The following is a 72089-nucleotide window of genomic DNA, read 5'->3' as shown; positions in this document are numbered from 1 at the left end:
GCGCTAGCCAATTGCGTCACGGAGACAGTCGTGCTCCACTCTCATCACGGTCAGAACACTTCTCCAAAGATATCAGCGCAAAGAAAAAAAGAGACACACCGCTCTCTGGAGGGCTTGAACCTCCAACCTTTTGGTTAAAAGCCGATCGCGCTAGCCATTGCACCACGGACGCAACCGCGCTCCACTCTCACCACCGTCAGAACGTTTCTCCAAAACTATCAGTGCACAGAAAAAAAAGAGACACATTGCTCTCGGGAGGGCTCGAACCTCCAACCTTTTGGTTAACAGTTGATCGCGCTAGCCGATTCTGCCACAGAAACAGTCGTGCTCTACTCTCACCACCATCAGAACATTTTTCCAAAGGTATCAGCGCAAAGAAAAAAAAGAGACACTCCGCTCTCCGGAGGGCTTGAACCTCCAACCTTTTGCTTAAAAGTTGATCGCGCTAGCCGATTCTGCCACGGAAACAGTCGTGCTCCACTCTCACCACCGTCAGAACATTTTTCCAAAGTTATCAGCGCAAAGAAAAAAAAGAGACACACCGCTCTCGGGGGGCTGAAAACTCCAACCTTTCGGTTAACAGCCGAACGCGCTAGCCAATTGCGTCACGGAGGTAGTCGTGCTCCACTCTCACCACGGTCAGAACACTTCTCCAAAGATATCAGCGCAAAGAAAAAAGAGACACACCGCTCTCAGGAGGGCTCGAACCTCGAACCTTTTGGTTAACAGTTGATCGCGCTAGCCGATTCTGCCAAGGAAACAGTCGTGCTCCACTCTCACCACGGTCAGAACACTTCTCCAAAGATATCAGCGCAAAGAAAAAAAGAGACACACCGCTCTCGGGAGGGCTCGAACCTCCAACCTTTAGGTTAACAGTTGATCGCGCTAGCCATTGCACCACGGACTCAACCGCACTCCACTCTCACCACTATCAGAACATTTTTGCAAAGGTATCAGTGCAATGAAAAAAAAGAGACACACCGCTTTCCGGAGGGCTCGAACCTCCAACCTTTTGCTTAACAGTTGATCGCGCTAGCCGATTCTGCCACGGAAACAGTCGTGCTCCACTCTCACCACCGTCAGAACATTTTTCCAAAGGTATCAGCGCAAAGAAAAAAAAGAGACACACCGCTCTCCGGAGGGCTCGAACCTCCAACCTTTTGCTTAACAGTTGATCACGCTAGCCGATTCTGCCACGGAAACAGTCGTGCTCCACTCTCACCACCGTCAGAACATTTCTACAAAGCTATCAGCGCAAAGAAAAAAAAAGAGTAACACCGCTCTCGGGAGGGCTCGAACCTCCAACCTTTTGGTTAACAGCCGAACGCGCTAGCCATTTGCGCCACGGAGACAGTCGTGCTCCACTCTCACCACGGTCAGAAGACTTCTCCAAAGATATCAGTGCAAAGAAAAAAAGCGACACACTGCTCATGGGAGGGCTTGAACCTCCAACCTTTTGGTTAAGAGCCGATCGTGCTAACCATTGCACCACGGACCCAACCGCGCTCCACTCTCACCACCGTCAGAACGTTTCTCCAAAACTATCAGTGCACAGAAAAAAACAGACACACTGCTCTCGGGAGGGCTCGAACCTCCAACCTTTCGGTTAACAGTTGATCGCGCTAGCCGATTCTGCCACGGAAACAGTCGTGCTCCACTCTCACCCTGTCAGAACATTTCTCCAAACCTATCAGCGCAAAGAAAAAAAAGAGACACACCGCTCTCGGGAGGGCTCGTACCTCCAACCTTTTGCTTAACAGCCTACGCACTAGCAGATTGCACCACGGAGACAGTCGTGCTCCACTCTCATCACAATCAGAACATTTCTCCAAAGCTATCAGCGCAAAGAAGAAAAAAGAGACACACCGCTCTCGGGAGGGCTCGAACCTCCAATTTTTTGGTAAACAGCCGAACGCGCTAGCCAATTGCGTCACGGAGGTAGTCGTGCTCCACTCTCACCACGGTCAGAACACTTCTCCAAAGATATCAGTGCAAAGAAAAAAAGCAACACACCGATCATGGGAGGGCTCGAACCTCCAACCTTTTGGTTAACAGCCCATCGCGCTAGCCCATTGCGCCAAGGAGATAGTCGTGCTCTATTCTCACCAGCATCAGAACATTTCTCCAAAGCTATCAGCGCAAAGAAAAAAAAAGAGACACACCGCTCTCGGGAGGGCTCGAACCTCCAACCTTTTGGTTAACAGCCGAACGCGCTAGCCAATTGCGCCACGGAGACAGTCGTGCTCCACTCTCACCACGGTCAGAACACTTCTCAAAAGATATCAGTGCAAAGAAAAAAAGCGACACACTGCTCATGGGAGGGCTCGAACCTCCAACCTTTTGGTTAAGAGCCGATCGCGCTAGCCATTGCACCACGGACCCAACCGCGCTCCACTCTCACCACCGTCGGAACGTTTCTCCAAAACTATCAGTGGAAAGAAAAAAAAGAGACACACTGCTCTCGGGAGGGCTCGAACCTCCATCCTTTTGGTTAACAGTTGATCGCGCTAGCCGATTCTGCCACAGAAACAGTCGTGCTCCACTCTCACCACCATCAGAACATTTTTCCAAAGGTATAAGCGCAAAGAAAAAAAAGAGACACCCCGCTCTCCGGAGGGCTCGAACCTCCAACCTTTTGCTTAACAGTTGATCGCGCTAGCCGATTCTGCCACGGAAACAGTCGTGCTCCACTCTCACCACCGTCAGAACATTTTTCCAAAGGTATCAGCGCAAAGAAAAAAAAGAGACACACCGCTCTCCGGAGGGCTCGAACCTCCAACCTTTTGCTTAAGAGTTGATCACGCTAGCCGATTCTGCCACGGAAACAGTCGTGCTCCACTCTCACCACCGTCAGAACATTTCTACAAAGCTATCAGCGCAAAGAAAAAAAAGAGACACACCACTCTCGGGAGGGCTCGAAACTCCAACCTTTTGGTTAACAGCCGAACGCGCTAGCCAATTGCGTCACGGAGGTAGTCGTGCTCCACTCTCACCACGGTCAGAACACTTCTCCAAAGATATCAGTGCAAAGAAAAAAAGCGACACACCGATCATGGGAGGGCTCGAACCTCCAACCCTTTGGTTAACAGCCGATCGCGCTAGCCAATTGCGCCAAGGAGATAGTCGTGCTCTATTCTCACCACCATCAGAACCTTTCTCCAAAGCTATCAGCGCAAAGAAAAAAAAGAGACACACCGCTCTCGGGAGGGCTCGAACCTCCAAACTTTTGGTTAACAGCCGAACGCGCTAGCCAATTGCGCCACGGAGACAGTCGTGCTCCACTCTCACCACGGTCAGAACACTTCTCGAAAGATATCAGTGCAAAGAAAAAAGCGACACACTGCTCATGGGAGGGCTCGAACCTCCAACCTTTTGGTTAAAGCCGATTGCGCTAGCCATTGCACCACGGACCCAACCACGCTCCACTCTCCCCACCGTCAGAACGTTTCTCCAAAACTATCAGTGCAAAGAAAAAAAAGAGACACACTGCTCTCGGGAGGGCTCGAACCTCCAACCTTTTGGTTAACAGTTGATCGCGCCAGCCGATTCTGCCACAGAAACAGTCGTGCTCCACTCTCACCACCATCAGAACATTTTTCCAAAGGTATCAGCGCAAAGAAAAAAAAGAGACACACTGCTCTCCGGAGGGCTGGAACCTACAACCTTTTGCTTAACAGTTGATCGCGCTAGCCGATTCTGCCACGGAAACAGTCGTGCTCCACTCTCACCACCGTCAGAACATTTTTCCAAAGGTATCAGCGCAAAGAAAAAAAAAGAGACACACCGCTCTCCGAGGGCTCGAACCTCCAACCTTTTGCTTAACAGTTCATCGCGCTAGCCGATTCTGCAACGGAAACAGTCGTGCTCCACTCTCACCACCGTCAGAACATTTCTACAAAGCTATCAGCGCAAAGAAAAAAAAGAGACACACCGCTTTCGGGAGGGCTCGAACCTCCAACCTTTTGGTTATCAGTTGATCGCGCTAGCCGATTCTGCCAAGAAAACAGTCGTGCTCCACTCTCACCACCGTCAGAACATTTCTCCAAAGCTATCAGCGCAAAGAAGAAAAAGAGACACACCGCTCTCCGGAGGGCTTGAACCTCCAACCTTTTCGTTAACAGCCGATCACGCTAGCCATTGCACCACGGACCCAACCGCGCTCCACTCGCACCACCGCCAGAACGTTTCTCCAAAGCTATCAGTGCAAAGAAAAAAAAGAGACACACCGCTCTCGGGAGGGCTCGAAACTCCAACCTTTTGGTTAACAGCCGAACGCGCTAGCCAATTGCGTAACGGAGGTAGTCGTGCTCCACTCTCACTACGGTCAGAACAATTCTTCAAAGATATCAGCGCAAAGAAAAAAAGAGACGCACCGCTCTCGGGAGGGCTCGAACCTCCAACCTTTCGCTTCACAGCCGACGCAATAGCAGATTGCGCCACGAAGACAGTCGTGCTCCACTCTCACCACGGTCAGAACACTTCTCCAAAGATATCAGTGCAAAGAAAAAAAGCGACACACCGCGCATGGGAGGGCTAGAACCTCCAACCTTTTCGTTAACAGCCGATCACGCTAGCCATAGCACCACGGACCCAACCGCGCTCCACTCGCACCACCGCCAGAACGTTTCTCCTAAGCTATCAGTGCAAAGAAAAAAAAGACACCCCGCTCTCGGGAAGGCTCGAAACTCCAACCTTTTGGTTAACAGCCGAACGCGCTAGCCAATTGCGTCACGGAGGTAGTCGTGCTCCACTCTCACCACGGTCAGAACACTTCTCCAAAGATATCAGTGCAAAGAAAAAAAGCGACACACCGATCATGGGAGGGCTCGAACCTCCAACCTTTTGGTTAACAGCCGAACGCGCTAGCCAATTGCGCCACGGAGACATTCGTGCTCCACTCTCACCACGGTCAGAACACTTCTCCAAAGATATCAGTGCAAAGAAAAAAAGCGACACACTGCTCATGGGAGGGCTCGAACCTCCAACCTTTTGGTTAAGAGCCGATCGCGCTAGCCATTGCACCACGGACCCAACCGCGCTCCACTCTCACCACCGTCGGAACGTTTCTCCAAAACTATCAGTGCAAAGAAATAAAAGAGACACACTGCTCTCGGGAGGGCTCGAACCTCCATCCTTTTGGTTAACAGTTGATCGCGCTAGCCGATTCTGCCACAGAAACAGTCGTGCTCCACTCTCACCACCATCAGAACATTTTTCCAAAGGTATAAGCGCAAAGAAAAAAAAGACACACACAGCTCTCCGGAGGGCTCGAACCTCCAACCTTTTACTTAACAGTTGATCGCGCTAGCCGATTCTGCCACGGAAACAGTCGTGCTCCACTCTCACCACCGTCAGAACATTTCTCCAAAGCTATCAGCGCAAAGAAAAAAAGAGACACACCGCTCTCGGGAGGGCTCGAACCTCCAACCTTTTGCTTTACAGTTGATCGCGCTAGCCGATTCTGCCACGGAAACAGTCGTGCTCCACTCTCAACACCGTCAGAACATTTCTACAAAGCTATAAGCGCAAAGAAAAAAAAGAGACACACCGCTCTCGGTAGGGCTCGAAACTCCAACCTTTTGGTTAACAGCCGAACGCACTAGCCAATTGCGTCACGGAGGTGGTCGTGCTCCACTCTCACTACGGTCAGAACACTTCTTCAAAGATATCAGCGCAAAGAAAAAAAAGAGACACCCCGCTCTCGGAAGGGCTCAAACCTCCAACCTTTTGGTTACCAGCCGAACGCGCTAGCCGATTCTGCCACGGAAACAGTCGTGCTCCACTCTCACCACCGTCAGAACATTTTTCCAAAGCTATCAGCGCAAAGAAAAAAAAGAGACACACCGCTCTCGGGGGGCTCGAAACTCCAACCTTTTGGTTAACAGCCGAACGCGCTAGCCAATTGCGTCACGGAGACAGTCGTGCTCCACTCTCATCACGGTCAGAACACTTCTCCAAAGATATCAGCGCAAAGAAAAAAAGAGACACACCGCTCTCTGGAGGGCTTGAACCTCCAACCTTTTGGTTAAAAGCCGATCGCGCTAGCCATTGCACCACGGACGCAACCGCGCTCCACTCTCACCACCGTCAGAACGTTTCTCCAAAACTATCAGTGCACAGAAAAAAAAAGAGACACATTGCTCTCGGGAGGGCTCGAACCTCCAACCTTTTGGTTAACAGTTGATCGCGCTAGCCGATTCTGCCACAGAAACAGTCGTGCTCTACTCTCACCACCATCAGAACATTTTTCCAAAGGTATCAGCGCAAAGAAAAAAAAGAGACACTCCGCTCTCCGGAGGGCTTGAACCTCCAACCTTTTGCTTAAAAGTTGATCGCGCTAGCCGATTCTGCCACGGAAACAGTCGTGCTCCACTCTCACCACCGTCAGAACATTTTTCCAAAGTTATCAGCGCAAAGAAAAAAAAGAGACACACCGCTCTCGGGGGGCTGAAAACTCCAACCTTTCGGTTAACAGCCGAACGCGCTAGCCAATTGCGTCACGGAGGTAGTCGTGCTCCACTCTCACCACGGTCAGAACACTTCTCCAAAGATATCAGCGCAAAGAAAAAAGAGACACACCGCTCTCAGGAGGGCTCGAACCTCGAACCTTTTGGTTAACAGTTGATCGCGCTAGCCGATTCTGCCAAGGAAACAGTCGTGCTCCACTCTCACCACGGTCAGAACACTTCTCCAAAGATATAAGTGCAAAGAAAAAAAGCGACACACTGCTCATGGGAGGGCTCGAACCTCCAACCTTTTGGTTAACAGCCGATCGCGCTAGCCAATTGCGCCAATGAGATAGTCGTACTCTACTCTCACCACCATCAGAACATTTCTCCAAAGCTATCAGCGCAAAGAAAAAAAAAGAGCCACACCGCTCTCGGGAGGGCTCGAACCTCCAAACTTTTGGTTAACCGTTGATCGCACTAGCCGATTCTGCCACGGAAACAGTCGTGCTCCACTCTCACCACCGTCAGAACATTTCTCCAAACCTATCAGCGCAAAGAAAAAAAAGAGACACACCGCTCATGGAAGGGTTGGAACCTGCAACCTTTTAGTTAACAGCTCAAAGCGCTAGCCAATTGCGCCACGGAGACAGTCGTGCTCCACTCTCACCACGGTCAGAACACTTCTCCAAAAATATCAGTGCAAAGAAAAAAAGCGACACACTGCTCATGGGAGGGCTCGAACCTCCAACCTTTTGGTTAAGAGCCGATCGCGCTAGCCATTGCACCACGGACCCAACCGCGCTCCACTCTCACCACCGTCGGAACGTTTCTCCAAAACTATCAGTGCAAAGAAAAAAAAGAGACACACTGCTCTCGGGAGGGCTCGAACCTCCATTCTTTTGGTTACCAGTTGATCGCGCTAGCCGATTCTGCCACAGAAACAGTCGTGCTCCACTCTCACCACCATCAGAACATTTTTCCAAAGGTATAAGCACAAAGAAAAAAAAGAGACACACCGCTCTCCGGAGGGCTCGAACCTCCAACCTTTTGCTTAACAGTTGATCGCGCTAGCCGATTCTGCCACGGAAACAGTCGTGCTCCACTCTCACCACCGTCAGAACATTTTTCCAAAGGTATCAGTGCAAAGAAAAAAGCGACACACTGCTCATGGGAGGGCTCGAACCTCCAACCTTTTGGTTAAGAGCCGATCGCGCTAGCAATTGCACCACGAACCCAACCACGCTCCACTCTCCCCACCGTCAGAACGTTTCTCCAAAACTATCAGTGCAAAGAAAAATAAAGAGACACACTGCTCTCGGGAGGGCTCGAACCTCCGACCTTTTGGTAAACAGTTGATCGCGCCAGCCATTTCTGCCACAAAAACAGTCGTGCTCCACTCTCACCACCATCAGAACATTTTTCCAAAGGTATCAGCGCAAAGAAAAAAAAGAGACACACTGCTCTCCGGAGGGCTGGAACCTCCAACCTTTTGCTTAACAGTTGATCGCGCTAGCCGATTCTGCCACGGAAACAGTCGTGCTCCACTCTCACCACCGTCAGAATATTTTTCCAAACCTATCAGCGCAAAGAAAAAAAAGAGACACACCGCTCTCCGGAGGGCTCGAACCTCCAACCTTTTGCTTAACAGTTGATCGCGCTAGCCGATTCTGCCACGGAAACAGTCGTGCTCCACTCTCACCAGCGTCAGAACATTTCTACAAAGCTATCAGTGCAAAGAAAAAAAAGAGACACACCGCTCTCGGGATGGCTCGAAACTCCAACCTTTTGGTTAACAGCCGAACGCGCTAGCCAATTGCGTCACGGAGGTAGTCGTGCTCCACTCTCACCACGGTCAGAACACTTCTCCAAAGATATGAGCGCAAAGAAAAAAAGAGACACACCGCTTTCGGGAGGGCTCGAACCTCCAACCTTTTGGTTAACAGTTGATCGCGCTAGCCGATTCTGCCAAGAAAACAGTCATGCTCCACTCTCACCACCGTCAGAACATTTCTCCAAAGCTATCAGCGCAAAGAAAAAAAAGAGACACACCGCTCTCCGGAGGGCTTGAACCTCCAACCTTTTGCTTAACCGCCGACGCAATAGCAGATTGCGCCACGGAGACAGTCGTGCTCCACTCTCACAACGGTCAGAACACTTCTCCAAAGATATAAGTGCAAAGAAAAAAAGCGACACACCGCTCATGGGAGGGCTCGAACCTCCAACCTTTTGGTTAACAGCCGATCGCGCTAGCCAATTGCGCCAATGAGATAGTCGTGCTCTACTCTCACCACCATCAGAACATTCCTCCAAAGCTATCAGCGCAAAGAAAAAAAAGAGACACACCGCTCTCGGAGGGCTTGAACCTCCAACCTTTTGCTTAACCGCCAACGCAATAGCAGATTGCGCCACGGAGACAGTCGTGCTCCACTCTCACCACGGTCAGAACACTTCTCCAAAGATATAAGTGCAAAGAAAAAAAGCGACACACCGCTCATGGGAGGGCTCGAACCTCCAACCTTTTGGTTAAAAGCCGATCGCGCTAGCCAATTGCGCCAATGAGATAGTCGTGCTCTACTATCACCACCATCAGAACATTTCTCCAAAGCTATCAGCGCAAAGAAAAAAAAGAGACACACCGCTCTCGGGAGGGCTCGAACCTCCAACCTTTTGCTTTACAGTTGATCGCGCTAGCCGATTCTGCCACGGAAACAGTCGTGCTCCACTCTCAACACCGTCAGAACATTTCTACAAAGCTATAAGCGCAAAGAAAAAAAAGAGACACACCGCTCTCGGTAGGGCTCGAAACCCCAACCTTTTGGTTAACAGCCGAACGCACTAGCCAATTGCGTCACGGAGGTGGTCGTGCTCCACTCTCACTACGGTCAGAACACTTCTTCAAAGATATCAGCGCAAAGAAAAAAAGAGACACACCGCTCTCGGGAGGGCTCGAACCTCAAACCTTTAGGTTAACAGTTGATCGCGCTAGCCGATTCTGCCAGGGAAACAGTCGTGCTCCACTCTCACCACAGTCAGAACATTTTTCCAAAGCTATCAGTGCAAAGAAAAAAACAGGCACACTGCTCTCGGGAGGGCTCGAACCTCCAATTTTTTGTTAAACAGCCGAACGCACTAGCCAATAGCGTCACGGAGGTAGTAGTGCTCCACTCTCAGCACGGTCAGAACACTTCTCCAAAGATATCAGTGCAAAGAAAAAAGCGACACACCGATCATGGGAGGGCTCGAACCTCTAACCTTTTGGTTAACAGCCGATCGCGCTAGCCAATTGCGCCAAGGAGATAGTCGTGCTCTATTCTCACCACCATCAGAACATTTCTCCAAAACTATCAGCGCAAAGAAAAAAAAGAGACACCCCGCTCTCGGAAGGGCTCAAACCTCCAACCTTTTGGTTACCAGCCGAACGCGCTAGCCGATTCTGCCACGGAAACAGTCGTGCTCCACTCTCACCACCGTCAGAACATTTTTCCAAAGCTATCAGCGCAAAGAAAAAAAAAGAGACACACCGCTCTCGGGGGGCTCGAAACTCCAACCTTTTGGTTAACAGCCGAACGCGCTAGCCAATTGCGTCACGGAGACAGTCGTGCTCCACTCTCATCACGGTCAGAACACTTCTCCAAAGATATCAGCGCAAAGAAAAAAAGAGACACACCGCTCTCTGGAGGGCTTGAACCTCCAACCTTTTGGTTAAAAGCCGATCGCGCTAGCCATTGCACCACGGACGCAACCGCGCTCCACTCTCACCACCGTCAGAACGTTTCTCCAAAACTATCAGTGCACAGAAAAAAAAGAGACACATTGCTCTCGGGAGGGCTCGAACCTCCAACCTTTTGGTTAACAGTTGATCGCGCTAGCCGATTCTGCCACAGAAACAGTCGTGCTCTACTCTCACCACCATCAGAACATTTTTCCAAAGGTATCAGCGCAAAGAAAAAAAAGAGACACTCCGCTCTCCGGAGGGCTTGAACCTCCAACCTTTTGCTTAAAAGTTGATCGCGCTAGCCGATTCTGCCACGGAAACAGTCGTGCTCCACTCTCACCACCGTCAGAACATTTTTCCAAAGTTATCAGCGCAAAGAAAAAAAAGAGACACACCGCTCTCGGGGGGCTGAAAACTCCAACCTTTCGGTTAACAGCCGAACGCGCTAGCCAATTGCGTCACGGAGGTAGTCGTGCTCCACTCTCACCACGGTCAGAACACTTCTCCAAAGATATCAGCGCAAAGAAAAAAGAGACACACCGCTCTCAGGAGGGCTCGAACCTCGAACCTTTTGGTTAACAGTTGATCGCGCTAGCCGATTCTGCCAAGGAAACAGTCGTGCTCCACTCTCACCACGGTCAGAACACTTCTCCAAAGATATAAGTGCAAAGAAAAAAAGCGACACACTGCTCATGGGAGGGCTCGAACCTCCAACCTTTTGGTTAACAGCCGATCGCGCTAGCCAATTGCGCCAATGAGATAGTCGTACTCTACTCTCACCACCATCAGAACATTTCTCCAAAGCTATCAGCGCAAAGAAAAAAAAAGAGCCACACCGCTCTCGGGAGGGCTCGAACCTCCAAACTTTTGGTTAACCGTTGATCGCACTAGCCGATTCTGCCACGGAAACAGTCGTGCTCCACTCTCACCACCGTCAGAACATTTCTCCAAACCTATCAGCGCAAAGAAAAAAAAAGAGACACACCGCTCATGGGAGGGTTGGAACCTGCAACCTTTTAGTTAACAGCTCAAAGCGCTAGCCAATTGCGCCACGGAGACAGTCGTGCTCCACTCTCACCACGGTCAGAACACTTCTCCAAAAATATCAGTGCAAAGAAAAAAAGCGACACACTGCTCATGGGAGGGCTCGAACCTCCAACCTTTTGGTTAAGAGCCGATCGCGCTAGCCATTGCACCACGGACCCAACCGCGCTCCACTCTCACCACCGTCGGAACGTTTCTCCAAAACTATCAGTGCAAAGAAAAAAAAGAGACACACTGCTCTCGGGAGGGCTCGAACCTCCATTCTTTTGGTTACCAGTTGATCGCGCTAGCCGATTCTGCCACAGAAACAGTCGTGCTCCACTCTCACCACCATCAGAACATTTTTCCAAAGGTATAAGCACAAAGAAAAAAAAGAGACACACCGCTCTCCGGAGGGCTCGAACCTCCAACCTTTTGCTTAACAGTTGATCGCGCTAGCCGATTCTGCCACGGAAACAGTCGTGCTCCACTCTCACCACCGTCAGAACATTTTTCCAAAGGTATCAGTGCAAAGAAATAAAAGAGACACACCGCTCTCCGGAGGGCTCGAACCTCCAACCTTTTGCTTAACAGTTGATCGCGCTAGCCGATTCTGCCACGGAAACAGTCGGGCTCCACTCTCACCACTTTCAGAACATTTCTACAAAGCTATCAGCGCAAAGAAACAAAAGACACCCCGCTCTCGGGAGGGCTCGAAACTCCAACCTTTTGGTTAACAGCCGAACGCGCTAGCCAATTGCGTCACGGAGGTAGTCGTGCTCCACTCTCACCACGGTCAGAACACTTCTCCAAAGATATCAGTGCAAAGAAAAAAAGCGACACACCGATCATGGGAGGGCTCGAACCTCCAACCTTTTGGTTAACAGCCCATCGCGCTAGCCAATTGCGCCAAGGAGATAGTCGTGCTCTATTCTCACCACCATCAGAACCTTTCTCCAAAGCTATCAGCGCAAAGAAAAAAAAGAGACACACCGCTCTCGGGAGGGCTCGAACCTCCAACCTTTTGGTTAACAGCCGAACGCGCTAGCCAATTGCGCCACGGAGACAGTCGGGCTCCACTCTCACCACGGTCAGAACACTTCTCCAAAAATATCAGTGCAAAGAAAAAAAAGAGACACACCGCTCTCCGGAGGGCTCGAACCTCCAACCTTTTGCTTAACAGCCGAACGCGCTAGCCAATTGCGTCACGGAGGTAGTCGTGCTCCACTCTCACCACGGTCAGAACACTTCTCCAAAGATATCAGCGCAAAGAAAAAAGAGACACACCTCTTTCGGGAGGGCTCGAACCTCCAACCTTTTGGTTAACAGTTGATCGCGCTAGCCGATTCTGCCAAGAAAACAGTCGTGCTCCACTCTCACCACCGTCAGAACATTTCTCCAAAGCTATCAGCGCAAAGAAAAAAAAGAGACACACCGATCATGGGAGGGCTCGAAACTCCAACCTTTTGGTTAACAGCCGAACGCGCTAGCCAATTGCGTCACGGAGGTAGTCGTGCTCCACTCTCACCACGGTCAGAACACTTCTCCAAAGATATCAGCGCAAAGAAAAAAAGAGACACACCTCTTTCGGGAGGGCTCGAACCTCCAACCTTTTGGTTAACAGTTGATCGCGCTAGCCGATTCTGCCAAGAAAACAGTCGTGCTCCACTCTCACCACCGTCAGAACATTTCTCCAAAGCTATCAGCGCAAAGAAAAAAAAGAGACACACCGATCATGGGAGGGCTCGAACCTCCAACCTTTTGGTTAACAGCCGATCGCGCTAGCCAATTGCGCCAAGGAGATAGTCGTGCCCTACTCTCACCACCATCAGAACATTTCTCCAAAGCTATCAGCGCAAAGAAAAAAAAGAGACACACCACTCTCCGGAGGGCTTGAACCTCCAACCTTTCGCTTCACAGCCGACGCAATAGCAGATTGCGCCACGAAGACAGTCGTGCTCCACTCTCACCACGGTCAGAACACTTCTCCAAAGATATCAGTGCAAAGAAAAAAAGCGACACACCGCGCATGGGAGGGCTCGAACCTCCAACCTTTTCGTTAACAGCCGATCACGCTAGCCATTGCACCACGGACCCAACCGCGCTTCACTCGCACCACCGCCAGAACGTTTCTCCAAAGCTATCAGTGCAAAGAAAAAAAAGAGACACACTGCTCTCGGGAGGGCTCGAACCTACAACCTTTTGGTTAACAGCCGAAAGCGCTAGCCTATTACCTCACGAAGGTAGTCGTGCTTCACTCTCACCAACTTCAGAACATTTATGTATCAGCGCAAAGAAAAAAAGAGGCACACCGCTCATGGGAGGTTTTGAACCTCCAACCTTTTGGTTAACAGCCCAACGCGGTAGCCAATTGCGCCACGGAGACAGTCGTGCTCCACTTACACCACGGTCAGAACACTTCTCCAAAGATATCAGTGCCAAGAAAAAAAAGCGACACACTGCTTATGGGAGGGCTCGAACCTCCAACTTTTTGGTTACCAGCTGATCGCGCTAGCCAATTCCGCCAAGGAGATAGTCGTGCTCTACTCTCACCACAGTCAGAACATTTCTCCAAAGCTATCAGCGCAAAGAAAAAAAAAAGAGACACACTGCTCTCGGGAGGGCTCGAACCCTCCAATTTTTTGGTAAACAGCCGAACGCGCTAGCCAATAGCGTCGCGGAGGTAGTCGTGCTCCACTCTCACCACGGTCAGAACACTTCTCCAAAGATATCAGTGCAAAGAAAAAAAGCGACACACCGATCATGGGAGGGCTCGAACCTCCAACCTTTTGGTTAACAGCCGATCGCGCTAGCCAATTGCGCCAAGGAGATAGTCGTGCTCTATTCTCACCACCATCAGAACATTTCTCCAAAACTATCAGCGCAAAGAAAAAAAAGAGCCACCCCGCTCTCGGGAAGGCTCGAACCTCCAACCTTTTGGTTAACAGCCGAACGCGCTAGCCGATTCTGCCACGGAAACAGTCGTGCTCCACTCTCACCACCGTCAGAACATTTTTCCAAAGCTATCAGCGCAAAGAAAAAAAAGAGACACACCGCTCTCGGGGGGCTCGAAACTCCAACCTTTTGGTTAACAGCCGAACGCGCTAGCCAATTGCGTCACGGAGACAGTCGTGCTGCACTCTCACCACGGTCAGAACACTTCTCCAAAGATATCAGCGCAAAGAAAAAACGAGACACACCGCTCTCGGGAGGGCTTGAACCTCCAACCTTTTGGTTAAGAGCCGATCGCGCTAGTCATTGCACCACGGACCCAACCGCGCTCCACTCTCACCACCGTCAGAACGTTTCTCCAAAACTATCAGTGCACAGAAAAAAAAGAGACACATTGCTCTCGGGAGGGCTCGAACCTCCATCCTTTTGGTTAACAGTTGATCGCGCTAGCCGATTCTGCCACAGAAACAGTCGTGCTCTACTCTCACCACCATCAGAACATTTTTCCAAAGGTATCAGCGCAAAGAAAAAAAAGAGACACACCGCTCTCCGGAGGGCTCGAACCTCCAACCTTTTGCTTAACAGTTGATCGCGCTAGCCGATTCTGCCACGGAAACAGTCGTGCTCCACTCTCACCACCGGCAGAACATTTTTCCAAAGCTATCAGCGCAAAGAAACAAAGAGACACACCGCTCTCGGTGGGCTCGAAACTCCATCCTTTCGGTTAACAGCCGAACGCACTAGCCAATTGCGTCACGGAGGTAGTCGTGCTCCACTCTCACCACGGTCAGAACACTTCTCCAAAGATATCAGCGCAAAGAAAAAAGAGACACACCGCTCTCCGGAGGGCTCGAACCTCCAACCTTTTGGTTAACAGTTGATCGCGCTAGCCGATTCTGCCAAGGAAACAGTCGTGCTCCACTCTCACCACGGTCAGAACACTTCTCCAAATATATAAGTGCAAAGAAAAAAAGCGACACACCGCTCATGCGAGGGCTCGAACCTCCAACCTTTTGGTTAACAGCCGATCGCGCTAGCCAATTGCGCCAATGAGATAGTCGTGCTCTACTCTCACCACCATCAGAACATTTCTCCAAAGCTATCAGCGCAAAGAAAAAAAAAGAGACACACCGCTCTCGGGAGGGCTCGAACCTCCAAACTTTTGGTTAACAGCCCATCGCGCTAGCCAATTGCGCCAAGGAGATAGTCGTGCTCTATTCTCACCACCATCAGAACCTTTCTCCAAAGCTATCAGCGCAAAGAAAAAAAAGAGACACACCGCTCTCGGGAGGGCTCGAACCTCCAACCTTTTGGTTAACAGCCGAACGCGCTAGCCAATTGCGCCACGGAGACAGTCGGGCTCCACTCTCACCACGGTCAGAACACTTCTCCAAAGATATCAGTGCAAAGAAAAAAAAGAGACACACCTCTTTCGGGAGGGCTCGAACCTCCAACCTTTTGGTTAACAGTTAATCGCGCTAGCCAATTGCGCCAAGGAGATAGTCGTGCCCTACTCTCACCACCATCAGAACATTTCTCCAAAGCTATCAGCGCAAAGAAAAAAAAGAGACACACCACTCTCCGGAGGGCTTGAACCTCCAACCTTTCGCTTCACAGCCGACGCAATAGCAGATTGCGCCACGAAGACAGTCGTGCTCCACTCTCACCACGGTCAGAACACTTCTCCAAAGATATCAGTGCAAAGAAAAAAAGCGACACACCGCGCATGGGAGGGCTCGAACCTCCAACCTTTTCGTTAACAGCCGATCACGCTAGCCATTGCACCACGGACCCAACCGCGCTTCACTCGCACCACCGCCAGAACGTTTCTCCAAAGCTATCAGTGCAAAGAAAAAAAAGAGACACACTGCTCTCGGGAGGGCTCGAACCTACAACCTTTTGGTTAACAGCCGAAAGCGCTAGCCTATTACCTCACGAAGGTAGTCGTGCTTCACTCTCACCAACTTCAGAACATTTTTCCAAATGTATCAGCGCAAAGAAAAAAAGAGGCACACCGCTCATGGGAGGTTTTGAACCTCCAACCTTTTGGTTAACAGCCCAACGCGGTAGCCAATTGCGCCACGGAGACAGTCGTGCTCCACTTACACCACGGTCAGAACACTTCTCCAAAGATATCAGTGCCAAGAAAAAAAAGCGACACACTGCTTATGGGAGGGCTCGAACCTCCAACTTTTTGGTTACCAGCTGATCGCGCTAGCCAATTCCGCCAAGGAGATAGTCGTGCTCTACTCTCACCACAGTCAGAACATTTCTCCAAAGCTATCAGCGCAAAGAAAAAAAAAAGAGACACACTGCTCTCGGGAGGGCTCGAACCCTCCAATTTTTTGGTAAACAGCCGAACGCGCTAGCCAATAGCGTCGCGGAGGTAGTCGTGCTCCACTCTCACCACGGTCAGAACACTTCTCCAAAGATATCAGTGCAAAGAAAAAAAGCGACACACCGATCATGGGAGGGCTCGAACCTCCAACCTTTTGGTTAACAGCCGATCGCGCTAGCCAATTGCGCCAAGGAGATAGTCGTGCTCTATTCTCACCACCATCAGAACATTTCTCCAAAACTATCAGCGCAAAGAAAAAAAAGAGCCACCCCGCTCTCGGGAAGGCTCGAACCTCCAACCTTTTGGTTAACAGCCGAACGCGCTAGCCAATTCTGCCACGGAAACAGTCGTGCTCCACTCTCACCACCGTCAGAACATTTTTCCAAAGCTATCAGCGCAAAGAAAAAAAAGAGACACACCGCTCTCGGGGGGCTCGAAACTCCAACCTTTTGGTTAACAGCCGGACGCGCTAGCCAATTGGGTCACGGAGACAGTCGTGCTGCACTCTCACCACGGTCAGAACACTTCTCCAAAGATATCAGCGCAAAGAAAAAACGAGACACACCGCTCTCGGGAGGGCTTGAACCTCCAACCTTTTGGTTAAGAGCCGATCGCGCTAGCCATTGCACCACGGACCCAACCGCGCTCCACTCTCACCACCGTCAGAACGTTTCTCCAAAACTATCAGTGCACAGAAAAAAAGAGACACATTGCTCTCGGGAGGGCTCGAACCTCCAACCTGTCGGTTAACAGTTGATCGCGCTAGCCGATTCTGCCACAGAAACAGTCGTGCTCTACTCTCACCACCATCAGAACATTTTTCCAAAGGTATAAGCGCAAAGAAAAAAAAGAGACACACCGCTCTCCGGAGGGCTCGAACCTCCAACCTTTTCGTTAACAGCCGATCACGCTAGCCATTGCACCACGGACCCAACCGCGCTTCACTCGCACCACCGCCAGAACGTTTCTCCAAAGCTATCAGTGCAAAGAAAAAAAAGAGACACACTGCTCTCGGGAGGGCTCGAACCTACAACCTTTTGGTTAACAGCCGAAAGCGCTAGCCTATTACCTCACGAAGGTAGTCGTGCTTCACTCTCACCAACTTCAGAACATTTTTCCAAATGTATCAGCGCAAAGAAAAAAAGAGGCACACCGCTCATGGGAGGTTTTGAACCTCCAACCTTTTGGTTAACAGCCCAACGCGGTAGCCAATTGCGCCACGGAGACAGTCGTGCTCCACTTACACCACGGTCAGAACACTTCTCCAAAGATATCAGTGCCAAGAAAAAAAAGCGACACACTGCTTATGGGAGGGCTCGAACCTCCAACTTTTTGGTTACCAGCTGATCGCGCTAGCCAATTCCGCCAAGGAGATAGTCGTGCTCTACTCTCACCACAGTCAGAACATTTCTCCAAAGCTATCAGCGCAAAGAAAAAAAAAGAGACACACTGCTCTCGGGAGGGCTCGAACCCTCCAATTTTTTGGTAAACAGCCGAACGCGCTAGCCAATAGCGTCGCGGAGGTAGTCGTGCTCCACTCTCACCACGGTCAGAACACTTCTCCAAAGATATCAGTGCAAAGAAAAAAAGCGACACACCGATCATGGGAGGGCTCGAACCTCCAACCTTTTGGTTAACAGCCGATCGCGCTAGCCAATTGCGCCAAGGAGATAGTCGTGCTCTATTCTCACCACCATCAGAACATTTCTCCAAAACTATCAGCGCAAAGAAAAAAAAGAGCCACCCCGCTCTCGGGAAGGCTCGAACCTCCAACCTTTTGGTTAACAGCCGAACGCGCTAGCCAATTCTGCCACGGAAACAGTCGTGCTCCACTCTCACCACCGTCAGAACATTTTTCCAAAGCTATCAGCGCAAAGAAAAAAAAGAGACACACCGCTCTCGGGGGGCTCGAAACTCCAACCTTTTGGTTAACAGCCGAACGCGCTAGCCAATTGGGTCACGGAGACAGTCGTGCTGCACTCTCACCACGGTCAGAACACTTCTCCAAAGATATCAGCGCAAAGAAAAAACGAGACACACCGCTCTCGGGAGGGCTTGAACCTCCAACCTTTTGGTTAAGAGCCGATCGCGCTAGCCATTGCACCACGGACCCAACCGCGCTCCACTCTCACCACCGTCAGAACGTTTCTCCAAAACTATCAGTGCACAGAAAAAAAGAGACACATTGCTCTCGGGAGGGCTCGAACCTCCAACCTGTCGGTTAACAGTTGATCGCGCTAGCCGATTCTGCCACAGAAACAGTCGTGCTCTACTCTCACCACCATCAGAACATTTTTCCAAAGGTATAAGCGCAAAGAAAAAAAAGAGACACACCGCTCTCCGGAGGGCTCGAACCTCCAACCTTTTGCTTAACAGTTGATCGCGCTAGCCGATTCTGCCACGGAAACAGTCGTGCTCCACTCTCACCACCGGCAGAACATTTTTCCAAAGCTATCAGCGCAAAGAAAAAAAGAGACACACCGCTCTCGGTGGGCTCGAAACTCCATCCTTTCGGTTAACAGCCGAACGCGCTAGCCAATTGCGTCACGGAGGTAGTCGTGCTCCACTCTCACCACGGTCAGAACACTTCTCCAAAGATATCAGCGCAAAGAAAAAAGAGACACACCGCTCTCAGGAGGGCTCGAACCTCCAACCTTTTGGTTAACAGTTGATCGCGCTAGCCGATTCTGCCAAGGAAACAGTCGTGCTCCACTCTCACCACGGTCAGAACACTTCTCCAAAGATTTAAGTGCAAAGAAAAAAGCGACACACCGCTCATGGGAGGGCTCGAACCTCCAACCTTTTGGTTAACAGTTGATCGCGCTAGCCGATTCTGCCACAGAAACAGTCGTGCTCCACTCTCACCACCATCAGAACATTTTTCCAAAGGTATCAGCGCAAAGAAAAAAAAGAGACACACCGCTCTCCGGAGGGCTCGAACCTCCAACCTTTTGCTTAACAGTTGATTGCGCTAGCCGATTCTGCCACGGAAACAGTCGTGCTCCACTCTCACCACCGTCAGAACATTTTTCCAAAGCTATCAGCGCAAAGAAAAAAAAGAGACACACCACTCTCCGGAGGGCTTGAACCTCCAACCTTTCGCTTCACAGCCGACGCAATAGCAGATTGCGCCACGAAGACAGTCGTGCTCCACTCTCACCACGGTCAGAACACTTCTCCAAAGATATCAGTGCAAAGAAAAAAAGCGACACACCGCGCATGGGAGGGCTCGAACCTCCAACCTTTTCGTTAACAGCCGATCACGCTAGCCATTGCACCACGGACCCAACCGCGCTCCACTCGCACCACCGCCAGAACGTTTCTCCAAAGCTATCAGTGCAAAGAAAAAAAAGAGACACACTGCTCTCGGGAGGGCTCGAACCTACAACCTTTTGGTTAACAGCCGAAAGCGCTAGCCTATTACCTCACGAAGGTAGTCGTGCTTCACTCTCACCACCTTCAGAACATTTTTCCAAATGTATCAGCGCAAAGAAAAAAAAGAGGCACACCGCTCATGGGAGGTTTTGAACCTCCAACCTTTTGGTTAACAGCCCAACGCGGTAGCCAATTGCGCCACGGAGACAGTCGTGCTCCACTTACACCACCATCAGAACATTTTTCCAAAGGTATCAGCGCAAAGAAAAAAAAGAGACACTCCGCTCTCCGGAGGGCTTGAACCTCCAACCTTTTGCTTAAAAGTTGATCGCGCTAGCCGATTCTGCCACGGAAACAGTCGTGCTCCACTCTCACCACCGTCAGAACATTTTTCCAAAGTTATCAGCGCAAAGAAAAAAAAGAGACACACCGCTCTCGGGGGGCTGAAAACTCCAACCTTTCGGTTAACAGCCGAACGCGCTAGCCAATTGCGTCACGGAGGTAGTCGTGCTCCACTCTCACCACGGTCAGAACACTTCTCCAAAGATATCAGCGCAAAGAAAAAAGAGACACACCGCTCTCAGGAGGGCTCGAACCTCGAACCTTTTGGTTAACAGTTGATCGCGCTAGCCGATTCTGCCAAGGAAACAGTCGTGCTCCACTCTCACCACGGTCAGAACACTTCTCCAAAGATATAAGTGCAAAGAAAAAAAGCGACACACTGCTCATGGGAGGGCTCGAACCTCCAACCTTTTGGTTAACAGCCGATCGCGCTAGCCAATTGCGCCAATGAGATAGTCGTACTCTACTCTTACCACCATCAGAACATTTCTCCAAAGCTATCAGCGCAAAGAAAAAAAAAGAGCCACACCGCTCTCGGGAGGGCTCGAACCTCCAAACTTTTGGTTAACCGTTGATCGCACTAGCCGATTCTGCCACGGAAACAGTCGTGCTCCACTCTCACCACCGTCAGAACATTTCTCCAAACCTATCAGCGAAAAGAAAAAAAAGAGACACACCGCTCATGGGAGGGTTGGAACCTGCAACCTTTTAGTTAACAGCTCAAAGCGCTAGCCAATTGCGCCACGGAGACAGTCGTGCTCCACTCTCACCACGGTCAGAACACTTCTCCAAAAATATCAGTGCAAAGAAAAAAAGCGACACACTGCTCATGGGAGGGCTCGAACCTCCAACCTTTTGGTTAAGAGCCGATCGCGCTAGCCATTGCACCACGGACCCAACCGCGCTCCACTCTCACCACCGTCGGAACGTTTCTCCAAAACTATCAGTGCAAAGAAAAAAAAGAGACACACTGCTCTCGGGAGGGCTCGAACCTCCATTCTTTTGGTTACCAGTTGATCGCGCTAGCCGATTCTGCCACAGAAACAGTCGTGCTCCACTCTCACCACCATCAGAACATTTTTCCAAAGGTATAAGCACAAAGAAAAAAAAGAGACACACCGCTCTCCGGAGGGCTCGAACCTCCAACCTTTTGCTTAACAGTTGATCGCGCTAGCCGATTCTGCCACGGAAACAGTCGTGCTCCACTCTCACCACCGTCAGAACATTTTTCCAAAGGTATCAGTGCAAAGAAATAAAAGAGACACACCGCTCTCCGGAGGGCTCGAACCTCCAACCTTTTGCTTAACAGTTGATCGCGCTAGCCGATTCTGCCACGGAAACAGTCGGGCTCCACTCTCACCACTGTCAGAACATTTCTACAAAGCTATCAGCGCAAAGAAAGAAAAGACACCCCGCTCTCGGGAGGGCTCGAAACTCCAACCTTTTGGTTAACAGCCGAACGCGCTAGCCAATTGCGTCACGGAGGTAGTCGTGCTCCACTCTCACCACGGTCAGAACACTTCTCCAAAGATATCAGTGCAAAGAAAAAAAGCGACACACCGATCATGGGAGGGCTCGAGCCTCCAACCTTTTGGTTAACAGCCCATCGCGCTAGCCAATTGCGCCAAGGAGATAGTCGTGCTCTATTCTCACCACCATCAGAACCTTTCTCCAAAGCTATCAGCGCAAAGAAAAAAAAGAGACACACCGCTCTCGGGAGGGCTCGAACCTCCAACCTTTTGGTTAACAGCCGAACGCGCTAGCCAATTGCGCCACGGAGACAGTCGGGCTCCACTCTCACCACGGTCAGAACACTTCTCCAAAGATATCAGTGCAAAGAAAAAAAAGAGACACACCGCTCTCCGGAGGGCTCGAACCTCCAACCTTTTGCTTAACAGCCGAACGCGCTAGCCGATTGCGTCACGGAGGTAGTCGTGCTCCACTCTCACCACGGTCAGAACACTTCTCCAAAGATATCAGCGCAAAGAAAAAAGAGACACACCTCTTTCGGGAGGGCTCGAACCTCCAACCTTTTGGTTAACAGTTGATCGCGCTAGCCGATTCTGCCAAGAAAACAGTCGTGCTCCACTCTCACCACCGTCAGAACATTTCTCCAAAGCTATCAGCGCAAAGAAAAAAAAGAGACACACCGATCATGGGAGGGCTCGAAACTCCAACCTTTTGGTTAACAGCCGAACGCGCTAGCCAATTGCGTCACGGAGGTAGTCGTGCTCCACTCTCACCACGGTCAGAACACTTCTCCAAAGATATCAGCGCAAAGAAAAAAAGAGACACACCTCTTTCGGGAGGGCTCGAACCTCCAACCTTTTGGTTAACAGTTGATCGCGCTAGCCGATTCTGCCAAGAAAACAGTCGTGCTCCACTCTCACCACCGTCAGAACATTTCTCCAAAGCTATCAGCGCAAAGAAAAAAAAGAGACACACCGATCATGGGAGGGCTCGAACCTCCAACCTTTTGGTTAACAGCCGATCGCGCTAGCCAATTGCGCCAAGGAGATAGTCGTGCTCTATTCTCACCACCATCAGAACATTTCTCCAAAACTATCAGCGCAAAGAAAAAAAAAGAGCCACCCCGCTCTCGGGAAGGCTCGAACCTCCAACCTTTTGGTTAACAGCCGAACGCGCTAGCCGATTCTGCCACGGAAACAGTCGTGCTCCACTCTCACCACCGTCAGAACATTTTTCCAAAGCTATCAGCGCAAAGAAAAAAAAGAGACACACCGCTCTCGGGGGGCTCGAAACTCCAACCTTTTGGTTAACAGCCGAACGCGCTAGCCAATTGCGTCACGGAGACAGTCGTGCTGCACTCTCACCACGGTCAGAACACTTCTCCAAAGATATCAGCGCAAAGAAAAAACGAGACACACCGCTCTCGGGAGGGCTTGAACCTCCAACCTTTTGGTTAAGAGCCGATCGCGCTAATCATTGCACCACGGACCCAACCGCGCTCCACTCTCACCACCGTCAGAACGTTTCTCCAAAACTATCAGTGCACAGAAAAAAAAGAGACACATTGCTCTCGGGAGGGCTTGAACCTCCATCCTTTTGGTTAACAGTTGATCGCGCTAGCCGATTCTGCCACAGAAACAGTCGTGCTCTACTCTCACCACCATCAGAACATTTTTCCAAAGGTATCAGCGCAAAGAAAAAAAAGAGACACACCGCTCTCCGGAGGGCTCCAACCTCCAACCTTCTGCTTAACAGTTGATCGCGCTAGCCGATTCTGCCACGGAAACAGTCGTGCTCCACTCTCACCACCGGCAGAACATTTTTCCAAAGATATCAGCGCAAAGAAAAAAAGAGACACACCGCACTCGGTGGGCTCGAAACTCCATCCTTTCGGTTAACAGCCGAACGCGCTAGCCAATTGCGTCACGGAGGTAGTCGTGCTCCACTCTCACCACGGTCAGAACACTTCTCCAAAGATATCAGCGCAAAGAAAAAAGAGACACACCGCTCTCCGGAGGGCTCGAACCTCCAACCTTTTGGTTAACAGTTGATCGCGCTAGCCGATTCTGCCAAGGAAACAGTCGTGCTCCACTCTCACCACGGTCAGAACACTTCTCCAAATATATAAGTGCAAAGAAAAAAAGCGACACACCGCTCATGCGAGGGCTCGAACCTCCAACCTTTTGGTTAACAGCCGATGGCGCTAGCCAATTGCGCCAATGAGATAGTCGTGCTCTACTCTCACCACCATCAGAACATTTCTCCAAAGCTATCAGCGCAAAGAAAAAAAAAGAGACACACCGCTCTCGGGAGGGCTCGAACCTCCAAACTTTTGGTTAACAGCCCATCGCGCTAGCCAATTGCGCCAAGGAGATAGTCGTGCTCTATTCTCACCACCATCAGAACCTTTCTCCAAAGCTATCAGCGCAAAGAAAAAAAAGAGACACACCGCTCTCGGGAGGGCTCGAACCTCCAACCTTTTGGTTAACAGCCGAACGCGCTAGCCAATTGCGCCACGGAGACAGTCGGGCTCCACTCTCACCACGGTCAGAACACTTCTCCAAAGATATCAGTGCAAAGAAAAAAAAGAGACACACCGCTCTCCGGAGGGCTCGAACCTCCAACCTTTTGCTTAACAGTTGATCGCGCTAGCCGATTCTGCCACGGAAACAGTCGTGCTCCACTCTCACCACCGTCAGAACATTTCTACAAAGCTATCAGCGCAAAGAAAAAAAAGAGACACACCGCTCTCGGGAGGGCTCGAAACTCCAACCTTTTGGTTAACAGCCGAACGCGCTAGCCAATTGCGTCACGGAGGTAGTCGTGCTCCACTCTCACCACGGTCACAACACTTCTCCAAAGATATCAGCGCAAAGAAAAAAAGAGACACACCTCTTTCGGGAGGGCTCGAACCTCCAACCTTTTGGTTAACAGTTGATCGCGCTAGCCAATTGCGCCAAGGAGATAGTCGTGCCCTACTCTCACCACCATCAGAACATTTCTCCAAAGCTATCAGCGCAAAGAAAAAAAAGAGACACACCACTCTCCGGAGGGCTTGAACCTCCAACCTTTCGCTTCACAGCCGACGCAATAGCAGATTGCGCCACGAAGACAGTCGTGCTCCACTCTCACCACGGTCAGAGCACTTCTCCAAAGATATCAGTGCAAAGAAAAAAAGCGACACACCGCGGATGGGAGGGCTCGAACCTCCAACCTTTTCGTTAACAGCCGATCACGCTAGCCATTGCACCACGGACCCAACCGCGCTCCACTCGCACCACCGCCAGAACGTTTCTCCAAAGCTATCAGTGCAAAGAAAAAAAAGAGACACACTGCTCTCGGGAGGGCTCGAACCTACAACCTTTTGGTTAACAGCCGAAAGCGCTAGCCTATTACCTCACGAAGGTAGTCGTGCTTCACTCTCACCAACTTCAGAACATTTTTCCAAATGTATCAGCGCAAAGAAAAAAAGAGGCACACCGCTCATGGGAGGTTTTGAACCTCCAACCTTTTGGTTAACAGCCCCACGCGGTAGCCAATTGCGCCACGGAGACAGTCGTGCTCCACTTACACCACGGTCAGAACACTTCTCCAAAGATATCAGTGCCAAGAAAAAAAAGCGACACACTGCTTATGGGAGGGCTCGAACCTCCAACTTTTTGGTTACCACCTGATCGCGCTAGCCAATTCCGCCAAGGAGATAGTCGTGCTCTACTCTCACCACAGTCAGAACATTTCTCCAAAGCTATCAGCGCAAAGAAAAAAAAGAGACACACTGCTCTCGGGAGGGCTCGAACCCTCCAATTTTTTGGTAAACAGCCGAACGCGCTAGCCAATAGCGTCGCTGAGGTAGTCGTGCTCCACTCTCACCACAGTCAGAACACTTCTCCAAAGATATCAGTGCAAAGAAAAAAAGCGACACACCGATAATGGGAGGGCTTGAACCTCCAACCTTTTGGTTAACAGCCGATCGCGCTAGCCAATTGCGCCAAGGAGATAGTCGTGCTCTATTCTCACCACCATCAGAACATTTCTCCAAAACTATCAGTGCAAAGAAAAAAAAGAGACACCCCGCTCTCGGGAGGGCTCGAACCTCCAACCTTTTGGTTAACAGCCGAACGCGCTAGCCAATTCTGCCACGGAAACAGTCGTGCTCCACTCTCACCACCGTCAGAACATTTTTCCAAAGCTATCAGCGCAAAGAAAAAAAAGAGACACACCGCTCTCGGGGGGCTCGAAACTCCAACCTTTTGGTTAACAGCCGAACGCGCTAGCCAATTGCGTCACGGAGACAGTCGTGCTGCACTCTCACCACGGTCAGAACACTTCTCCAAAGATATCAGCGCAAAGAAAAAACGAGACACACCGCTCTCGGGAGGGCTTGAACCTCCAACCTTTTGGTTAAGAGCCGATCGCGCTAGCCATTGCACCACGGACCCAACCGCGCTCCACTCTCACCACCGTCAGAACGTTTCTCCAAAACTATCAGTGCACAGAAAAAAAGAGACACATTGCTCTCGGGAGGGCTCGAACCTCCAACCTGTCGGTTAACAGTTGATCGCGCTAGCCGATTCTGCCACAGAAACAGTCGTGCTCTACTCTCACCACCATCAGAACATTTTTCCAAAGGTATAAGCGCAAAGAAAAAAAAGAGACACACCGCTCTCCGGAGGGCTCGAACCTCCAACCTTTTGCTTAACAGTTGATCGCGCTAGCCGATTCTGCCACGGAAACAGTCGTGCTCCACTCTCACCACCGGCAGAACATTTTTCCAAAGCTATCAGCGCAAAGAAAAAAAGAGACACACCGCTCTCGGTGGGCTCGAAACTCCATCCTTTCGGTTAACAGCCGAACGCGCTAGCCAATTGCGTCACGGAGGTAGTCGTGCTCCACTCTCACCACGGTCAGAACACTTCTCCAAAGATATCAGCGCAAAGAAAAAAGAGACACACCGCTCTCAGGAGGGCTCGAACCTCCAACCTTTTGGTTAACAGTTGATCGCGCTAGCCGATTCTGCCAAGGAAACAGTCGTGCTCCACTCTCACCACGGTCAGAACACTTCTCCAAAGATTTAAGTGCAAAGAAAAAAGCGACACACCGCTCATGGGAGGGCTCGAACCTCCAACCTTTTGGTTAACAGTTGATCGCGCTAGCCGATTCTGCCACAGAAACAGTCGTGCTCCACTCTCACCACCATCAGAACATTTTTCCAAAGGTATCAGCGTAAAGAAAAAAAAGAGACACACCGCTCTCCGGAGGGCTCGAACCTCCAACCTTTTGCTTAACAGTTGATTGCGCTAGCCGATTCTGCCACGGAAACAGTCGTGCTCCACTCTCACCACCGTCAGAACATTTTTCCAAAGCTATCAGCGCAAAGAAAAAAAAGAGGCACACCACTCTCCGGAGGGCTTGAACCTCCAACCTTTCGCTTCACAGCCGACGCAATAGCAGATTGCGCCACGAAGACAGTCGTGCTCCACTCTCACCACGGTCAGAACACTTCTCCAAAGATATCAGTGCAAAGAAAAAAAGCGACACACCGCGCATGGGAGGGCTCGAACCTCCAACCTTTTCGTTAACAGCCGATCACGCTAGCCATTGCACCACGGACCCAACCGCGCTCCACTCGCACCACCGCCAGAACGTTTCTCCAAAGCTATCAGTGCAAAGAAAAAAAAGAGACACACTGCTCTCGGGAGGGCTCGAACCTACAACCTTTTGGTTAACAGCCGAAAGCGCTAGCCTATTACCTCACGAAGGTAGTCGTGCTTCACTCTCACCACCTTCAGAACATTTTTCCAAATGTATCAGCGCAAAGAAAAAAAAGAGGCACACCGCTCATGGGAGGTTTTGAACCTCCAACCTTTTGGTTAACAGCCCAACGCGGTAGCCAATTGCGCCACGGAGACAGTCGTGCTCCACTTACACCACGGTCAGAACACTTCTCCAAAGATATCAGTGCCAAGAAAAAAAAGCGACACACTGCTCATGGGAGGGCTCGAACCTCCAACTTTTTGGTTACCAGCTGATCGCGCTAGCCAATTCCGCCAAGGAGATAGTCGTGCTCTACTCTCACCACAGACAGAACATTTCTCCAAAGCTATCAGCGCAAAGAAAAGAAAAAGACACACTGCTCTCGGGAGGGCTCGAACCTCCAATTTTTTGGTAAACAGCCGAACGCGCTAGCCAATAGCGTCGCGGAGGTAGTCGTGCTCCACTCTCACCACGGTCAGAACACTTCTCCAAAGATATCAGTGCGAAGAAAAAAAGCGACACACCGATCATGGGAGGGCTCGAACCTCCAACCTTTTGGTTAACAGCCGATCGCGCTAGCCAATTGCGCCAAGGAGATAGTCGTGCTCTATTCTCACCACCATCAGAACATTTCTCCAAAACTATCAGCGCAAAGAAAAAAAAGAGACACCCCGCTCTCGGGTGGGCTCGAACCTCCAACCTTTTGGTTAACAGCCGAACGCGCTAGCCGATTCTGCCACGGAAACAGTCGTGCTCCACTCTCACCACCGTCAGAACATTTTTCCAAAGATATCAGCGCAAAGAAAAAACGAGACACACCGCTCTCGGGAGGGCTAGAACCTCCAACCATTTGGTTAAGAGCCGATCGCGCTAGCCATTGCACCACGGACCCAACCGCGCTCCACTCTCACCACCGTCAGAACGTTTCTCCAAAACTATCAGTGCACAGAAAAAAAAGAGACACATTGCTCTCGGGAGGGCTCGAACCTCCAACCTTTTGGTTAACAGTTGATCGCGCTAGCCGATTCTGCCACAGAAACAGTCGTGCTCTACTCTCACCACCATCAGAACATTCTTCCAAAGGTATCAGCGCAAAGAAAAAAAAGAGACACACCGCTCTCCGGAGGGCTCGAACCTCCAACCTTTTGCTTAACAGTTGATCGCGCTAGCCGATTCTGCCACGGAAACAGTCGTGCTCCACTCTCACCACCGTCAGAACATTTTTCCAAAGATATAAGTGCAAAGAAAAAAAGAGACACACCGCTCTCGGGAGGGCTCGAACCTCCAACCTTTTGGTTAACAGTTGATCGCGCTAGCCGATTCTGCCAAGGAAACTGTCGTCCTCCACTCTTACCACCGTCAGAACATTTCTCCAAACCTATCAGCGCAAAGAAAAAAAAGAGACACACCGCTCATGAGAGGGTTGGAACCTGCAACCTTTTAGTTAACAGCCCAAAGCGCTAGCCAATTGCGCCACGGAGACAGTCGTGCTCCACTCTTACCACGGTCAGAACACTTCTCCAAAGATATCCGTGCAAAGAAAAAAAGCGACACACCGCTCATGGGAGGGCTCGAACCTCCAAACTTTTGGTTAACAGCCGATCGCGCTAGCCATTGCACCACGGACCCAACCGCGCTGCACTCTCACCACCGTCAGAACGTTTCTCCAAAGCTATCAGCGCAAAGGAAAAAAGCGACACACCGCTCTCGGGAGGGCTCGAACTTCCGATCTTTTGGTGAACAGCCGAACACGCTAGCAAATTGCGTCACGGAGGTAGTCGTGCTCCACTCTCACCACGGTCAGAACACTTCTCCAAAGCTATCAGCGCAAAGCAAAAAAAGAGACACACCGCTCTCCGGAGGGCTTGAACCTCCAATCTTTTGGTAAACAGCCAAACGCGCTGGCCAATTGCGTCACGGAGGTAGTCGTGCTCCACTCTCACCACGGTCAGAACACTTCTCCAAAGATATCAGTGCAAAGAAAAAAAGCGACACACCGATCATGGGAGGGCTCGAACCTCCAACATTTTGGTTAACAGCCGATCGCGCTAGCCAATTGCGCCAAGAAGATAGTCGTGCTCTATTCTAACCACCATCAGAACATTTCTCCAAAGCTATCAGCGCAAAGAAAAAAAAAGACACACCGCTCTCGGGAGGGCTCGAACCTCCAGTCTTTTGGTAAACAGCCGAACGCGCTAGCCAATTGCGTCACGGAGGTAGTCGTGCTCCACTCTCACCACGGTCAGAACACTTCTCCAAAGATATCAGTGCAAAGAAAAAAAGCGACACACCGCGCATGGGAGGGCTCGAACCTCCAACCTTTTCGTTAACAGCCGATCACGCTAGCCATTGCACCACGGACCCAACCGCGCTCCACTCGCACCACCGCCAGAACGTTTCTCCAAAGCTATCAGTGCAAAGAAAAAAAAGAGACACACTGCTCTCGGGAGGGCTCGAACCTACAACCTTTTGGTTAACAGCCGAAAGCGCTAGCCTATTACCTCACGAAGGTAGTCGTGCTTCACTCTCACCAACTTCAGAACATTTTTCCAAATGTATCAGCGCAAAGAAAAAAGAGGCACACCGCTCATGGGAGGTTTTGAACCTCCAACCTTTTGGTTAACAGCCCCACGCGGTAGCCAATTGCGCCACGGAGACAGTCGTGCTCCACTTACACCACGGTCAGAACACTTCTCCAAAGATATCAGTGCCAAGAAAAAAAAGCGACACACTGCTTATGGGAGGGCTCGAACCTCCAACTTTTTGGTTACCAGCTGATCGCGCTAGCCAATTCCGCCAAGGAGATAGTCGTGCTCTACTCTCACCACAGTCAGAACATTTCTCCAAAGCTATCAGCGCAAAGAAAAAAAAGAGACACACTGCTCTCGGGAGGGCTCGAACCCTCCAATTTTTTGGTAAACAGCCGAACGCGCTAGCCAATAGCGTCGCGGAGGTAGTCGTGCTCCACTCTCACCACGATCAGAACACTTCTCCAAAGATATCAGTGCAAAGAAAAAAAGCGACACACCGATCATGGGAGGGCTTGAACCTCCAACCTTTTGGTTAACAGCCGATCGCGCTAGCCAATTGCGCCAAGGAGATAGTCGTGCTCTATTCTCACCACCATCAGAACATTTCTCCAAAACTATCAGCGCAAAGAAAAAAAGAGACACCCCGCTCTCGGGAGGGCTCGAACCTCCAACCTTTTGGTTAACAGCCGAACGCGCTAGCCGATTCTGCCACGGAAACAGTCGTGCTCCACTCTCACCACCGTCAGAACATTTTTCCAAAGCTATCAGCGCAAAGAAAAAAAAGAGACACACCGCTCTCGGGGGGCTCGAAACTCCAACCTTTTGGTTAACAGCCGAACGCGCTAGCCAATTGCGTCACGGAGACAGTCGTGCTGCACTCTCACCACGGTCAGAACACTTCTCCAAAGACATCAGCGCAAAGAAAAAACGAGACACACCGCTCTCGGGAGGGCTTGAACCTCCAACCTTTTGGTTAAGAGCCGATCGCGCTAGCCATTGCACCACGGACCCAACCGCGCTCCACTCTCACCACGGTCAAAACACTTCTCCAAAGATATCAGCGCAAAGAAAAAAAGAGACACACCGCTCTCAGGAGGGCTCGAACCTCCAACCTTTTGGTTAACAGTTGATCGCGCTAGCCGATTCTGCCAAGGAAACAGTCGTGCTCCACTCTCACCACGGTCAGAACACTTCTCCAAAGATATAAGTGCAAAGAAAAAAAGAGACACACCGCTCTCGGGAGGGCTCGAACCTCCAACCTTTTGGTTAACAGTTGATCGCGCTAGCCGATTCTGCCAAGGAAACTGTCGTCCTCCACTCTTACCACCGTCAGAACATTTCTCCAAACCTATCAGCGCAAAGAAAAAAAAGAGACACACCGCTCATGAGAGGGTTGGAACCTGCAACCTTTTAGTTAACAGCCCAAAGCGCTAGCCAATTGCGCCACGGAGACAGTCGTGCTCCACTCTTACCACGGTCAGAACACTTCTCCAAAGATATCCGTGCAAAGAAAAAAAGCGACACACCGCTCATGGGAGGGCTCGAACCTCCAAACTTTTGGTTAACAGCCGATCGCGCTAGCCATTGCACCACGGACCCAACCGCGCTGCACTCTCACCACCGTCAGAACGTTTCTCCAAAGCTATCAGCGCAAAGGAAAAAAGCGACACACCGCTCTCGGGAGGGCTCGAACTTCCGATCTTTTGGTGAACAGCCGAACACGCTAGCAAATTGCGTCACGGAGGTAGTCGTGCTCCACTCTCACCACGGTCAGAACACTTCTCCAAAGCTATCAGCGCAAAGCAAAAAAAGAGACACACCGCTCTCCGGAGGGCTTGAACCTCCAATCTTTTGGTAAACAGCCAAACGCGCTGGCCAATTGCGTCACGGAGGTAGTCGTGCTCCACTCTCACCACGGTCAGAACACTTCTCCAAAGATATCAGTGCAAAGAAAAAAAGCGACACACCGATCATGGGAGGGCTCGAACCTCCAACATTTTGGTTAACAGCCGATCGCGCTAGCCAATTGCGCCAAGAAGATAGTCGTGCTCTATTCTAACCACCATCAGAACATTTCTCCAAAGCTATCAGCGCAAAGAAAAAAAAGACACACCGCTCTCGGGAGGGCTCGAACCTCCAGTCTTTTGGTAAACAGCCGAACGCGCTAGCCAATTGCGTCACGGAGGTAGTCGTGCTCCACTCTCACCACGGTCAGAACACTTCTCCAAAGATATCAGTGCAAAGAAAAAAAGCGACACACCGCGCATGGGAGGGCTCGAACCTCCAACCTTTTCGTTAACAGCCGATCACGCTAGCCATTGCACCACGGACCCAACCGCGCTCCACTCGCACCACCGCCAGAACGTTTCTCCAAAGCTATCAGTGCAAAGAAAAAAAAGAGACACACTGCTCTCGGGAGGGCTCGAACCTACAACCTTTTGGTTAACAGCCGAAAGCGCTAGCCTATTACCTCACGAAGGTAGTCGTGCTTCACTCTCACCAACTTCAGAACATTTTTCCAAATGTATCAGCGCAAAGAAAAAAAGAGGCACACCGCTCATGGGAGGTTTTGAACCTCCAACCTTTTGGTTAACAGCCCCACGCGGTAGCCAATTGCGCCACGGAGACAGTCGTGCTCCACTTACACCACGGTCAGAACACTTCTCCAAAGATATCAGTGCCAAGAAAAAAAAGCGACACACTGCTTATGGGAGGGCTCGAACCTCCAACTTTTTGGTTACCAGCTGATCGCGCTAGCCAATTCCGCCAAGGAGATAGTCGTGCTCTACTCTCACCACAGTCAGAACATTTCTCCAAAGCTATCAGCGCAAAGAAAAAAAAGAGACACACTGCTCTCGGGAGGGCTCGAACCCTCCAATTTTTTGGTAAACAGCCGAACGCGCTAGCCAATAGCGTCGCGGAGGTAGTCGTGCTCCACTCTCACCACGATCAGAACACTTCTCCAAAGATATCAGTGCAAAGAAAAAAAGCGACACACCGATCATGGGAGGGCTTGAACCTCCAACCTTTTGGTTAACAGCCGATCGCGCTAGCCAATTGCGCCAAGGAGATAGTCGTGCTCTATTCTCACCACCATCAGAACATTTCTCCAAAACTATCAGCGCAAAGAAAAAAAGAGACACCCCGCTCTCGGGAGGGCTCGAACCTCCAACCTTTTGGTTAACAGCCGAACGCGCTAGCCGATTCTGCCACGGAAACAGTCGTGCTCCACTCTCACCACCGTCAGAACATTTTTCCAAAGCTATCAGCGCAAAGAAAAAAAAGAGACACACCGCTCTCGGGGGGCTCGAAACTCCAACCTTTTGGTTAACAGCCGAACGCGCTAGCCAATTGCGTCACGGAGACAGTCGTGCTGCACTCTCACCACGGTCAGAACACTTCTCCAAAGACATCAGCGCAAAGAAAAAACGAGACACACCGCTCTCGGGAGGGCTTGAACCTCCAACCTTTTGGTTAAGAGCCGATCGCGCTAGCCATTGCACCACGGACCCAACCGCGCTCCACTCTCACCACGGTCAAAACACTTCTCCAAAGATATCAGCGCAAAGAAAAAAAGAGACACACCGCTCTCAGGAGGGCTCGAACCTCCAACCTTTTGGTTAACAGTTGATCGCGCTAGCCGATTCTGCCAAGGAAACAGTCGTGCTCCACTCTCACCACGGTCAGAACACTTCTCCAAAGATATAAGTGCAAAGAAAAAAAGAGACACACCGCTCTCGGGAGGGCTCGAACCTCCAACCTTTTGGTTAACAGTTGATCGCGCTAGCCGATTCTGCCAAGGAAACTGTCGTCCTCCACTCTTACCACCGTCAGAACATTTCTCCAAACCTATCAGCGCAAAGAAAAAAAAGAGACACACCGCTCATGAGAGGGTTGGAACCTGCAACCTTTTAGTTAACAGCCCAAAGCGCTAGCCAATTGCGCCACGGAGACAGTCGTGCTCCACTCTTACCACGGTCAGAACACTTCTCCAAAGATATCCGTGCAAAGAAAAAAAGCGACACACCGCTCATGGGAGGGCTCGAACCTCCAAACTTTTGGTTAACAGCCGATCGCGCTAGCCATTGCACCACGGACCCAACCGCGCTGCACTCTCACCACCGTCAGAACGTTTCTCCAAAGCTATCAGCGCAAAGGAAAAAAGCGACACACCGCTCTCGGGAGGGCTCGAACTTCCGATCTTTTGGTGAACAGCCGAACACGCTAGCAAATTGCGTCACGGAGGTAGTCGTGCTCCACTCTCACCACGGTCAGAACACTTCTCCAAAGCTATCAGCGCAAAGCAAAAAAAGAGACACACCGCTCTCCGGAGGGCTTGAACCTCCAATCTTTTGGTAAACAGCCAAACGCGCTGGCCAATTGCGTCACGGAGGTAGTCGTGCTCCACTCTCACCACGGTCAGAACACTTCTCCAAAGATATCAGTGCAAAGAAAAAAAGCGACACACCGATCATGGGAGGGCTCGAACCTCCAACATTTTGGTTAACAGCCGATCGCGCTAGCCAATTGCGCCAAGAAGATAGTCGTGCTCTATTCTAACCACCATCAGAACATTTCTCCAAAGCTATCAGCGCAAAGAAAAAAAAAGACACACCGCTCTCGGGAGGGCTCGAACCTCCAGTCTTTTGGTAAACAGCCGAACGCGCTAGCCAATTGCGTCACGGAGGTAGTCGTGCTCCACTCTCACCACGGTCAGAACACTTCTCCAAAGATATCAGTGCAAAGAAAAAAAGCGACACACCGCGCATGGGAGGGCTCGAACCTCCAACCTTTTCGTTAACAGCCGATCACGCTAGCCATTGCACCACGGACCCAACCGCGCTCCACTCGCACCACCGCCAGAACGTTTCTCCAAAGCTATCAGTGCAAAGAAAAAAAAGAGACACACTGCTCTCGGGAGGGCTCGAACCTACAACCTTTTGGTTAACAGCCGAAAGCGCTAGCCTATTACCTCACGAAGGTAGTCGTGCTTCACTCTCACCAACTTCAGAACATTTTTCCAAATGTATCAGCGCAAAGAAAAAAAGAGGCACACCGCTCATGGGAGGTTTTGAACCTCCAACCTTTTGGTTAACAGCCCCACGCGGTAGCCAATTGCGCCACGGAGACAGTCGTGCTCCACTTACACCACGGTCAGAACACTTCTCCAAAGATATCAGTGCCAAGAAAAAAAAGCGACACACTGCTTATGGGAGGGCTCGAACCTCCAACTTTTTGGTTACCAGCTGATCGCGCTAGCCAATTCCGCCAAGGAGATAGTCGTGCTCTACTCTCACCACAGTCAGAACATTTCTCCAAAGCTATCAGCGCAAAGAAAAAAAAGAGACACACTGCTCTCGGGAGGGCTCGAACCCTCCAATTTTTTGGTAAACAGCCGAACGCGCTAGCCAATAGCGTCGCGGAGGTAGTCGTGCTCCACTCTCACCACGATCAGAACACTTCTCCAAAGATATCAGTGCAAAGAAAAAAAGCGACACACCGATCATGGGAGGGCTTGAACCTCCAACCTTTTGGTTAACAGCCGATCGCGCTAGCCAATTGCGCCAAGGAGATAGTCGTGCTCTATTCTCACCACCATCAGAACATTTCTCCAAAACTATCAGCGCAAAGAAAAAAAGAGACACCCCGCTCTCGGGAGGGCTCGAACCTCCAACCTTTTGGTTAACAGCCGAACGCGCTAGCCGATTCTGCCACGGAAACAGTCGTGCTCCACTCTCACCACCGTCAGAACATTTTTCCAAAGCTATCAGCGCAAAGAAAAAAAAGAGACACACCGCTCTCGGGGGGCTCGAAACTCCAACCTTTTGGTTAACAGCCGAACGCGCTAGCCAATTGCGTCACGGAGACAGTCGTGCTGCACTCTCACCACGGTCAGAACACTTCTCCAAAGACATCAGCGCAAAGAAAAAACGAGACACACCGCTCTCGGGAGGGCTTGAACCTCCAACCTTTTGGTTAAGAGCCGATCGCGCTAGCCATTGCACCACGGACCCAACCGCGCTCCACTCTCACCACCGTCAGAACGTTTCTCCAAAACTATCAGTGCACAGAAAAAAAGAGACACATTGCTCTCAGGAGGGCTCGAACCTCCAACCTTTTGGTTAACAGTTGATCGCGCTAGCCGATTCTGCCACAGAAACAGTCGTGCTCTACTCTCACCACCATCAGAACATTTTTCCAAAGGTATCAGCGCAAAGAAAAAAAAGAGACACACCGCTCTCCGGAGGGCTCGAACCTCCAACCCTTTGCTTAACAGTTGATCGCGCTAGCCGATTCTGCCACGGAAACAGTCGTGCTCCACTCTCACCACCAGCAGAACATTTTTCCAAAGCTATCAGCGCAAAGAAAAAAAGAGACACACCGCTCTCGGTGGGCTCGAAACTCCATCCTTTCGGTTAACAGCCGAACGCGCTAGCCAATTGCGTCACGGAGGTAGTCGTGCTCCACTCTCACCACGGTCAGAACACTTCCCCAAAGATATCAGCGCAAAGAAAAAAGAGACACACCACTCTCAGGAGGGCTCGAACCTCCAACCTTTTGGTTAACAGTTGATCGCGCTAGCCGATTCTGCCAAGGAAACAGTCGTGCTCCACTCTCACCACGGTCAGAACACTTCTCCAAAGATATAAGTGCAAAGAAAAAAAGCGACACACCGCTCATGGGAGGGCTCGAACCTCCAACCTTTTGGTTAACAGTTGATCGCGCTAGCCGATTCTGCCACAGAAACAGTCGTGCTCCACTCTCACCACCATCAGAACATTTTTCCAAAGGTATCAGCGCAAAGAAAAAAAAGAGACACACCGCTCTCCGGAGGGCTCGAAGCTCCAACCTTTTGCTTAACAGTTGATTGCGCTAGCCGATTCTGCCACGGAAACAGTCGTGCTCCACTCTCACCACGGTCAGAACACTTCTCCAAAGATATCAGTGCAAAGAAAAAAAGCGACACACCGCTCTCAGGAGGGCTCGAACCTCCAACCTTTTCGTTAACAGCCGATCACGCTAGCCATTGCACCACGGACCCAACCGCGCTCCACTCGCACCACCGCCAGAACGTTTCTCCAAAGCTATCAGTGCAAAGAAAAAAAAGAGACACACTGCTCTCGGGAGGGCTCGAACCTACAACCTTTTGGTTAACAGCCGAGAGCGCTAGCCTATTACCTCACGAAGGTAGTCGTGCTTCACTCTCACCACCTTCAGAACATTTTTCCAAATGTATCAGCGCAAAAAAAAAGAGGCACACCGCTCATGGGAGGTTTTGAACCTCCAACCTTTTGGTTAACAGCCCAACGCGGTAGCCAATTGCGCCACGGAGACAGTCGTGCTCCACTTACACCACGGTCAGAACACTTCTCCAAAGATATCAGTGCCAAGAAAAAAAAGCGACACACTGCTCATGGGAGGGCTCGAACCTCCAACTTTTTGGTTACCAGCTGATCGCGCTAGCCAATTCCGCCAAGGAGATAGTCGTGCTCTACTCTCACCACAGTCAGAACATTTCTCCAAAGCTATCAGCGCAAAGAAAAGAAAAAGACACACTGCTCTCGGGAGGGCTCGAACCTCCAATTTTTTGGTAAACAGCCGAACGCGCTAGCCAATAGCGTCGCGGAGGTAGTCGTGCTCCACTCTCACCACGGTCAGAACACTTCTCCAAAGATATCAGTGCGAAGAAAAAAGCGACACACCGATCATGGGAGGGCTCGAACCTCCAACCTTTTGGTTAACAGCCGATCGCGCTAGCCAATTGCGCCAAGGAGATAGTCGTGCTCTATTCTCACCACCATCAGAACATTTCTCCAAAACTATCAGCGCAAAGAAAAAAAAAGAGACACCCCGCTCTCGGGAGGGCTCGAACCTCCAACCTTTTGGTTAACAGCCGAACGCGCTAGCCGATTCTGCCACAGAAACAGTGGTGCTCTACTCTCACCACCATCATAACATTCTTCCAAAGGTATCAGCGCAAAGAAAAAAAAGAGACACACCGCTCTCCGGAGGGCTCGAACCTCCAACCTTTTGCTTAACAGTTGATCGCGCTAGCCGATTCTGCCACGGAAACAGTCGTGCTCCACTCTCACCACCGTCAGAACATTTTTCCAAAGCTATCAGCGCAAAGAAAAAAAGAGACACACCGCTCTCGGTGGGCTCGAAACTCCATCCTTTTGGTTAACAGCCGAACGCGCTAGCCAATTGCATCATGGAGGTAGTCGTGCTCGACTCTCACCACGGTCAAAACACTTCTCCAAAGATATCAGCGCAAAGAAAAAAAGAGACACACCGCTCTCAGGAGGGCTCGAACCTCCAACCTTTTGGTTAACAGTTGATCGCGCTAGCCGATTCTGCCAAGGAAACAGTCGTGCTCCACTCTCACCACGGTCAGAACACTTCTCCAAAGATATAAGTGCAAAGAAAAAAAGCGACACACCGCTCATGGGAGGGCTCGAACCTCCAACCTTTTGGTTAACAGCCGATCGCGCTAGCCAATTGCGCCAATGAGATAGTCGTGCTCTACTCTCACCACCATCAGAACATTTCTCCAAAGATATCCGTGCAAAGAAAAAAAGCGACACACCGCTCATGGGAGGGCTCGAACCTCCAACCTTTTGGTTAACAGCCGATCGCGCTAGCCATTGCACCACGGACCCAACCGCGCTGCACTCTCACCACCGTCAGAACGTTTCTCCAAAGCTATCAGCGCATAGAAAAAAAGCGACACACCGCTCTCGGGAGGGCTCGAACTTCCAATCTTTTGGTGAACAGCCGAACGCGCCAGCTAATTGCGTCACGGAGGTAGTCGTGCTCCACTCTCACCACGGTCAGAACACTTCTCCAAAGCTATCAGCGCAAAGCAAAAAAGAGACACCGCTCTCCGGAGGGCTCGAACCTCCAACCTTTTGCTTAACAGTTGATCGCGCTAGCCGATTCTGCCACGGAAACAGTCGTGCTCCACTCTCACCACCGTCAGAACATTTTTCCAAAGCTATCAGCGCAAAGAAAAAAAAAGAGACACACCACTCTCGGGGGGCTCGAAAGTCCAACCTTTTGGTTAACAGCCGAACGCGCTAGCCAATTGCGTCACGGAGGTAGTCGTGCTCCACTCTCACCATGGTCAGAACACTTCTCCAAAGATATCAGCGCAAAGAAAAAAAGAGACACACCGCTCTCGGGAGGGCTCGAACCTCCAACCTTTTGGTTAACAGTTGATCGCGCTAGCCGATTCTGCCAAGGAAACAGTCGTGCTCCACTCTCACCACCGTCAGAACATTTCTCCAAACCTATCAGCGCAAAGAAAAAAAAGAGACACACCGCTCATGAGAGGGTTGGAACCTGCAACCTTTTAGTTAACAGCCCAAAGCGCTAGCCAATTGCGCCACGGAGACAGTCGTGCTCCACTCTTACCACGGTCAGAACACTTCTCCAAAGATATCCGTGCAAAGAAAAAAAGCGACACACCGCTCATGGGAGGGCTCGAACCTCCAAACTTTTGGTTAACAGCCGATCGCGCTAGCCATTGCACCACGGACCCAACCGCGCTGCACTCTCACCACCGTCAGAACGTTTCTCCAAAGCTATCAGCGCAAAGGAAAAAAGCGACACACCGCTCTCGGGAGGGCTCGAACTTCCGATCTTTTGGTGAACAGCCGAACACGCTAGCAAATTGCGTCACGGAGGTAGTCGTGCTCCACTCTCACCACGGTCAGAACACTTCTCCAAAGCTATCAGCGCAAAGCAAAAAAAGAGACACACCGCTCTCGGGAGGGCTCGAACCTCCAGTCTTTTGGTAAACAGCCGAACGCGCTAGCCAATTGCGTCACGGAGGTAGTCGTGCTCCACTCTCACCACGGTCAGAACACTTCTCCAAAGATATCAGTGCAAAGAAAAAAAGCGACACACCGATCATGGAAGGGCTCGAACCTCCAACCTTTTGGTTAACAGCCGATCGCGCTAGCCAATTGCGCCAAGGAGATAGTCTTGCTCTATTCTCACCACCATCAGAACACTTCTCCAAAGCTATCAGCGCAAAGAAAAAAAAAGAGACACACCGCTCTCGGGAGGGCTCGAACCTCCAACCTTTTGGTTAACAGCCGAACGCGCTAGCCAATTGCGCCACGGAGACAGTCGTGCTCTACTCCCACCACGGTCAGAACACTTCTCCAAAGATATCAGAGCAAAGAAAAAAAGCGACACACTGCTCATGGGAGGGCTCGAACCTCCAACCTTTTGGTTAAGAGCCGATCGCGCTAGCCATTGCACTACGGACCCAACCACGCTCCACTCTCACCACCGTCAGAACGTTTCTCCAAAACTATCAGTGCAAAGAAAAAAAAGAGACACACTGCTCTCGGGAGGGCTCGAACCTCCAACCTTTTGGTCAACAGTTGATCGCCTAGCCGATTCTGCCACAGAAACAGTCGTGCTCCACTCTTACCACCATCAGAACATTTTTCCAAAGGTATCAGTGCAAACAAAAAAAGAGACACACCGCTCTCCGGAGGGCTCGAACATCCAACCTTTTGTTTAACGGTTGATCGCGCTAGCCGATTCTGCCACGGAAACAGTCGTGCTCCACTTTCACCACCGTCAGAACATTTTTCTAAAGGTATCAACGCAAAGAAAAAAAAGAGACACACCGCTCTCCGGAGGGCTCGAACCTCCAACCTTTTGCTTAACAGTTGATCGCGCTAGCCAATTCTGCCACGGAAACAGTCGTGCTCCACTCTCACCGCCGTCAGAACATTTCTACAAAGCTATCAGCGCAAACAAAAAAAAGAGACACACCGCTCTCGGGAGGGCTCGAAACTCCAACCTTTTGGTTAACAGCCGAACGCGCTAGCCAATTGCGTCATGGAGGTAGTCGTGCTCCACTCTCACCACGGTCAGAACACTTTTCCAAAGCTATCAGCGCAAAGAAAAAAAAGAGACACACCGCTCTCGGGGGGCTCGAAACTCCAACCTTTTGGTTAACAGCCGAACGCGCTAGCCAATTGCGTCACGGAGACAGTCGTGCTGCACTCTCACCACGGTCAGAACACTTCTCCAAAGACATCAGCGCAAAGAAAAAACGAGACACACCGCTCTCGGGAGGGCTTGAACCTCCAACCTTTTGGTTAAGAGCCGATCGCGCTAGCCATTGCACCACGGACCCAACCGCGCTCCACTCTCACCACCGTCAGAACGTTTCTCCAAAACTATCAGTGCACAGAAAAAAAGAGACACATTGCTCTCAGGAGGGCTCGAACCTCCAACCTTTTGGTTAACAGTTGATCGCGCTAGCCGATTCTGCCACAGAAACAGTCGTGCTCTACTCTCACCACCATCAGAACATTTTTCCAAAGGTATCAGCGCAAAGAAAAAAAAGAGACACACCGCTCTCCGGAGGGCTCGAACCTCCAACCTTTTGCTTAACAGTTGATCGCGCTAGCCGATTCTGCCACGGAAACAGTCGTGCTCCACTCTCACCACCGGCAGAACATTTTTCCAAAGCTATCAGCGCAAAGAAAAAAAGAGACACACCGCTCTCGGTGGGCTCGAAACTCCATCCTTTCGGTTAACAGCCGAACGCGCTAGCCAATTGCGTCACGGAGGTAGTCGTGCTCCACTCTCACCACGGTCAGAACACTTCCCCAAAGATATCAGCGCAAAGAAAAAAGAGACACACCGCTCTCAGGAGGGCTCGAACCTCCAACCTTTTGGTTAACAGTTGATCGCGCTAGCCGATTCTGCCAAGGAAACAGTCGTGCTCCACTCTCACCACGGTCAGAACACTTCTCCAAAGATATAAGTGCAAAGAAAAAAAGCGACACACCGCTCATGGGAGGGCTCGAACCTCCAACCTTTTGGTTAACAGTTGATCGCGCTAGCCGATTCTGCCACAGAAACAGTCGTGCTCCACTCTCACCACCATCAGAACATTTTTCCAAAGGTATCAGCGCAAAGAAAAAAAAGAGACACACCGCTCTCCGGAGGGCTCGAACCTCCAACCTTTTGCTTAACAGTTGATTGCGCTAGCCGATTCTGCCACGGAAACAGTCGTGCTCCACTCTCACCACGGTCAGAACACTTCTCCAAAGATATCAGTGCAAAGAAAAAAAGCGACACACCGCTCTCAGGAGGGCTCGAACCTCCAACCTTTTCGTTAACAGCCGATCACGCTAGCCATTGCACCACGGACCCAACCGCGCTCCACTCGCACCACCGCCAGAACGTTTCTCCAAAGCTATCAGTGCAAAGAAAAAAAAGAGACACACTGCTCTCGGGAGGGCTCGAACCTACAACCTTTTGGTTAACAGCCGAGAGCGCTAGCCTATTACCTCACGAAGGTAGTCGTGCTTCACTCTCACCACCTTCAGAACATTTTTCCAAATGTATCAGCGCAAAAAAAAAAGAGGCACACCGCTCATGGGAGGTTTTGAACCTCCAACCTTTTGGTTAACAGCCCAACGCGGTAGCCAATTGCGCCACGGAGACAGTCGTGCTCCACTTACACCACGGTCAGAACACTTCTCCAAAGATATCAGTGCCAAGAAAAAAAAGCGACACACTGCTCATGGGAGGGCTCGAACCTCCAACTTTTTGGTTACCAGCTGATCGCGCTAGCCAATTCCGCCAAGGAGATAGTCGTGCTCTACTCTCACCACAGTCAGAACATTTCTCCAAAGCTATCAGCGCAAAGAAAAGAAAAAGACACACTGCTCTCGGGAGGGCTCGAACCTCCAATTTTTTGGTAAACAGCCGAACGCGCTAGCCAATAGCGTCGCGGAGGTAGTCGTGCTCCACTCTCACCACGGTCAGAACACTTCTCCAAAGATATCAGTGCGAAGAAAAAAGCGACACACCGATCATGGGAGGGCTCGAACCTCCAACCTTTTGGTTAACAGCCGATCGCGCTAGCCAATTGCGCCAAGGAGATAGTCGTGCTCTATTCTCACCACCATCAGAACATTTCTCCAAAACTATCAGCGCAAAGAAAAAAAAAGAGACACCCCGCTCTCGGGAGGGCTCGAACCTCCAACCTTTTGGTTAACAGCCGAACGCGCTAGCCGATTCTGCCACGGAAACAGTCGTGCTCCACTCTCACCACCGTCAGAACATTTTTCCAAAGATATCAGCGCAAAGAAAAAACGAGACACACCGCTCTCGGGAGGGCTTGAACCTCCAACCATTTGGTTAAGAGCCGATCGCGCTAGCCATTGCACCACGGACCCAACCGCGCTCCACTCTCACCACCGTCAGAACGTTTCTCCAAAACTATCAGTGCACAGAAAAAAAAGAGACACATTGCTGTCGGGAGGGCTCGAACCTCCAACCTTTTGGTTAACAGTTGATCGCGCTAGCCGATTCTGCCACAGAAACAGTGGTGCTCTACTCTCACCACCATCAGAACATTCTTCCAAAGGTATCAGCGCAAAGAAAAAAAAGAGACACACCGCTCTCCGGAGGGCTCGAACCTCCAACCTTTTGCTTAACAGTTGATCGCGCTAGCCGATTCTGCCACGGAAACAGTCGTGCTCCACTCTCACCACCGTCAGAACATTTTTCCAAAGCTATCAGCGCAAAGAAAAAAAGAGACACACCGCTCTCGGGGGGCTCGAAACTCCATCCTTTTGGTTAACAGCCGAACGCGCTAGCCAATTGCATCATGGAGGTAGTCGTGCTCGACTCTCACCACGGTCAAAACACTTCTCCAAAGATATCAGCGCAAAGAAAAAAAGAGACACACCGCTCTCAGGAGGGCTCGAACCTCCAACCTTTTGGTTAACAGTTGATCGCGCTAGCCGATTCTGCCAAGGAAACAGTCGTGCTCCACTCTCACCACGGTCAGAACACTTCTCCAAAGATATAAGTGCAAAGAAAAAAAGCGACACACCGCTCATGGGAGGGCTCGAACCTCCAACCTTTTGGTTAACAGCCGATCGCGCTAGCCAATTGCGCCAATGAGATAGTCGTGCTCTACTCTCACCACCATCAGAACATTTCTCCAAAGATATCCGTGCAAAGAAAAAAAGCGACACACCGCTCATGGGAGGGCTCGAACCTCCAACCTTTTGGTTAACAGCCGATCGCGCTAGCCATTGCACCACGGACCCAACCGCGCTGCACTCTCACCACCGTCAGAACGTTTCTCCAAAGCTATCAGCGCATAGAAAAAAAGCGACACACCGCTCTCGGGAGGGCTCGAACTTCCAATCTTTTGGTGAACAGCCGAACGCGCCAGCTAATTGCGTCACGGAGGTAGTCGTGCTCCACTCTCACCACGGTCAGAACACTTCTCCAAAGCTATCAGCGCAAAGCAAAAAAGAGACACCGCTCTCCGGAGGGCTCGAACCTCCAACCTTTTGCTTAACGGTTGATCGCGCTAGCCGATTCTGCCACGGAAACAGTCGTGCTTCACTCTCACCACCGTCAGAACATTTTTCCAAAGCTATCAGCGCAAAGAAAAAAAAAGAGACACACCACTCTCGGGGGGCTCGAAAGTCCAACCTTTTGGTTAACAGCCGAACGCGCTAGCCAATTGCGTCACGGAGGTAGTCGTGCTCCACTCTCACCATGGTCAGAACACTTCTCCAAAGATATCAGCGCAAAGAAAAAAAGAGACACACCGCTCTCGGGAGAGCTCGAACCTCCACCCTTTTGGTTAACAGTTGATCGCGCTAGCCGATTCTGCCAAGGAAACAGTCGTGCTCCACTCTCACCACCGTCAGAACATTTCTCCAAACCTATCAGCGCAAAGAAAAAAAAGAGACACACCGCTCATGAGAGGGTTGGAACCTGCAACCTTTTAGTTAACAGCCCAAAGCGCTAGCCAATTGCGCCACGGAGACAGTCGTGCTCCACTCTTACCACGGTCAGAACACTTCTCCAAAGATATCCGTGCAAAGAAAAAAAGCGACACACCGCTCATGGGAGGGCTCGAACCTCCAAACTTTTGGTTAACAGCCGATCGCGCTAGCCATTGCACCACGGACCCAACCGCGCTGCACTCTCACCACCGTCAGAACGTTTCTCCAAAGCTATCAGCGCAAAGGAAAAAAGCGACACACCGCTCTCGGGAGGGCTCGAACTTCCGATCTTTTGGTGAACAGCCGAACACGCTAGCAAATTGCGTCACGGAGGTAGTCGTGCTCCACTCTCACCACGGTCAGAACACTTCTCCAAAGCTATCAGCGCAAAGCAAAAAAAGAGACACACCGCTCTCGGGAGGGCTCGAACCTCCAGTCTTTTGGTAAACAGCCGAACGCGCTAGCCAATTGCGTCACGGAGGTAGTCGTGCTCCACTCTCACCACGGTCAGAACACTTCTCCAAAGATATCAGTGCAAAGAAAAAAAGCGACACACCGATCATGGAAGGGCTCGAACCTCCAACCTTTTGGTTAACAGCCGATCGCGCTAGCCAATTGCGCCAAGGAGATAGTCTTGCTCTATTCTCACCACCATCAGAACACTTCTCCAAAGCTATCAGCGCAAAGAAAAAAAAAGAGACACACCGCTCTCGGGAGGGCTCGAACCTCCAACCTTTTGGTTAACAGCCGAACGCGCTAGCCAATTGCGCCACGGAGACAGTCGTGCTCTACTCCCACCACGGTCAGAACACTTCTCCAAAGATATCAGAGCAAAGAAAAAAAGCGACACACTGCTCATGGGAGGGCTCGAACCTCCAACCTTTTGGTTAAGAGCCGATCACGCTAGCCATTGCACTACGGACCCAACCACGCTCCACTCTCACCACCGTCAGAACGTTTCTCCAAAACTATCAGTGCAAAGAAAAAAAAGAGACACACTGCTCTCGGGAGGGCTCGAACCTCCAACCTTTTGGTCAACAGTTGATCGCCTAGCCGATTCTGCCACAGAAACAGTCGTGCTCCACTCTTACCACCATCAGAACATTTTTCCAAAGGTATCAGTGCAAACAAAAAAAGAGACACACCGCTCTCCGGAGGGCTCGAACATCCAACCTTTTGTTTAACGGTTGATCGCGCTAGCCGATTCTGCCACGGAAACAGTCGTGCTCCACTTTCACCACCGTCAGAACATTTTTCTAAAGGTATCAACGCAAAGAAAAAAAAGAGACACACCGCTCTCCGGAGGGCTCGAACCTCCAACCTTTTGCTTAACAGTTGATCGCGCTAGCCAATTCTGCCACGGAAACAGTCGTGCTCCACTCTCACCACCGTCAGAACATTTCTACAAAGCTATCAGCGCAAACAAAAAAAAGAGACACACCGCTCTCGGGAGGGCTCGAAACTCCAACCTTTTGGTTAACAGCCGAACGCGCTAGCCAATTGCGTCATGGAGGTAGTCGTGCTCCACTCTCACCACGGTCAGAACACTTCTCCAAAGATATCAGCGCAAAAAAAAGAGACACACCGCTCTCGGGAGGGCTCGAACCTTCAACCTTTTGGTTAACAGTTGATCGCGCTAGCCGATTCTGCCAAGGAAACAGTCGTGCTTTACTCTCACCACCGTCAGAACATTTCTCCAAAGCTATCAGCGCAAAGAAAAAAAAGAGACACACCGCTCTCCGGAGGGCTTGAACCTCCAACCTTTTGCTTAACAGCCGACGCAATAGCAGATTGCGCCACGGAGACAGTCGTGCTCCACTCTCACCACAGTCAGAACACTTCTCCAAAGATATAAGTGCAAAGAAAAAAAGCGACACACCGCTCATGGGAGGGCTCGAACCTCCCACTTTTTGGTTAACAGCCGATCGCGCTGGCCAATTCCGCCAAGGAGATAGTCGTGCTCTACTCTCACCACAGTCAGAACATTTCTCCAAAGCTATCAGCGCAAAGAAAAAAAAGAGACACACCGCTCTCAGGAGGACTCGAAACTCCAACCTTTTGTTTAACAGCCAAACGCGCTAGCCAATTGCGTCACGGAGGTAGTCGTGCTCCACTCTCACCACCATAAGAACATTTTTCCAAAGGTATCAGCGCAAAGAAAAAAAGAGACACACCGCTCTCGGGTGGGCTCGTACCTCCAACCTTTTGCTTAACAGCCTACGCACTAGCAGATTGCACCACGGAGACAGTCGTGCTCCACTCTCATCACCATCAGAACATTTCTCCAAAGCTATCAGCGCAAAGAAAAAAAAAGAGACACACCGCTCTCGGGAGGGCTCGAACCTCCAATCTTTCGGTAAACAGCCGAACGCGCTAGCCAATTGCGTCACGGAGGTAGTCGTGCTCCACTCTCACCACGGTCAGAACACTTCTTCAAAGATATCAGTGCAAAGAAAAAAAGCGACACACCGATCATGGGAGGGCTCTAACCTCCGACATTTTGGTTAACAGCCGATCGCGCTAGCCAATTGCGCCAAGGAGATAGTCGTGCTCTATTCTCACCACCATCAGAACATTTCTCCAAAGCTATCAGCGCAAAGAAAAAAAAAGAGACACACCGCTCTCGGGAGGGCTCGAACCTCCAACATTTTGGTTAACAGCCGAACGCGCTAGCCAATTGCGCCACGGAGACAGTCGTGCTCCACTCTCACCACGGTCAGAACACTTCTCTAAAAATAGCAGTGCAAAGAAAAAAAGCGACACACTGCTTATGGGAGGGCTCGAACCTCCAACCTTTTGGTTAAGAGCCGATCGCGCTAGCCATTGCACCACGGACCCAACCGCGCTCCACTCTCACCACCGTCAGAACGTTTCTCCAAAACTATCAGTGCAAAGAAAAAAAAGAGACACACTGCTCTCGGGAGGGCTCGAACCTCCATCCTTTTGGTTAACAGTTGATCGCGCTAGCCGATTCTGCCACAGAAACAGTCGTGCTCCACTCTCACCACCATCAGAACATTTTTCCAAAGGTATCAGCGCAAAGAAAAAAAAGAGACACACTGCTCTCCGGAGGGCTCGAACCTCCAACCTTTTGCATAAGAGTTGATCGCGCTAGCCGATTCTGCCACGGAAACAGTCGTGCTCCACTCTCACCACCGTCAGAACATTTTTGCAAAGGTATCAGCGCAAAGAAAAAAAAAGAGACACACCGCTCTCTGGAGGGCTCGAACCTCCAACCTTTTGGTTAACAGCCGAACGCACTAGCCAATTGCGCCACGGAGACAGTCGTGCTCTACTCTCACCACGGTCAGAACACTTCTCCAAAGATATCAGTGCAAAGAAAAAAAGCGACACACTGCTCATGGGAGGGCTCGAACCTCCAAACTTTTGATTAAGAGCCGATCGCGCTAGCCATTGCACCACGGACCCAACCGCGCTCCAATCTCACCACCGTCAGAACGTTTCTCCAAAACTATCAGTGCAAAGAAAAAAAAGAGACACACTGCTCTCGGGAGGGTTCGAACCTCCAACCTTTTGGTTAACAGTTGATCGCGCTAGCCGATTCTGCAACAGAAACAGTCGTGCTCCACTCTCACCACCATCAGAACATTTTTCTAAAGGTATCAGCGCAAACAAAAAAGAGACACACCGCTCTCCGGAGGGCTCGAACCTCCAACCTTTTGTTTAACGGTTGATCGCGCTAGCCGATTCTGCCACGGAAACAGTCGTGCTCCTCTTTCACCACCGTCAGAACATTTTTCTAAAGGTATCAACGCAAAGAAAAAAAAGAGACACACCGCTCTACAGAGGGCTCGAACCTCCAACCTTTTGCTTAACAGTTGATCGCGCAATCCGATTCTGCCACCGAAACAGTCGTGCTACACTCTCACCACCGTCAGAACATTTCTACAAAGCTATCAGCGCAAACAAAAAAAGAGACACACCGCTCTCGGGAGGGCTCGAAACTCCAACCTTTTGGTTAACAGCCGAACGCGCTAGCCAATTGCGTCATGGAGGTAGTCGTGCTCCACTCTCACCACGGTCAGAACACTTCTCCAAAGATATCAGCGCAAAGAAAAAAAGAGACACACCGCTCTCGGGAGGGCTCGAACCTCCAACCTTTTGGTTAACAGTTGATCGCGCTAGCAGATTCTGCCACGGAAACAGTCGTGCTTCACTCTCACCACTATCAGAACATTTTTTCAAAGGTATCAGCGCAAAGAAAAAAAAGAGACACTCCGCTCTCGGGAGGGCTCGAACCTCCAAACTTTTGGTTAACAGTTGATCGCGCTAGCCGATTCTGCCACGGAAACAGTCGTGCTCCACTCTCACCACTGTCAGAACATTTCTCCAAACCTATCAGCGCAAAGAAAAAAAAAAGAGACACACCGCTCTCGGGAGGGCTCGTACCTCCAACCTTTTGCTTAACAGCCTACGCACTAGCAGATTGCACCACGGAGACAGTCGTGCTCCACTATCATCACCATCAGAACATTTCTCCAAAGCTATCAGCGCAAAGAAAAAAAACGAGACACACCGCTCTCGGGAGGGCTCGAACCTCCAATCTTTTGGTAAACAGCCGAACGCGCTAGCCAATTGCGTCACGGAGGTAGTCGTGCTCCACTCTCACCACGGTCAGAACACTTCTCCAAAGATATCAGTGCAAAGAAAAAAAGCGACACACCGATCATGGGAGGGCTCGAACCTCTGACCTTTTGGTTAACAGCCGATCGCGCTAGCCAATAGCGCCAAGGAGATAGTCGTGCTCTATTGTCACCACCATCAGAACATTTCTCCAAAGCTATCAGCGCAAAGAAAAAAAAAGAGACACACCGCTCTCGGGAGGGCTCGAACCTCCAACCTTTTGGTTAACAGCCGAATGCGCTAGCCAATTGCGCCACGGAGACAGTCGTGCTCCACTCTCACCACGGTCAGAACACTTCTCCAAAGATATCAGTGCAAAGAAAAAAAGCGACACACTGCTCATGGGAGGGCTCGAACCTCCAACCTTTTGGTTAAGAGCCGATCGCGCTAGCCATTGCACCACGGATCCAACCACGCTCCACTCTCACCACCATCAGAACATTTTTCCAAAGGTATCAGCGCAAAGAAAAAAAAGAGACACACTGCTCTCCGGAGGGCTCGAACCTCCAACCTTTTGCTTAACAGTTGATCGCGCTAGCCGATTCTGCCACGGAAACAGTCGTGCTCCACTCTCACCACCGTCAGAACATTTTTCCAAAGGTATCAGCGCAAAGAAAAAAAAGAGACACACCGCTTTCTGGAGGGCTCGAACCTCCAACCTTTTGCTTAACAGTTGATCGCGCAAGCCGATTCGGCCACGGAAACAGTCGTGCTCGACTCTCACCACAGTCAGAACATTTGTCCAAAGCTATCAGCGCAAAGAAAATAAAGAGACACACCGCTCTCGGGAGGGCTCGAACCTCTAATCTTTTGGTAAACAGCCAAACGCGCTAGCCAATTGCGTCACGGAGGTAGTCGTGCTCCACTCTTACCACGGTCAGAACACTTCTCCAAAGATATCAGTGCAAAGAAAAAAAGCGACACACCGATCATGGGAGGGCTCGAACCTCCAACCTTTTGGTTAACAGCCGATCGCGCTAGCCAATTGCGCCAAGGAGATAGTCGTGCTCTATTCTCACCACCATCAGAACATTTCTCCAAAGCTATCAGCGCAAAGAAAAAAAAAGAGACACACCGCTCTTGGGAGGGCTCGAACCTCCGACCTTTTGGTTAACAGCCGAACGCGCTAGCCAATTGCGCCACGGAGACTGTCGTGCTCCACTCTCACCACGGTCAGAACACTTCTCCAAAGATACCAGTGCAAAGAAAAAAAGCGACACACTGCTCATGGGAGGGCTTGAACCTCCAACCTTTTGGTTAACAGTTCATCGTGCTAGCCGATTTTGCCATGGAAACAGTCGTGCTCCACTCTCACCACCGTCAGAACATTTCTCCAAAGCTATCAGTGCAAAGAAAAAAAGCGACACAATGCTCATGGGAGGGCTCGAACCTCCAACCTTTTGGTTAAGAGCCGATCGCGCTAGCCATTGCACCACGGACCCAACCGCGCTCCACTCTCACCACCGTCAGAACGTTTCTCCAAAGCTATCAGTGCAAAGAAAAAATAGAGACACACTGCTCTCGGGAGGGCTCGAACATACAACCTTTTGCTTAACAGCCTACGCACTAGCAGATTGCACCTCGGAGACAGTCGCGCTCCACTCTCATCACAATCAGAACATTTCTCCAAAGCTATCAGCGCAAAGAAAAAAAAGAGACACACCGCTCTCGGGAGGGCTCGAACCTCCAATCTTTTGGTAAACAGCTGAACGCGCTAGCCAATTGTGCCACGGAGACAGTCGTGCTCCACTCTCACCACGGTCAGAACACTTCGCCAAAGATATCAGTGCAAAGAAAAAAAAGCGACACACTGCTCATGGGAGGGCTCGAACCTCCAACCTTTTGGTTAGGAGCCGATCGCGCTAGACATTGCACCACGGACCCAACCGCGCTCCACTCTCCTCACCGTCAGAACGTTTCTCCAAAACTATCAGTGCAAAGAAAAAAAAGAGACACACTGCTCTCGGGAGGGCTCGAACCTCCAACCTTTTGGTTAACAGTTGATCGCGCCAGCCGATTCTGCCACAGAAACAGTCGTGCTCCACTATAACCACCATCAGAACATTTTTCCAAAGGTATCAGCGCAAAGAAAAAAAAAGAGACACACTGCTCTCCGGAGTGCTCGAACCTCCAACCTTTTGCTTAACAGTTGATCGCGCTAGCCAATTCTGCCACGGAAACAGTCGTGCTCCACTCTCACCACCGTGAGAACATTTTTCAAAAGGTATCAGCTCAAAGAAAAAAAAGAGACACACCGCTCTCCGGAGGGCTCGAACGTCCAACCTTTTGCTTAACAGTTGATCGCGCTTGCCATTTCTGCCACGGAAACAGTCGTGCTCCACTCTCACCACCGTCAGAACATTTCTACAAAGCTATCAGCGCAAAGAAAAAAAGAGACACACCGCTCTCGGGAGGGCTCGAAACTTCAACCTTTTGGTTAACAGCCAAACGCGCTAGCCAATTGCGTCACGAAGGTAGTCGTGCTCCACTCTCACCACGGTCAGAACACTTCTCCAAAGATATCAGCGCAAAGAAAAAAAGAGACACACCGCTCTCGGGAGGGCTCGAACCTCCAACCTTTTGGTTAACAGTTGATCGCGCTAGCCAATTCTGCCAAGAAAACAGTCGTGCTCCACTCTCACCACCGTCAGAACATTTCTCCAAAGCTATCAGCGCAAAGAAAAAAAAGTGACACACCGCTCTCCGGAGGGCTTGAACCTCCAACCTTTTGCTTAACAGCCGGCGCAATAGCAGATTGCGCCAAGGAGACAGTCGTGCTCCACTCTCACCACGGTCAGAACACTTCTCCAAAGATATAAGTGCAAAGAAAAAATGCGACACACCGCTCATGGGAGGGCTCGAACCTCCAACCTTTTGGTTAACAGCCGATCGCGCTAGCCAATTGCGCCAATGAGATAGTCGTGCTCTACTCTCACCACCATCAGAACATTTCTCCAAAGCTAACAGCGCAAAGAAAAAAAAAGAGACACACCGCTCTCGGGAGGGCTCGAACCTCCAACCTTTTGCTTAACAGTTGATCGCGCTAGCCGATTCTGCCACGGAAACAGTCGTGCTCCACTCTCACCACCGTCAGAACATTTCTACAAAGCTATAAGCGCAAAGAAAAAAAAGAGACACACCGCTCTCGGGAGGGCTCGAAACTCCAACCTTTTGGTTAACAGCCGAACGCGCTAGCCAATTGCGTCACGGAGGTAGTCGTGCTCCACTCTCACCACGGTCAGAACACTTCTTCAAAGATATCAGCGAAAAGGAAAAAAGAGACACACCGCTCTCGGGAGGGCTCGAACCTCCAACCTTTAGGTTAACAGTTGATCGCGCTAGCCGATTCTGACATGGAAACTGTCGTGCTCCACTCTCACCACCGTCAGAACATTTCTCAAAAGCTATCAGCGCAAAGAAAAAAAAGAGACACACCGCTCTCCGGAGGGCTTGAACCTCCAACCTTTCGCTTAACAGCTGACGCAATAGCTGATTGCGCCACGAAGACAGTCGTGCTCCACTCTCACCACGGTCAGAACACTTCTCCAAAGATATCAATGCAAAGAAAAAAAGCGACACACCGCGCATGGGAGGGCTCGAACCTCCAACCGTTTCGTTAACAGCCGATTACGCTAGCCATTGCACCACGGACCCAACCGCGCTCCATTCGCACCACCGCCAGAACGTTTCTCCAAAGCTATCAGTGCAAAGAAAAAAAAGAGACACACTGCTCTCGGGAGGGCTCGAACCTACAACCTTTTGGTTAACAGCCGAAAGCGCTAGCCTATTACCTCACGAAGGTAGTCGTGCTTCACTCTCACCACCTTCAGAACATTTTTCCAAATGTATCAGTGCAAAAAAAAAAGCGACACACTGCTCATGGGAGGGCTCGAACCTCCATCCTTTTGGTTAACAGTTGATCGCGCTAGCCGATTCTGCCACAAAAACAGTCGTGCTCCACTTTCACCACCATCAGAACATTTTTCCAAAAGTATCAGCGCAAAGAAAACAAAGAGACACACCGCTCTCCGGAGGGCTCGAACCTCCATCCTTTTGGTTAACAGTTGATCGCGCTAGCTGATTCTGCCACGGAAACAGTCGTGCTCCACTCTCACCACCGTTAGAACATTTCTACAAAGCTATCAGCGCAAAGAAAAAAAAGAGACACACCGCTCTCGGGAGGGCTCGTAACTCCAAACTTTTGGTTAACAGCCGAACGCGCTAGCCAATTGCGTCACGGAGGTAGTCGTGCTCCACTTTCACCACGGTCAGAACACTTCTCCAAAGATATCAGTGCAAAGAAAAAAAAAAGACACACCGCTCTCGGGAGGGCTCGTACCTCCAACCTTTTGCTTAACAGCCTACGCACTAGCAGATTGCACCACGGAGACAGTCGTGCTCCACTCTCATCACCATCAGAACATTTCTCCAAAGCTATCAGCGCAAAGAAAAAAAACGAGACACACCGCTCTCGGGAGGGCTCGAACCTCTAATCTTTTGGTAAACAGCCGAACGCGCTAGCCAATTGCGTCATGGAGGTAGTCGTGCTCCACTCTCACCACGGTCAGAACACTTCTCCAAAGATATCAGTGCAAAGAAAAAAAGCGACACACCGATCATGGGAGGGCTCGAACCTCCGACCTTTTGGTTAACAGCCGATCGCGCTAGCCAATTGCGCCAAGGAGATAGTCGTGCTCTATTCTCACCACCATCAGAACATTTCTCCAAAGCTATCAGCGCAAAGAAAAAAAAAGAGACACATCGCTCTCGGGAGGGCTCGAAGCTCCAACCTTTTGGTTAACAGCCGAACGCGCTAGCGAATTTCGCCACGGAGACAGTCGTGCTCCACTCTCACCACGGTCAGAACACTTCTCCAAAAATATCAGTGCAAAGAAAAAAAGCGACACACTGCTCATGGGAGGGCTCGATCCTCCATCCTTTTGGTTAACAGTTGATCGCGCTAGCCGATTCTGCCACAAAAACAGTCGTGCTCCACTTTCACCACCATCAGAACATTTTCCCAAAAGTATCAGCGCAAAGAAAAAAAAGAGACACACCGCTCTCCGAAGGGCTCGAACCTCCAACCTTTTGCTTAACAGTTGATCGCGCTAGCTGATTCTGCCACGGAAACAGTCGTGCTCCACTCTCACCACCGTCAGAACATTTCTACAAAGCTATCAGCGCAAAGAAAAAAAGAGACACACCGCTCTCGGGAGGGCTCGAAACTTCAACCTTTTGGTTAACAGCCAAACGCGCTAGCCAATTGCGCCAAGGAGATAGTCGTGCTCTATTCTCACCACCATCAGAACATTTCTCCAAAGCTATCAGCGCAAAGAAAAAAAAAGAGACACACCACTCTCGGGAGGGCTCGAACCTCCAACCTTTTGGTTAACAGCCGAATGCGCTAGCCAATTGCGCCACGGAGACAGTCGTGCTCCACTCTCACCATGGTCAGAACACTTCTCCAAAGATATCAGTGCAAAGAAAAAAAGCGACACACTGCTCATGGGAGGGCTCGAACCTCCAACCTTTTGGTTAAGAGCCGATCGCGCTAGCCATTGCACCACGGACCCAACCATGCTCCACTCAACCCACCGTCAGAACGTTTCTCCAAAACTATCAGTGCAAAGAAAAAAAAGAGACACACTGCTCTCGGGAGGGCTCGAACCTCCAACCTTTTGGTTAACAGTTGATCGCGCCAGCCGATTCTCCAACAGAAACAGTCGTGCTCCACTCTCACCACCATCAGAACATTTTTCCAAAGGTATCAGAGCAAAGAAAAAAAAAAGAGACACTGCTCTCCGGAGGGCTCGAACCTCCAACCTTTTGCTTAACAGTTGATCGCGCTAGCCGATTCTGCCACGGAAACAGTCGTGCTCCACTCTCACCACCGTCAGAACATTTTTCCAAAGGTATCAGCACAAAGAAAAAAAAGAGACACACCGCTTTCTGGAGGGCTCGAACCTCCAACCTTTTGCTTAACAGTTGATCGCGCGAGCCGATTCTGCCACGGAAACAGTCGTGCTCCACTCTCACCACAGTCGGAACATTTCTCCAAAGCTATCAGCGCAAAGAAAATAAAGAGACACACCGCTCTCGGGAGGGCTCGAACCTCTAATCTTTTGGTAAACAGCCAAACGCGCTAGCCAATTGCGTCACGGAGGTAGTCGTGCTCCACTCTCACCCCGGTCAGAAAACTTCTCCAAAGATATCAGTGCAAAGAAAAAAAGCGACACACGGATCATGGGAGGGCTCGAACCTCCAACCTTTTGGTTAACAGCCGATCGCGCTAGCCAATTGCGCCAAGGAGATAGTCGTGCTCTATTCTCACCACCATCAGAACATTTCTCCAAAGCTATCAGCGCAAAGAAAAAAAAAGAGACACACCACTCTTGGGAGGGCTCGAACCTCCAACCTTTTGGTTAACAGCCGAACGCGCTAGCCAATTGCGTCACGGAGGTAGTCGTGCTCCACTCTCACCACGGTCAGAACACTTCTTCAAAGATATCAGCGCAAAGGAAAAAAGAGACACACCGCTCTCGGGAGGGCTCGAACCTCCAACCTTTTGCTTAACGGTTGATCGCGCTAGCCGATTCTGCCACGGAAACAGTCGTGCTCCACTCTCACCACCGTCAGAACATTTCTACAAAGCTATAAGCGCAAAGAAAAAAAAGAGACACACCGCTCTCGGGAGGGCTCGAAACTCCAACCTTTTGGTTAACAGCCGAACGCGCTAGCCAATTGCGTCACGGAGGTAGTCGTGCTCCACTCTCACCACGGTCAGAACACTTCTTCAAAGATATCAGCGCAAAGGAAAAAAGAGACACACCGCTCTCGGGAGGGCTCGAACCTCCAACCTTTAGGTTAACAGTTGATCGCGCTAGCCGATTCTGACATGGAAACTGTCGTGCTCCACTCTCACCACCGTCAGAACATTTCTCAAAAGCTATCAGCGCAAAGAAAAAAAAGAGACACACCGCTCTCCGGAGGGCTTGAACCTCCAACCTTTCGCTTAACAGCTGACGCAATAGCTGATTGCGCCACGAAGACAGTCGTGCTCCACTCCCACCACGGTCAGAACACTTCTCCAAAGATATCAATGCAAAGAAAAAAAGCGACACACCGCGCATGGGAGGGCTCGAACCTCCAACCTTTTCGTTAACAGCCGATTACGCTAGCCATTGCACCACGGACCCAACCGCGCTCCATTCGCACCACCGCCAGAACGTTTCTCCAAAGCTATCAGTGCAAAGAAAAAAAAGAGACACACCGCTCTCGGGAGGGCTCGAAGCTCCAACCTTTTGGTTAACAGCCGAACGCGCTAGCGAATTGCGCCACGGAGACAGTCGTGCTCCACTCTCACCACGGTCAGAGCACTTCTCCAAAAATATCAGTGCAAAGAAAAAAAGCGACACACTGCTCATGGGAGGGCTCGATCCTCCATCCTTTTGGTTAACAGTTGATCGCGCTAGCCGATTCTGCCACAAAAACAGTCGTGCTCCACTTTCACCACCATCAGAACATTTTTCCAAAAGTATCAGCGCAAAGAAAAAAAAGAGACACACCGCTCTCCGGAGGGCTCGAACCTCCAACCTTTTGCTTAACAGTTGATCGCGCTAGCTGATTCTGCCACGGAAACAGTCGTGCTCCACTCTCACCACCGTTAGAACATTTCTACAAAGCTATCAGCGCAAAGAAAAAAAAGAGACACACCGCTCTCGGGAGGGCTCGTAACTCCAAACTTTTGGTTAACAGCCGAACGCGCTAGCCAATTGCGTCACGGAGGTAGTCGTGCTCCACTCTCACCACGGTCAGAACACTTCTCCAAAGATATCAGTGCAAAGAAAAAAAGCGACACACCGATCATGGGAGGGCTCGAACCTCCAACCTTTTGGTTAACAGCTGATCGTGCTAGCCAATTGCGCCAAGGAGATAGTCGTGCTCTATTCTCACCACCATCAGAACATTTCTCCAAAGCTATCAGCGCAAAGAAAAAAAAAGAGACACACCACTCTCGGGAGGGCTCGAACCTCCAACCTTTTGGTTAACAGCCGAATGCGCTAGCCAATTGCGCCACGGAGACAGTCGTGCTCCACTCTCACCACGGTCAGAACACTTCTCCAAAGATATCAGTGCAAAGAAAAAAAGCGACACACTGCTCATGGGAGGGCTCGAACCTCCAACCTTTTGGTTAAGAGCCGATCGCGCTAGCCATTGCACCACGGACCCAACCACGCTCCACTCAACCCACCGTCAGAACGTTTCTTCAAAACTATCAGTGCAAAGAAAAAAAAGAGACACACTGCTCTCGGGAGGGCTCGAACCTCCAACCTTTTGGTTAACAGTTGATCGCGCCAGCCGATTCTGCAACAGAAACAGTCGTGCTCCACTCTCACCACCATCAGAACATTTTTCCAAAGGTATCAGCGCAAAGAAAAAAAAAGAGACACTGCTCTCCGGAGGGCTCGAACCTCCAACCTTTTGCTTAACAGTTGATCGCGCTAGCCGATTCTGCCACGGAAACAGTCGTGCTCCACTCTCACCACCGTCAGAACATTTTTCCAAAGGTATCAGCACAAAGAAAAAAAAAGAGACACACCGCTTTCTGGAGGGCTCGAACCTCCAACCTTTTGCTTAACAGTTGATCGCGCGAGCCGATTCTGCCACGGAAACAGTCGTGCTCCACTCTCACCACAGTCAGAACATTTTTCCAAAGCTATCAGCGCAAAGAAAATAAAGAGACACACCGCTCTCGGGAGGGCTCGAACCTCTAATCTTTTGGTAAACAGCCAAACGCGCTAGCCAATTGCGTCACGGAGGTAGTCGTGCTCCACTCTCACCACGGTCAGAAAACTTCTCCAAAGATATCAGTGCAAAGAAAAAAAGCGACACACGGATCATGGGAGGGCTCGAACCTCCAACATTTTGGTTAACAGCCGATCGCGCTAGCCAATTGCGCCAAGGAGATAGTCGTGCTCTATTCTCACCACCATCAGAACATTTCTCCAAAGCTATCAGCGCAAAGAAAAAAAAAGAGACACACCGCTCTTGGGAGGGCTCGAACCTCCAACCTTTTGGTTAACAGCCGAACGCGCTAGCCAATTGCGTCACGGAGGTAGTCGTGCTCCACTCTCACCACGGTCAGAACACTTCTTCAAAGATATCAGCGCAAAGAAAAAAAGAGACACACCGCTCTCGGGAGGGCTCGAACCTCCAACCTTTTGCTTAACAGTTGATCGCGCCAGCCGATTCTGCAACAGAAACAGTCGTGCTCCACTCTCACCACCGTCAGAACATTTTTCCAAAGGTATCAGCACAAAGAAAAAAAAAGAGACACACCGCTTTCTGGAGGGCTCGAACCTCCAACCTTTTGCTTAACAGTTGATCGCGCGAGCCGATTCTGCCACGGAAACAGTCGTGCTCCACTCTCACCACAGTCAGAACATTTCTCCAAAGCTATCAGCGCAAAGAAAATAAAGAGACACACCGCTCTCGGGAGGGCTCGAACCTCTAATCTTTTGGTAAACAGCCAAACGCGCTAGCCAATTGCGTCACGGAGGTAGTCGTGCTCCACTCTCACCACGGTCAGAAAACTTCTCCAAAGATATCAGTGCAAAGAAAAAAAGCGACACACGGATCATGGGAGGGCTCGAACCTCCAACCTTTTGGTTAACAGCCGAACGCGCTAGCCAATTGCGTCACGGAGGTAGTCGTGCTCCACTCTCACCACGGTCAGAACACTTCTTCAAAGATATCAGCGCAAAGGAAAAAAGAGACACACCGCTCTCGGGAGGGCTCGAACCTCCAACCTTTTGCTTAACGGTTGATCGCGCTAGCCGATTCTGCCACGGAAACAGTCGTGCTCCACTCTCACCACCGTCAGAACATTTCTACAAAGCTATAAGCGCAAAGAAAAAAAAGAGACACACCGCTCTCGGGAGGGCTCGAAACTCCAACCTTTTGGTTAACAGCCGAACGCGCTAGCCAAATGCGTCACGGAGGTAGTCGTGCTCCACTCTCACCACGGTCAGAACACTTCTTCAAAGATATCAGCGCAAAGGAAAAAAGAGACACACCGCTCTCGGGAGGGCTCGAACCTCCAACCTTTAGGTTAACAGTTGATCGCGCTAGCCGATTCTGACATGGAAACTGTCGTGCTCCACTCTCACCACCGTCAGAACATTTCTCAAAAGCTATCAGCGCAAAGAAAAAAAAGAGACACACCGCTCTCCGGAGGGCTTGAACCTCCAACCTTTCGCTTAACAGCTGACGCAATAGCTGATTGCGCCACGAAGACAGTCGTGCTCCACTCCCACCACGGTCAGAACACTTCTCCAAAGATATCAATGCAAAGAAAAAAAGCGACACACCGCGCATGGGAGGGCTCGAACCTCCAACCTTTTCGTTAACAGCCGATTACGCTAGCCATTGCACCACGGACCCAACCGCGCTCCATTCGCACCACCGCCAGAACGTTTCTCCAAAGCTATCAGTGCAAAGAAAAAAAAGAGACACACCGCTCTCGGGAGGGCTCGAAGCTCCAACCTTTTGGTTAACAGCCGAACGCGCTAGCGAATTGCGCCACGGAGACAGTCGTGCTCCACTCTCACCACGGTCAGAGCACTTCTCCAAAAATATCAGTGCAAAGAAAAAAAGCGACACACTGCTCATGGGAGGGCTCGATCCTCCATCCTTTTGGTTAACAGTTGATCGCGCTAGCCGATTCTGCCACAAAAACAGTCGTGCTCCACTTTCACCACCATCAGAACATTTTTCCAAAAGTATCAGCGCAAAGAAAAAAAAGAGACACACCGCTCTCCGGAGGGCTCGAACCTCCAACCTTTTGCTTAACAGTTGATCGCGCTAGCTGATTCTGCCACGGAAACAGTCGTGCTCCACACTCACCACCGTTAGAACATTTCTACAAAGCTATCAGCGCAAAGAAAAAAAAGAGACACACCGCTCTCGGGAGGGCTCGTAACTCCAAACTTTTGGTTAACAGCCGAACGCGCTAGCCAATTGCGTCACGGAGGTAGTCGTGCTCCACTCTCACCACGGTCAGAACACTTCTCCAAAGATATCAGTGCAAAGAAAAAAAGCGACACACCGATCATGGGAGGGCTCGAACCTCCAACCTTTTGGTTAACAGCTGATCGTGCTAGCCAATTGCGCCAAGGAGATAGTCGTGCTCTATTCTCACCACCATCAGAACATTTCTCCAAAGCTATCAGCGCAAAGAAAAAAAAAGAGACACACCACTCTCGGGAGGGCTCGAACCTCCAACCTTTTGGTTAACAGCCGAATGCGCTAGCCAATTGCGCCACGGAGACAGTCGTGCTCCACTCTCACCACGGTCAGAACACTTCTCCAAAGATATCAGTGCAAAGAAAAAAAGCGACACACTGCTCATGGGAGGGCTCGAACCTCCAACCTTTTGCTTAACAGTTGATCGCGCTAGCCGATTCTGCCACGGAAACAGTCGTGCTCCACTCTCACCATTGTCAGAACATTTTTCCAAAAGTATCAGCGCAAAGAAAAAAAAGAGACACACCGCTCTCCGGAGGGCTCGAACCTCCAAACTTTTGCTTAACAGTTGATCGCGCTAGCTGATTCTGCCACGGAAACAGTCGTGCTCCACTCTCACCACCGTTAGAACATTTCTACAAAGCTATCAGCGCAAAGAAAAAAAAGAGACACACCGCTCTCGGGAGGGCTCGTAACTCCAAACTTTTGGTTAACAGCCGAACGCGCTAGCCAATTGCGTCACGGAGGTAGTCGTGCTCCACTCTCACCACGGTAAGAACACTTCTCCAAAGATATCAGTGCAAAGAAAAAAAGCGACACACCGATCATGGGAGGGCTCGAACCTCCAACCTTTTGGTTAACAGCTGATCGCGCTAGCCAATTGCGCCAAGGAGATAGTCGTGCTCTATTCTCACCACCATCAGAACATTTCTCCAAAGCTATCAGCGCAAAGAAAAAAAAAGAGACACACCACTCTCGGGAGGGCTCGAACCTCCAACCTTTTGGTTAACAGCCGAATGCGCTAGCCAATTGCGCCACGGAGACAGTCGTGCTCCACTCTCACCACGGTCAGAACACTTCTCCAAAGATATCAGTGCAAAGAAAAAAAGCGACACACTGCTCATGGGAGGGCTCGAACCTCCAACCTTTTGGTTAAGAGCCGATCGCGCTAGCCATTGCACCACGGACCCAACCACGCTCCACTCAACCCACCGTCAGAACGTTTCTCCAAAACTATCAGTGCAAAGAAAAAAAAGAGACACACTGCTCTCGGGAGGGCTCGAACCTCCAACCTTTTGGTTAACAGTTGATCGCGCCAGCCGATTCTGCAACAGAAACAGTCGTGCTCCACTCTCACCACCGTCAGAACATTTTTCCAAAGGTATCAGCACAAAGAAAAAAAAAGAGACACACCGCTTTCTGGAGGGCTCGAACCTCCAACCTTTTGCTTAACAGTTGATCGCGCGAGCCGATTCTGCCACGGAAACAGTCGTGCTCCACTCTCACCACAGTCAGAACATTTCTCCAAAGCTATAAGCGCAAAGAAAATAAAGAGACACACCGCTCTCGGGAGGGCTCGAACCTCTAATCTTTTGGTAAACAGCCAAACGCGCTAGCCAATTGCGTCACGGAGGTAGTCGTGCTCCACTCTCACCACGGTCAGAAAACTTCTCCAAAGATATCAGTGCAAAGAAAAAAAGCGACACACGGATCATGGGAGGGCTCGAACCTCCAACCTTTTGGTTAACAGCCGATCGCGCTAGCCAATTGCGCCAAGGAGATAGTCGGGCTCTATTCTCACCACCATCAGAACATTTCTCCAAAGCTATCAGCGCAAAGAAAAAAAAAGAGACACACCGCTCTCGGGAGGGCTCGAACCTCCAACCTTTTGCTTAACAGTTGATCGCGCTAGCCGATTCTGCCACGGAAACAGTCGTGCTCCACTCTCACCACCGTCAGAACATTTCTACAAAGCTATAAGCGCAAAGAAAAAAAAGAGACACACCGCTCTCGGGAGGGCTCGAAACTCCAACCTTTTGGTTAACAGCCGAACGCGCTAGCCAATTGCGTCACGGAGGTAGTCGTGCTCCACTCTCACCACGGTCAGAACACTTCTTCAAAGATATCAGCGCAAAGGAAAAAAGAGACACACCGCTCTCGGGAGGGCTCGAACCTCCAACCTTTAGGTTAACAGTTGATCGCGCTAGCCGATTCTGACATGGAAACTGTCGTGCTCCACTCTCACCACCGTCAGAACATTTCTCAAAAGCTATCAGCGCAAAGAAAAAAAAGAGACACACCGCTCTCCGGAGGGCTTGAACCTCCAACCTTTCGCTTAACAGCTGACGCAATAGCTGATTGCGCCACGAAGACAGTCGTGCTCCACTCTCACCACGGTCAGAACACTTCTCCAAAGATATCAATGCAAAGAAAAAAAGCGACACACCGCGCATGGGAGGACTCGAACCTCCAACCTTTTCGTTAACAGCCGATTACGCTAGCCATTGCACCACGGACCCAACCGCGCTCCATTCGCACCACCGCCAGAACGTTTCTCCAAAGCTATCAGTGCAAAGAAAAAAAAAGAGACACACTGCTCTCGGGAGGGCTCGAACCTACAACCTTTTGGTTAACAGCCGAAAGCGCTAGCCTATTACCTCACGAAGGTAGTCGTGCTTCACTCTCACCACCTTCAGAACATTTTTCCAAATGTATCAGTGCAAAAAAAAAGCGACACACTGCTCATGGGAGGGCTCGAACCTCCATCCTTTTGGTTAACAGTTGATCGCGCTAGCCGATTCTGCCACAAAAACAGTCGTGCTCCACTTTCACCACCATCAGAACATTTTTCCAAAAGTATCAGCGCAAAGAAAAAAAAGAGACACACCGCTCTCCGGAGGGCTCGAACCTCCAACCTTTTGCTTAACAGTTGATCGCGCTAGCTGATTCTGCCACGGAAACAGTCGTGCTCCACTCTCACCACCGTTAGAACATTTCTACAAAGCTATCAGCGCAAAGAAAAAAAAGAGACACACCGCTCTCGGGAGGGCTCGTAACTCCAAACTTTTGGTTAACAGCCGAACGCGCTAGCCAATTGCGTCACGGAGGTAGTCGTGCTCCACTCTCACCACGGTCAGAACACTTCTCCAAAGATATCAGTGCAAAGAAAAAAAAAAGACACACCGCTCTCGGGAGGGCTCGTACCTCCAACCTTTTGCTTAACAGCCTACGCACTAGCAGATTGCACCACGGAGACAGTCGTGCTCCACTCTCATCACCATCAGAACATTTCTCCAAAGCTATCAGCGCAAAGAAAAAAAACGAGACACACCGCTCTCGGGAGGGCTCGAACCTCCAATCTTTTGGTAAACAGCCGAACGCGCTAGCCAATTGCGTCATGGAGGTAGTCGTGCTCCACTCTCACCACGGTCAGAACACTTCTCCAAAGATATCAGTGCAAAGAAAAAAAGCGACACACCGATCATGGGAGGGCTCGAACCTCCGACCTTTTGGTTAACAGCCGATCGCGCTAGCCAATTGCGCCAAGGAGATAGTCGTGCTCTATTCTCACCACCCTCAGAACATTTCTCCAAAGCTATCAGCGCAAAGAAAAAAAAAGAGACACATCGCTCTCGGGAGGGCTCGAAGCTCCAACCTTTTGGTTAACAGCCGAACGCGCTAGCGAATTGCGCCACGGAGACAGTCGTGCTCCACTCTCACCACGGTCAGAACACTTCTCCAAAAATATCAGTGCAAAGAAAAAAAGCGACACACTGCTCATGGGAGGGCTCGATCCTCCATCCTTTTGGTTAACAGTTGATCGCGCTAGCCGATTCTGCCACAAAAACAGTCGTGCTCCACTTTCACCACCATCAGAACATTTTTCCAAAAGTATCAGCGCAAAGAAAAAAAAGAGACACACCGCTCTCCGGAGCGCTCGAACCTCCAACCTTTTGCTTAACAGTTGATCGCGCTAGCTGATTCTGCCACGGAAACAGTCGTGCTCTACTCTCACCACCGTCAGAACATTTCTACAAAGCTATCAGCGCAAAGAAAAAAAGAGACACACCGCTCTCGGGAGGGCTCGAAACTTCAACCTTTTGGTTAACAGCCAAACGCGCTAGCCAATTGCGCCAAGGAGATAGTCGTGCTCTATTCTCACCACCATCAGAACATTTCTCCAAAGCTATCAGCGCAAAGAAAAAAAAAGAGACACACCACTCTCGGGAGGGCTCGAACCTCCAACCTTTTGGTTAACAGCCGAATGCGCTAGCCAATTGCGCCACGGAGACAGTGATGCTCCACTCTCACCATGGTCAGAACACTTCTCCAAAGATATCAGTGCAAAGAAAAAAAGCGACACACTGCTCATGGGAGGGCTCGAACCTCCAACCTTTTGGTTAAGAGCCCATCGCGCTAGCCATTGCACCACGGACCCAACCACGCTCCACTCAACCCACCGTCAGAACAGTTCTCCAAAACTATCAGTGCAAAGAAAAAAAAGAGACACACTGCTCTCGGGAGGGCTCGAACCTCCAACCTTTTGGTTAACAGTTGATCGCGCCAGCCGATTCTGCAACAGAAACAGTCGTGCTCCACTCTCACCACCATCAGAACATTTTTCCAAAGGTATCAGCGCAAAGAAAAAAAAAGAGACACTGCTCTCCGGAGGGCTCGAACCTCCAACCTTTTGCTTAACAGTTGATCGCACTAGCCGATTCTGCCACGGAAACAGTCGTGCTCCACTCTCACCACCGTCAGAACATTTTTCCAAAGGTATCAGCACAAAGAAAAAAAAAGAGACACACCGCTTTCTGGAGGGCTCGAACCTCCAACCTTTTGCTTAACAGTTGATCGCGCGAGCCGATTCTGCCACGGAAACAGTCGTGCTCCACTCTCACCACAGTCAGAACATTTCTCCAAAGCTATCAGCGCAAAGAAAATAAAGAGACACACCGCTCTCGGGAGGGCTCGAACCTCTAATCTTTTGGTAAACAGCCAAACGCGCTAGCCAATTGCGTCACGGAGGTAGTCGTGCTCCACTCTCACCACGGTCAGAAAACTTCTCCAAAGATATCAGTGCAAAGAAAAAAAGCGACACACGGATCATGGGAGGGCTCGAACCTCCAACCTTTTGGTTAACAGCCGATCGCGCTAGCCAATTGCGCCAAGGAGATAGTCGTGCTCTATTCTCACCACCATCAGAACATTTCTCCAAAGCTATCAGCGCAAAGAAAAAAAAAGAGACACACCACTCTCGGGAGGGCTCGAACCTCCAACCTTTTGGTTAACAGCCGAATGCGCTAGCCAATTGCGCCACGGAGACAGTCGTGCTCCACTCTCACCACGGTCAGAACACTTCTCCAAAGATATCAGCGCAAAGGAAAAAAGAGACACACCGCTCTCGGGAGGGCTCGAACCTCCAACCTTTTGCTTAACAGTTGATCGCGCTAGCCGATTCTGCCACGGAAACAGTCGTGCTCCACTCTCACCACCGTCAGAACATTTCTACAAAGCTATAAGCGCAAAGAAAAAAAAGAGACACACCGCTCTCGGGAGGGCTCGAAACTCCAACCTTTTGGTTAACAGCCGAACGCGCTAGCCAATTGCGTCACGGAGGTAGTCGTGCTCCACTCTCACCACGGTAAGAACACTTCTCCAAAGATATCAGTGCAAAGAAAAAAATCGACACACCGATCATGGGAGGGCTCGAACCTCCAACCTTTTGGTTAACAGCTGATCGCGCTAGCCAATTGCGCCAAGGAGATAGTCGTGCTCTATTCTCACCACCATCAGAACATTTCTCCAAAGCTATCAGCGCAAAGAAAAAAAAAGAGACACACCACTCTCCGGAGGGCTCGAACCTCCAACCTTTTGGTTAACAGCCGAATGCGCTAGCCAATTGCGCCACGGAGACAGTCGTGCTCCACTCTCACCACGGTCAGAACACTTCTCCAAAGATATCAGTGCAAAGAAAAAAAGCGACACACTGCTCATGGGAGGGCTCGAACCTCCAACCTTTTGGTTAAGAGCCGATCGCGCTAGCCATTGCACCACGGACCCAACCACGCTCCACTCAACCCACCGTCAGAACGTTTCTCCAAAACTATCAGTGCAAAGAAAAAAAAGAGACACACTGCTCTCGGGAGGGCTCGAACCTCCAACCTTTTGGTTAACAGTTGATCGCGCCAGCCGATTCTGCAACAGAAACAGTCGTGCTCCACTCTCACCACCGTCAGAACATTTTTCCAAAGGTATCAGCACAAAGAAAAAAAAGAGACACACCGCTTTCTGGAGGGCTCGAACCTCCAACCTTCTGCTTAACAGTTGATCGCGCGAGCCGATTCTGCCACGGAAACAGTCGTGCTCCACTCTCACCACAGTCAGAACATTTCTCCAAAGCTATCAGCGCAAAGAAAATAAAGAGACACACCGCTCTCGGGAGGGCTCGAACCTCTAATCTTTTGGTAAACAGCCAAACGCGCTAGCCAATTGCGTCACGGAGGTAGTCGTGCTCCACTCTCACCACGGTCAGAAAACTTCTCCAAAGATATCAGTGCAAAGAAAAAAAGCGACACACGGATCATGGGAGGGCTCGAACCTCCAACCTTTTGGTTAACAGCCGATCGCGCTAGCCAATTGCGCCAAGGAGATAGTCGTGCTCTATTCTCACCACCATCAGAACATTTCTCCAAAGCTATCAGCGCAAAGAAAAAAAAAGAGACACACCGCTCTTGGGAGGGCTCGAACCTCCAACCTTTTGGTTAACAGCCGAACGCGCTAGCCAATTGCGCCACGGAGACTGTCGTGCTCCACTCTCACCACGGTCAGAACACTTCTCCAAAGATACCAGTGCAAAGAAAAAAAGCGACACACTGCTCATGGGAGGGCTTGAACCTCCAACCTTTTGGTTAAGAGCCGATCGCGCTAGCCATTGCACCACGGACCCAACCGCGCTCTACTCTCACCACCGTCAGAACGTTTCTTCAAAACTATTAGTGCACAGAAAAAAAAGAGACACACTGCTCTCGGGAGGGTTCGAACCTCCAACCTTTTGGTTAACAGTTGATCGCGCTAGCCAATTCTGCCAAAGAAACAGTCGTGCTCCGCTCTCACCACCATCAGAACATTTTTCCAAAGGTATCAGCGCAAAGAAAAAAAAAGAGACACACCGCTCTCCGGAGGGCTCGAACCTCCAACCTTTTGCTTAACAGTTGATCGCGCTAGCCGATTCTGCAGCGGAAACAGTCGTGCTCCACTCTCACCACCGTCAGAACATTTTTCCAAAGCTATCAGCGCAAAGAAAAAAAAGAGACACACCGCTCTCGGGGGGCTCGAAACTCCAACCTTTTGGTTAACAGCCGAACGCGCTAGCGAATTGCGTCACGGAGGTAGTCGTGCTCCACTCTCACCACGGTCAGAACACTTCTCCAAAGATATCAGCGCAAGAAAAAAAAGAGACACACCGCTCTCGGGAGGGCTCGAACCTCCAACCTTTTGGTTAACAGTTGATCGCGCTAGCCGATTCTGCCAAGGAAACAGTCGTGCTCCACTCTCACCACGGTCAGAACACTTCTCCAAAGATATAAGTGCAAAGAAAAAAAGCGACACACCGCTCATGGGAGGGCTCGAACCTCCAACCTTTTGGTTAACAGCCGATCGCGCTAGCCAATTGCGCCAATGAGATAGTCGTGCTCTACTCTCACCACCATCAGAACATTTCTCCAAAGCTATCAGCGCAAAGAAAAAAAAGAGACACACCGCTCTCGGGAGGGATCGAACCTCCAAACTTTTGGTTAACCGTGGATCGCACTAGCCGATTCTGCCACGGAAACAGTCGTGCTCCACTCTCACCACCGTCAGAACATTTCTCCAAACCTATCAGCGCAAAGAAAAAAAAGAGACACACCACTCATGGGAGGGTTGGAACCTGCAACCTTTTAGTTAACAGCCCAACACGCTAGGCAACTGCGCACGGAGACGGTCGTGCTCCACTCTCACCACGGTCAGAACACTTCTCCAAAGATATCAGTGCAAAGAAAAAAAGCGACACACCGATCATGGGAGGGCTCGAACCTCCAACCTTTTGGTTAACAGCTGATCGCGCTAGCCAATTGCGCCAAGGAGATAGTCGTGCTCTATTCTCACCACCATCAGAACATTTCTCCAAAGCTATCAGCGCAAAGAAAAAAAAAGAGACACACCACTCTCGGGAGGGCTCGAACCTCCAACCTTTTGGTTAACAGCCGAATGCGCTAGCCAATTGCGCCACGGAGACAGTCGTGCTCCACTCTCACCACGGTCAGAACACTTCTCCAAAGATATCAGTGCAAAGAAAAAAAGCGACACACTGCTCATGGGAGGGCTCGAACCTCCAACCTTTTGGTTAAGAGCCGATCGCGCTAGCCATTGCACCACGGACCCAACCACGCTCCACTCAACCCACCGTCAGAACGTTTCTTCAAAACTATCAGTGCAAAGAAAAAAAAGAGACACACTGCTCTCGGGAGGGCTCGAACCTCCAACCTTTTGGTTAACAGTTGATCGCGCCAGCCGATTCTGCAACAGAAACAGTCGTGCTCCACTCTCACCACCATCAGAACATTTTTCCAAAGGTATCAGCGCAAAGAAAAAAAAGAGACACTGCTCTCCGGAGGGCTCGAACCTCCAACCTTTTGCTTAACAGTTGATCGCGCTAGCCGATTCTGCCACGGAAACAGTCGTGCTCCACTCTCACCACCGTCAGAACATTTTTCCAAAGGTATCAGCACAAAGAAAAAAAAAGAGACACACCACTTTCTGGAGGGCTCGAACCTCCAACCTTTTGCTTAACAGTTGATCGCGCGAGCCGATTCTGCCACGGAAACAGTCGTGCTCCACTCTCACCACAGTCAGAACATTTCTCCAAAGCTATCAGCGCAAAGAAAATAAAGAGACACACCGCTCTCGGGAGGGCTCGAACCTCTAATCTTTTGGTAAACAGCCAAACGCGCTAGCCAATTGCGTCACGGAGGTAGTCGTGCTCCACTCTCACCACGGTCAGAAAACTTCTCCAAAGATATCAGTGCAAAGAAAAAAAGCGACACACGGATCATGGGAGGGCTCGAACCTCCAACCTTTTGGTTAACAGCCGATCGCGCTAGCCAATTGCGCCAAGGAGATAGTCGTGCTCTATTCTCACCACCATCAGAACATTTCTCCAAAGCTATCAGCGCAAAGAAAAAAAAAGAGACACACCGCTCTTGGGAGGGCTCGAACCTCCAACCTTTTGGTTAACAGCCGAACGCGCTAGCCAATTGCGTCACGGAGGTAGTCATGCTCCACTCTCACCACGGTCAGAACACTTCTTCAAAGATATCAGCGCAAAGGAAAAAAGAGACACACCGCTCTCGGGAGGGCTCGAACCTCCAACCTTTTGCTTAACAGTTGATCGCGCTAGCCGATTCTGCCACGGAAACAGTCGTGCTCCACTCTCACCACCGTCAGAACATTTTTCCAAAAGTATCAGCGCAAAGAAAAAAAAGAGACACACCGCTCTCCGGAGGGCTCGAACCTCCAAGCTTTTGCTTAACAGTTGATCGCGCTAGCTGATTCTGCCACGGAAACAGTCGTGCTCCACTCTCACCACGGTCAGAACACTTCTCCAAAGATATCAGTGCAAAGAAAAAAAGCGACACACTGCTCATGGGAGGGCTCGAACCTCCAACCTTTTGGTTAAGAGCCGATCGCGCTAGCCATTGCACCACGGACCCAACCACGCTCCACTCAACCCACCGTCAGAACGTTTCTCCAAAACTATCAGTGCAAAGAAAAAAAGAGACACACTGCTCTCGGGAGGGCTCGAACGTCCAACCTTTTGGTTAACAGTTGATCGCGCCAGCCGATTCTGCAACAGAAACAGTCGTGCTCCACTCTCACCACCGTCAGAACATTTTTCCAAAGGTATCAGCACAAAGAAAAAAAAAGAGACACACCGCTTTCTGGAGGGCTCGAACCTCCAACCTTTTGCTTAACAGTTGATCGCGCGAGCCGATTCTGCCACGGAAACAGTCGTGCTCCACTCTCACCACAGTCAGAACATTTCTCCAAAGCTATCAGCGCAAAGAAAATAAAGAGACACACCGCTCTCGGGAGGGCTCGAACCTCTAATCTTTTGGTAAACAGCCAAACGCGCTAGCCAATTGCGTCACGGAGGTAGTCGTGCTCCACTCTCACCACGGTCAGAAAACTTCTCCAAAGATATCAGTGCAAAGAAAAAAAGCGACACACGGATCATGGGAGGGCTCGAACCTCCAACCTTTTGGTTAACAGCCGATCGCGCTAGCCAATTGCGCCAAGGAGATAGTCGTGCTCTATTCTCACCACCATCAGAACATTTCTCCAAAGCTATCAGCGCAAAGAAAAAAAAAGAGACACACCGCTCTTGGGAGGGCTCGAACCTCCAACCTTTTGGTTAACAGCCGAACGCGCTAGCCAATTGCGCCACGGAGACTGTCGTGCTCCACTCTCACCACGGTCAGAACACTTCTCCAAAGATACCAGTGCAAAGAAAAAAAGCGACACACTGCTCATGGGAGGGCTTGAACCTCCAACCTTTTGGTTAAGAGCCGATCGCGCTAGCCATTGCACCACGGACCCAACCGCGCTCTACTCTCACCACCGTCAGAACGTTTCTTCAAAACTATTAGTGCACAGAAAAAAAGAGACACACTGCTCTCGGGAGGGTTCGAACCTCTAACCTTTTGGTTAACAGTTGATCGCGCTAGCCAATTCTGCCACAGAAACAGTCGTGCTCCGCTCTCACCACCATCAGAACATTTTTCCAAAGGTATCAGCGCAAAGAAAAAAAAAGAGACACACCGCTCTCCGGAGGGCTCGAACCTCCAACCTTTTGCTTAACAGTTGATCGCGCTAGCCGATTCTGCAGCGGAAACAGTCGTGCTCCACTCTCACCACCGTCAGAACATTTTTCCAAAGCTATCAGCGCAAAGAAAAAAAAGAGACACACCGCTCTCGGGGGGCTCGAAACTCCAACCTTTTGGTTAACAGCCGAACGCGCTAGCGAATTGCGTCACGGAGGTAGTCGTGCTCCACTCTCACCACGGTCAGAACACTTCTCCAAAGATATCAGCGCAAGAAAAAAAAGAGACACACCGCTCTCGGGAGGGCTCGAACCTCCAACCTTTTGGTTAACAGTTGATCGCGCTAGCCGATTCTGCCAAGGAAACAGTCGTGCTCCACTCTCACCACGGTCAGAACACTTCTCCAAAGATATAAGTGCAAAGAAAAAAAGCGACACACCGCTCATGGGAGGGCTCGAACCTCCAACCTTTTGGTTAACAGCCGATCGCGCTAGCCAATTGCGCCAATGAGATAGTCGTGCTCTACTCTCACCACCATCAGAACATTTCTCCAAAGCTATCAGCGCAAAGAAAAAAAAGAGACACACCGCTCTCGGGAGGGATCGAACCTCCAAACTTTTGGTTAACCGTGGATCGCACTAGCCGATTCTGCCACGGAAACAGTCGTGCTCCACTCTCACCACCGTCAGAACATTTCTCCAAACCTATCAGCGCAAAGAAAAAAAAGAGACACACCACTCATGGGAGGGTTGGAACCTGCAACCTTTTAGTTAACAGCCCAACACGCTAGGCAACTGCGCACGGAGACGGTCGT

Source organism: Rhipicephalus microplus, unplaced genomic scaffold (genome assembly GCF_043290135.1).
Source record: "Rhipicephalus microplus isolate Deutch F79 unplaced genomic scaffold, USDA_Rmic scaffold_14, whole genome shotgun sequence".
NCBI lineage: Eukaryota > Metazoa > Arthropoda > Arachnida > Ixodida > Ixodidae > Rhipicephalus > Rhipicephalus microplus.
Note: the sequence above shows the minus strand (reverse complement) of the source record.